This window comes from Pyrus communis, chromosome 3 (genome assembly GCF_963583255.1).
Source record: "Pyrus communis chromosome 3, drPyrComm1.1, whole genome shotgun sequence".
Classification (NCBI taxonomy): Eukaryota; Viridiplantae; Streptophyta; class Magnoliopsida; order Rosales; family Rosaceae; genus Pyrus; species Pyrus communis.
Window position 1 is genome coordinate 23,329,509 of NC_084805.1, and position 71,855 is coordinate 23,401,363.

The 71,855-nt window shown below is 36.6% G+C and overlaps 6 protein-coding genes and 1 pseudogene across 7 annotated transcripts in view; 3 read left to right on the forward strand and 4 right to left on the reverse strand.

Annotated features, from left to right (window-relative positions):
* The first annotated feature begins 9,796 nt into the window (after positions 1-9,796).
* Positions 9,797-12,258, forward strand: LOC137729312 (ycf3-interacting protein 1, chloroplastic-like). The gene is made up of 6 exons (XM_068468224.1): positions 9,797-10,178; positions 10,255-10,299; positions 10,394-10,507; positions 11,343-11,423; positions 11,743-11,913; positions 12,027-12,258. The coding sequence occupies exons 1-6, from the start codon at positions 9,837-9,839 to the stop codon at positions 12,114-12,116; spliced, it is 843 nt and encodes a 280-aa protein (XP_068324325.1). The 5' UTR covers positions 9,797-9,836; the 3' UTR covers positions 12,117-12,258.
* Positions 12,259-12,444: 186 nt separating this feature from the next.
* LOC137729311 (uncharacterized) lies at positions 12,445-13,672 on the forward strand. The gene has a single exon (XM_068468222.1). The coding sequence runs from the start codon at positions 12,583-12,585 to the stop codon at positions 13,543-13,545; it is 963 nt and encodes a 320-aa protein (XP_068324323.1). The 5' UTR covers positions 12,445-12,582; the 3' UTR covers positions 13,546-13,672.
* Positions 13,673-24,172: 10,500 nt separating this feature from the next.
* On the reverse strand, positions 24,173-27,322 carry LOC137729520 (galactan beta-1,4-galactosyltransferase GALS3-like). Of its 2 annotated transcripts, none has more exons than XM_068468488.1 (2): positions 26,042-27,322; positions 24,173-24,675 (listed from the first exon to the last, which is right to left on the reverse strand). In XM_068468488.1, exons 1-2 carry the CDS (start codon positions 27,262-27,264, stop codon positions 24,330-24,332), a joined length of 1,569 nt encoding a protein of 522 aa, XP_068324589.1. In that variant the 5' UTR covers positions 27,265-27,322; the 3' UTR covers positions 24,173-24,329. The 2 variants fall into 2 exon arrangements, with proteins under 2 accessions (XP_068324589.1, XP_068324590.1); XM_068468489.1 differs by lacking the exon at positions 24,173-24,675 and adding an exon at positions 25,542-25,683.
* Positions 27,323-34,850: 7,528 nt separating this feature from the next.
* LOC137728468 (galactan beta-1,4-galactosyltransferase GALS3-like) lies at positions 34,851-45,035 on the reverse strand (annotated as a pseudogene).
* A 6,037-nt stretch (positions 45,036-51,072) lies between these two features.
* On the forward strand, positions 51,073-53,685 carry LOC137727731 (small ribosomal subunit protein eS4). The gene is made up of 5 exons (XM_068466548.1): positions 51,073-51,217; positions 51,681-51,758; positions 51,881-52,061; positions 52,511-52,608; positions 53,054-53,685. The coding sequence occupies exons 1-5, from the start codon at positions 51,215-51,217 to the stop codon at positions 53,486-53,488; spliced, it is 795 nt and encodes a 264-aa protein (XP_068322649.1). The 5' UTR covers positions 51,073-51,214; the 3' UTR covers positions 53,489-53,685.
* Positions 53,686-59,151: 5,466 nt separating this feature from the next.
* Positions 59,152-61,562, reverse strand: LOC137728916 (uncharacterized). Its single transcript, XM_068467716.1, has 5 exons — positions 60,814-61,562; positions 60,655-60,712; positions 60,351-60,434; positions 60,022-60,157; positions 59,152-59,755 (listed from the first exon to the last, which is right to left on the reverse strand). The coding sequence occupies exons 1-5, from the start codon at positions 61,430-61,432 to the stop codon at positions 59,483-59,485; spliced, it is 1,170 nt and encodes a 389-aa protein (XP_068323817.1). The 5' UTR covers positions 61,433-61,562; the 3' UTR covers positions 59,152-59,482.
* A 5,910-nt stretch (positions 61,563-67,472) lies between these two features.
* The window catches only part of LOC137728469 (uncharacterized), a 4,827-nt gene continuing 444 nt past the window's right edge, over positions 67,473-71,855 (reverse strand). The window contains exons 1-7 of the mRNA XM_068467249.1: positions 71,151-71,855; positions 70,863-70,990; positions 69,262-70,410; positions 68,555-69,149; positions 68,320-68,458; positions 67,974-68,067; positions 67,473-67,864 (exon numbers count right to left, since the gene is read on the reverse strand). The exon at positions 71,151-71,855 is cut by the window's right edge and continues 444 nt beyond it. Coding sequence (XP_068323350.1) covers positions 67,747-67,864; positions 67,974-68,067; positions 68,320-68,458; positions 68,555-69,149; positions 69,262-70,410; positions 70,863-70,990; positions 71,151-71,855 — 2,928 coding nt within the window. The 3' untranslated portion in view covers positions 67,473-67,746. The remainder of the gene's footprint in view (positions 67,865-67,973; positions 68,068-68,319; positions 68,459-68,554; positions 69,150-69,261; positions 70,411-70,862; positions 70,991-71,150) is intronic.

Genomic DNA, 71,855 nt, shown 5'->3' on the forward strand with positions numbered 1-71,855 from the left:
TGAAATTTAGCAAAAGGTACAAGTTTTATTTTACCTAGTAATTACTATCTAATCTACTAGACTACAATTTAATGGTATATTACTCGACATTACTATTGGTGTAATTGACTTGTCTAAATTTTTTCAAGTGAAAACAAGTTAGTCCCTCTCGTTAGTCTGGTTTTTGTTCCTCATGGCTTTTAGAGTCCTTTCTTATTGGTAAGTGGTGAGTCATAAATAATAAAAGTAAAAAACACTACAAACTAGAAAAATTACTTTGAGAAAAAACAATGATAAAGAGAGGCAGAGATCATAGAGGTGGATCCCCCATTTTCTTATAGTTTAATCAGACCTATAACACAGTTTAATTATAGTTTTCAAGTGAACTCAGAAGGACTGTGAATACTTCCATTACGGGTAAGCTAGGAAGACCATCTATTTATATTATATTTTGTAAATGGCTAAACTACCAAAATGGTCCCTGAGATTTGCATAACACATCACTTTGATCCTTGAAATTTCAAATCAATAGAAGTGGTCCTTGAGATTGTCCACCATCCATCATTTTGGTCCTTCCACTAAAAACTCCGTTTAGTGTCCCAGAGCTTTTGGCTAGAAGTTTGGGCAATTTTCAAAACTTCGTAACTCAATCGTTTCTTAACCAAATTCGACACATAATGTATCAAAATGAAGATAAGAAAGTGTAGAATAAGATTATACTTATTTGGAGGCCCAGTAGTTACCAGAGATGGCCGGAAAATAGCCTCAAAGTTGATTGGTCTAAGGGAAAACTGGAAAACTCACCAGAAACTGGGTAAACTTTAAACGTTCATAACTTCTTTAATACTCAACGAAATCAAGTGATTCAAAAACAAAACTCATACTTCTCTATGAGAGGAAGGGAGTGGTACCTTTTTAGACTGCTAACTCACCATGTTTTGGCCGGAAAACGGCTCGAAAGTGGCTATCTTGGTCTTGAGTTAGCCACTTTCGAGCCATTTTTGGGTAAAACCACACCGAGTTAGCCATAAAAAAAAGATACCATTCTCTTCTTCTCATCGAGAAGTATGATTTTTGTTTTTGAATCACTTCATTTCGTTGAGTATTAAAGACGTTATGTATGTTTAAAGTTTACCCAGTTTCTGGCAAGTTTTCCAGTTTTCCTACGGACTAGTCAACTTTGAGGCTATTTTCCGACCATCTCTGGAAACCATTGGGCTTCCAAATCAATATAATCTTATTCTACACTTTCCTATCTTCATTTTGATATATTATGGGTCAAATTTGGTTAAGAAACGATTGAGTTATGAAGTTTTGAAAATTGCCCAAACTTCCAGCCAAGAGCTTCGGGACACTTAACGGAGTTTTTAATGGAAGGACCAAAATGATGGATGTTGGACAATCTCAGGGACCACTTCTATTGATTTGAAATCTCAGGAACCAAAGTGATGTGTTATGCAAATCTTATGGATCATTTTGGCAATTTAGCCTTTGTAAATTGTATGACGTGATAGTTGATGATTGTATTATTACTTAATGTTGATTAACATGTTTACTTTATATTGGTGACATATCACATGGTTTACAAATAAAATCTAATAAGTTGGTCTACCTAGCATTACTCATTTCAAATATATTTGTCCTCTTTTCAAAACCATTCCTCCAAAACATATATGCATCTCTCGTATATCTAATATCCTTCCATCCAAGTAAAAAAGTTCGGCATTTGCACATCCTATTTTATCCATTTGCATTCTTCTCTTTCATGTTTATGTTTTGATAATTGAAGTCCAAGTGGACAAAATAGGAGGGTGAAAATCGCCACCTAAAAAAAAAAAAAAAAAAAGTTGGTGTTATCCACACGTTCATTTTTACTTCTCACCACTGTTCTAAGAATTCCCGTCTAGCGCTGCCTAGGCGCTAGGCGACTGGTTCTCGCCCCGATTAATGCATAAGCGTTTGGAAATTAAGAAAGGGCACCTAAACCTGCTAAGGCGTCTGCCTAGACCGCCTAGATTGCAACTCACTTAGACATAAAATAGATAACTTTCATTTTGAATTTTATTTTTTTCAATAAATTGTAAGAGATTTGTTGAATACTTAAATGAACACACATTATAGGCTTGTTCCCCATGTTTTCATTATGTTACAATACTTCATAATATATATATCATTCTATTTTGTAGTTTATAATGAAATAATATACATTTTAAATATAAACAAACATTTATTTATATAAAATATAATAGATTTACTTAAATTCACCTAGTTCACCTAGGCGCCCACTTAGGCCCCGCCTAGGTGCCTAGGCGCTAGGCCCCAGCCCACTGCCCAACTAGCGCCTAACGTTTTTTAGAACCTTGCTTCTCACATATTCCTTGTTAATTTTTGTCATTTGACATTGTTTAATTCATTCAACAGATGGCCGAAAATTAAAAAATGATGTGTGATAAGGAGGCCGAAAATTAAAAAACCAAATCCAATTTGACACTTTAATCACTTACATTATTTTCTCAAAAAAAGGTCATTACCTATAAAAATGCAAAATTTGTCATAACATATGGCGTAAATATTAGCATGCACATGTTTTTCGTTCATTAATTTGAGAAAACAAAGATAGATCATGTCATGGAATGTATCTATGGCTTGATGCTTTGATTCCTCCTTGTATAATCTATTATTTATATATAAACGACTGATTTTATAAACAAACAAAGCGAGGCACCTCTTCGATCTGTTTTACATATCATTGGCTTTTCTTTTCCGTTCCAAACAATATATATGTTATAAACAAAGAAGAAGCATGATTTAATGGAGAGGTGGTCCGTGTATGTCTACTTTTGTTGATTAACAAAGTTATTTATATTTACAAGAAGCCAATGACAACCAAAAGGTCAACGAAAGTATCCTTGTCCCTTTTTCCAAAATGTGAACCTCTGATGAATTTTCACGTTGCTTTGTGGCATGATATGATCGAGGTCTTTGCATTTTTATTTCTCTTGAATGCATCATTTATAGACACCAAACAACTAAGTGTGTGTGCGCGAGAGAGAGAGAAATAGAAAGAAATATCCACTTACTATGTTTGCACAATCTTTTAAGATTATTTCTAATTTATGGGATAAAGTTTTAAATATAAGTTTTAAAACCCCCTCAAATCATATCTAATCATTGGGCTAAAACAAGTCATGGAGAAAAAAATATATCTTTGTACTAAATTTTTCTAGGAGTTAAGCCTGACTTAAATTATTCTGGACCCACCAAACTGTCATATTTCAAACCTTTTTTTTTTTTTTTACTTATAATCCAACGGCTGTGATCAAATGAAATCAAATCTAACAGTAAAAAAAGAAAGATTTGACGGCCCAAAATTAAAACCAATATTTAGAAAAAATTAAAAAAATTATTTAAATCAAATTTCACTTAAAACTGTATAAATACCTATGTATATGTATGATTTTAAATTACTTATCGGAATTTAAATATTTTTTTTTTTAACAAAGTATGTTCATAAAAACAAATTAAGATAATCTACATAAATTTTACTTTCAAAAAAGTTACCGAAAAAAAAAAGCTAAAATCATTATTTAATAATCTCAAGCTAAAATTTTAAGCCATAACTATTGGAGAAGAAAAGTAGTTCTGAGTTATGGCTTAAAATTTTTTGGCTTACATTTTTACCACAGATGGTGTTTTGGGGTATGTTCAGTTTCAGGTCTACGCCGTCGTCGGTACCGTGTACAAAGCCAGGGGTCAATTCGTTCTTGGAGAATGATGGGGAACTATGCCCGTACCATGTCATGGAAGCAGCAATGTCTGGCCAACACCCACTGGTTGCAGTGGACTAAGACTAGTGACTCGACTCAGGGATCATCATTATCATCATCACCTGTTTGATCCGAGACCATTACTACCCCATTAAAATTGGTTACTGTGTTCATTTCATATTACATCATTTTATATCATTTCAAGTACATTATATCTAATTCTTTTGAAATAAAAAAAAAAAGTTGATGGCTACTCGTTAATTATCCTTACGATTTACTACTACCATACTTTCTCTTTACAAAAAAAAAAAAAGCACTTAAATAATTGATCATGCGTGTCTACATTTAATATGTTTCTTATTTTTAATGAAGACGAGAAATTCGAACTTAGAATACCATCCAACATTTGATTAGATGTAATTTCCATTATCCTTGTATAGCTACTTATTGGCTATGAGCACTTCAATTGACATTTGGGAAAATGTCATTTTCTAGAAAGTAAACTGAGAGGTTTTTTTTTTTGCTCCCTTTGTCAAAATCCTTATAATTGAACCTTTTTACATGCGAAAAAATCATGTAGTTTTATGGGCCTTGATTTTCACATACTTTGTTTAACTTCTTACACATCCTTTTAATTTATAATCATCAAATTAAATAAATTTAACAAAAATAATAAACAAAATTAAACGAAAATAATAAACAAAATTAAACGAAAATAATAAACAAAATTAAACAAGTGAGAAGATGAAAAGTTGCGTGTTTATCGTTGCATTCAAAACATTTGCTTAGTTATCATTGCTCATGTTGATTCTTCAATTGAATTTGGCACTGGTTTTTTCTACATCATTTTATATCATTTCAAGTACATTACATCTAATTATTTGGAAATAAAAAAAGGTGATAGTTACTTGTTAATTATCTTTAGGATTTATTGCTACCATACTTTCTTTTTACAAAAAAAAAGCGCTCAAATCTTTAATCTTTAATATTAAAAAGCCAGAAGGAGAGTTTGGTGTCTTAAAGCTTTACTAAAAATCTTTGGACTAAAAAGCCCCCCAAACAAAAAAAATCAAAACTGACAGAAAAAATACATATAAAAACCCCAAGGGTAATTCTGTAAGAAACATAAATTTATATTTCATTTTATTAGGAAAAAAAAAAGAGATAAAAAAGGGTACGTGACCAACTACACTCCTCCTCCATTTCGGAGAGAGATGGACTAATATCTCATAGAAATATTGTTAAAAAAAAAAACCAGAAACTTAAAATTTGTTTTATTGCAAAATGAATGAAAAAAAAAAAAAAAAAGGGAACGTGCTGAACCCCTCAAACGTGGAAACTGGAAAAACTGATAATTAAAATAAATAAATAAATCATGACAATTATCCTCTTAAAAAAAAAAGCATGACAAGTATCCTCTAAAAATTAACAGTTATGAAGAGAAGAGACATCGTTTTAAGAAAGAAATAGTAAAAAATAAAGTAAAAAAAGACGACATGGTGAATAACTGCTCTCCATTTTAGGAGAGAGATATTAAAAAGAAAAATTAAAATTTGTTATATTGAAAAAAGAAAAAAAAAAGAAACAAATAAAACAACAGAAACGGAACTTCTCCTCCATTTTAAAAAAAATATCTAAGAAATTTATATTAAACAAAAATAACGTAATTGCTCTCAATTTTAGGATAGATATTTGTTTTATTGGAAAAAGAAAAAAGAAAAAAAAAAGAAAAAAAAAAGAAAAGAACATGAACATGAACGTATCTCCTCCATTTTAGGAGGAGATATTAATATCTAACAAAATTATAACGTGGGAGAAAATGGGTAGAGGTTGTCGTCAGTTTTAAAAAAAAAAAAAACGGTGAAGTTCTCCCACTACCAAGTAGTAACTCCCCAGTTCCCACGTATATTCCCATTTTTTCCATTGTGGCTGCAATATTATTATATGTACTCCCCATCTCCTCCAATTATGTGGCTGAATCTTATACTCCCCATTTTTTTGCTCTGCCTTCTTCACATGTGATGCTATTTGAATTAATTTGGTGAGATTCTTGACTCAAAAGGCTTTTGCCAACTATTCATATCCATCTTCTGTGAAATCTTGGTGCTTTTTATTTCAATTTTCCTATTCTTACTTTCTCCTTTTTGTTATAGGGTCGAGACAATTCTATTAGGCTCCAAAGTTCAAAGGTTTGAGTAACTTTGGGTAAATCTCAATTTAAATTTACCTTTTCGGTTTTTAGGTGTTTTTTACGGTTTATCTTTTAGGTGATGAATTTGATGCACTCTACTGCAGCTTTGAGGACGTATATATGAGTTTGTATTTAGTATTTCTAAGTCAATTTTAGTTTTTTTCACTTCTTCCTTTGAAATCTTCATTGTGCGCTTTTTAAATTTTGGTCAGATTATGAGTTTCAATTTTGATTATCTTAATGTGTTATACGTGTGCTATGGATTAAAAAAATTATTTGTTTTCATTCTCAGGATATTTACAAGAATACCCACAAAAAATGAAGAAGGAACTAGCTATTGATAAGATCCCAAACATACATGTCTCTATTTTTACACCTGGGTGAGAGATATTTGTTGGAGTAAAAACTATTGATCTAAGCCAACTGATTCTCAAAGAGTGGAAAAAGAAAAGCATGAGCAGTATGTATTCTAAATTCTTTATTAAATTTGTTACAAGAAATTCTAACATTATATATACCTTCAATATATAGGTGGCGCATGAAAAAGGTTGTAGAAGAATTAAAACCTTCAACAACTCCTCACATCATACGTATTTGGAATAAAGTCCAACAAATTAGGTACAACACTATTTCTTACCTATTTATTTTTAGTGGCATTCTCTATATGAGTTTCATGTGAAAATGCATGCGAAGATTAGCATTAAGGAATAAAACACAAACATTAATAATTGAAGCCAAAAAAGTATAACATATATGCGTTTGTACATGCATGCACACACACATATGAAATTGTCAGGTAAAATGTCCACGATCTTGCCAGTATACATGTTTGAAAACCGAACGTATATCTTCCACCAGGTCATCACTGCATTATCTTTAAAGGTTGATTGGCTTCAATCTCAATTAAGAATTATCGCTTGCTTCAATCTTCTTATGGCCTGTGATGCCATTATCATTTTCTACTGCAGCTTTGAGATAATATCTCCTCCTATTGTTCCTTTGTTTCTTCTATATTAATATCTCCTCCTAAAATGGAGGAGATACGTACATGTTAATTATCTCAAATTATAAAATTAAAAAAAATTTACAAATTAATTATCTCAAATTATAAAATTAAAAAAAATTTACAAATTAATTATCTCAAATTATAAAATAAAAAAAATAAAAAAAATAAAAACAATTTTTGGATGCAGGAAAAACATTAATAGTGATCAAACAACTTTTCTAAATACGGTAAGTTTTCTCTTATTTTCATACGAAAATATACTATAAATTCAAATTGCATTCAATTTTCAAATAGAAATAAAATTGCATTTTTTGTCAGTTTTACAAGCATCACACCCGTCTCAAAGTACAAAGGTTGAAGTACAAGATTAAGGTAATATTTCTTACTATTTAATTTTGTAAACATGATTACAATTTGTTACCTAAAACTTGACAAATTATTTATCTTTCAGTATTCTAAAAGTAACTAGAGTAAAAGTATTGCCATGAGAAAATTGTCAAAGTAAAAGGTATTTAGGTTAAAATGTTAAATTGCTTACAATCTTTATATTTGGGATTGTGCATTATAGTTATACTTCTTATTTTATCATCATTGCTTGCAGATTAACCATGAAAATCTAAAGCATCAAGTGCAAGTAAATGGGTGGCAAACATGGCTTTGATTTCACACATAGACGCTATGTTTACATATGCACATGTTGTCTATATTTTGCTTTGCTAGCATATAGCTTTCACTGAAAACTTATGAATCTGAAAATTTTGATTTAAGGACATTAAATGTTATCAGCATGTATCTAGAAATGAAATTACATGTCATATTTTCATAATTTTTAATAGTTTCTATTTTCCCATTTTATCTTCGTTGTTGTTTTAAAGGAAAAATAGTAAAAATTGTAAGAGAGATTACTCACATATGTGCAAATTGGATGAAATATATGTTGCTCAATTTATAAAATAATCACTTAAGAAATATTAGAATATCTAAAACAACACATCTTTGGGGCGTGTAGCGCCCGTGATGTAAAAAAGCCTCTCGCACGCGTGCAGAAAAACTAGTAATTGATTATGCACGTCTACATTTACTGTGTTTCTTATTTTTAATGAAAGCGAGAAATTTGAACTTAAATTACCGTTCAACATTTGATTAGATGTAATTTCCATTATCCTAGTAAAGCTAGTTATTGGCTATGAGCACTTCAATTGACATTTGGGAAAATGTCATTTTCTAGAAAGTGAACTGAGATTTTTTTTTTTTTTTTTTTTTTTGGGCTATGAGCACTTCAATTGACATTTGGGAAAATGTCATTTTCTGGAAAGTAAACTGAGAATTTTTTTTGCTCCCTTTCTCAAAATCCTTATAATTGAACATTTTTACATGCGAAAAAATCATGTAGTTTTATGGGCGTTGATTTTCACACATTCTGTTTAACTTTTTACACATCATCTTAATTTATGATCATTAGATTAAATAAATCTTAACGAAAATAATAAATAAAATTAAACAAGTGAGAAGATAGAAAAGGTGTGTGTTTATCGTTGCATTCAAAACATCTCATTGCTCATGATTTTTCGATTGAATTTGGGACTGGTTTTCAGTTTTCTACATCATTTTATATCGTTTCAAGTACATTACATCTAATTCTTTTGAAATAAAAAAAAAGGTGATAGTTACTTGTCAATTATCTTTACGATTTACTGCTACCATACTTTCTCTTTACAAGAAAAAAACACTTAAATAATTGATTATGTGCGTCAATATTTACTGTGTTTCTTATTTTTAATGAAAGTCGTAGATTCGAACTTAGAATACCGTCCAACATTTGATTAGATGTAATTTCCATTATCCTAATAAAGCTAGTTATTGACTATGAGCACTTCAATTGACATTTGGGAAAATGTCATTTTCTAGAAAGTAAACTGAGAATTTTTTTTGCTCCCTTTGTCAAAATCCTTATAACTGAACATTTTTACATGCCAAAAAACCATGTAATTTTATGGACGTTGATTTTCATGCACCTTGTTTTACTTCTTATACATCATTTTAATTTATGATCATCATATTAAATAAATCTAACAAAAATAATAAACAAAATTAAACAAGTGAGAAGATAAAAAAAACGTGCGTGTTTATCGTTGCATTCAAAACATTTGCTTAGTTCTCATTGCTCGTGATTCTTCAATTGAATTTGGGACTTGTTTTCTGTTTTCTACATCATTTTATATCATTTCAAGTACATTACATCTAATTATTTTGAAATAAAAAAAGGTGATAGTTACTCGTTAATTATCTTTATGATTTACTACTACCAAAAAAAAAAAAAGCACTTAAATAATTGATTATGTGTGTTTATATTTACTGTGTTTCTTATTTTTAATGAAAGCGAGAAATTCGAACTTAGAATACCGGCCAACATTTGATTAGATGTAATTTCCATTATCCTAGTGAAGCTAGTTATTGGCTATGAGCACTTAAATTGACATTTGGAAAAATGTCATTTTCTAGAAAGTAACTGAGAATATTTTTTTTGCTCCCCTTGTCAAAATCCTTAAAATTGAACATTTTTACATGCGAAAAAATCATGTAGTTTTATGGACGTTGATTTTCACACTCTATTTAACTTCTTACACATCTTCTTAATTTAAGATTATCAAATTAAATAAATCTAATGAAAATAAGAAACAAAATTAAACCAATGAGAAGATAGAAAAAGTACGTGTTTATCGTTGCATTCACCTAATCTTGTTAAAGCCCAGCCCGGCCCATTGACAAGACCCATTAGTAGAGCAGGAGAATGAGGGATAGAATTTGCCAGTGCGTGTTAATTCCAGTAATTTCAAATACCAAGAGGCTTATGCAGGATTTCAACTACCATTTAGTTTTGAAAGTAGTGGCGATGGGTTTGCAAGTTCTCCAAGTGGCGCCACCGCCACCACTCACTTCCTCCTCCTCATCTTCTTGTCGGGTCCAGACCCTCCCACTCTGGCTCAACCAACGCAACTGCCACTGCCGCCACTCGCGGCCTCAGCTTGCTCTTCCGCCCCGCCACTCGTACAAAAGAACCGCACTCTCGCTCCTCGGTAGGAAAGATAGGAAATTGCAAGCTTCTTCATCATCTTCTTCAACTACCCAACAAGACCAGGACGACGAAGAAGAATATGAAGACGACGAAGGAGATGAAGAAGATGAATCGGACCCTGACCCGGAAGACCTCGAATACGTTGCCCAAATCAAAAGGGTATCTTGCTTTCTTCCATTCTTTGATGGTTTTTTTTTTTCATTTCAGTAATCCACTCAGTGTTATCGTTGGTTAGGTGTTGGAGCTTCTCCGGAAGAACAGAGACATGATTTTCAGCGAGGTGTGGTGTAATTCAGTCAACCCATTTCTCCATTTGCTTTAAAGTTCAGAAGTTTGAGTCTTGATCGAGTTTGGGTTGGTGTGCAATGTGATAGGTTAAGCTCACTGTTATGATTGAGGACCTGCGAGAAGTTGAGCGCAGGAGGCTCCTCGGAATTGAAGATCCTGATGCCCCTACTAGGGAGGAATTGGCCGATGTTCTTGAGGAAGTAAGCCCTTCATTTTAATTCCCTTGCTACATTATGCTATGTTAGGCGAATTTCGATGATGTGATTCGTGAAACAGTGAATTTAGCATGTATTTCCATTGTTTGGGTGGTATCATACCTTCACACAATGAATTCATGAATGCAAAGTAGCTAGCAACATCAATTGAAGGATCTTCAATTGGTTTGACAAGCACAAACTGCAACCTTTTAGCTAGGTAGTTGATCATTATAATAGAACAACCTCTAGTAGATGCATTTCTTCCATTACTGTTAGATGTCAGCCGCGAAAATTTGCAGAAAACCGACTGATGTTGACCATTACTAGATATGCATCTTTACTAACTCCAAAGCACGCATGTCGTAGGAGAAAATCTCTCCATCCTCACTGGTTTGCGCAAGTCATGAAATTTATAATCCTTGATCCTTAGATGCACCCCAGCTACAGAGTGTTGGAACTTCCGAGTTTGATCATTCACATAGATGGACCCTGATTTGATATGCTTCTTTACAGATGCTACTTTTGCTTCTCCATAGGTGACCCTCTCTTTATGCTAGACAAAATGATTTGCGCAGTAACCCTTCGGAAATTCCTATGATTATTTACATAGGTGATACTTTGGAAATTCCTTCTTCACTGGATATGCTTCTTTATGATTTGCAGAGTGTCCTGAATCTGATTAATTTGTACGTTATGTCATTACAACTCTTTGCTTCGATACTTGTACCCTTCTCAAATCATGAGAGTGGAAAAAATTTCTCTAGCATCTGTAAATTGGTAATAATTGGAAAAAGTTATTCTATTTATTGTGACACTAATTTATGATTCTGTCATTTAGGTGAATGAAGGAAAAATCCCAAAAAATCGACTTGCTCTTAAACTGCTGGCAGCGGAAATGAATCAATGGCCTAATCTAGAGGTATTAATGTAATTCAAGTATAAAATGATCGATTTTAGAGATGATTATATATGTGTAAACGGAAAAAGAACATGAAGCTCTACCAAAGGATACTAGGATAAAGAGCCAAGCTCTGAATTACAATTAAATAGTTTGTAAATCCAGTTTTGGCGTCTCAAATTTTGGTGGTCAGAAATTTTGTTCTATTTCATCCTTTATTTTTCGGTTTTGAAAGCATATGTAACAAACAATACCACAGATTTTTCACCCTTATCTATGTTTCTAACTAACACTGGATATCAATTTGCTAATCTGTTCCTATGTTTTGTTTATGGTACAGGTTCAGATTACACCAGCGAAGAAAAAGCCTGGTAAGTCCCTATATGCAAGAGTGACAGACACTGGTATTGATCTTCAAGAGGCTGCAAAGAGACTGAAGATTGATTGGGATACGGCTGCTGAGATTGATGATGGTGATCTTAAAGATGAAAACGAAGTGCCTTCGGTTTTGGTTTGTTTCCTTGGCTTTCTTGTGACAAAATGATTTTATCATGTTCCTGCTGTCATATATGCACTGGTTTAGCTAATCCTCGGGTTCCTAATACGTGGTTTCTTATCTTGCAGGGCTATGGCGCGCTGTACTTAGTCACGGCTTTCCCCGTCATTATTGGTGTATCAGTGGTATTAATTTTATTTTACAATTCGCTCCAGTAGAAATCTTGTCTCGCTCTTCACTGTAAAGATATCTTATTCCTAGCAATATACCGAATATCGTTCTGATCTTCACATGAGTTTTGTTCATCTAAATGCTAGTTAGAAATATAAAATATCATGTTTGAATCTTGCATATGGTTTTATGCAAGCACATCAGATCTTATAGTTTAGTTTTATTTTATTCTAGTTAACCACTAAAACCGTTGCAAGTCAACTCTTCCATGAAGATTTACATTATTAAAAGCAAGTTATCATATTTATTAGCAGCTAAACTATTCTTAATACAACATTAAATTTTGCTGACCCTTGTTTATATGGAGCAATTAGAGAACATGGATATCACTACTTGGTTTGGATTAGTGGAGAATATGCTGCTCACGTCTAGGTTCTCATAAGTCTGTTTTCCCTCCCCTTTAAGTAGTCCAAATCCCAGACTTGATCCTCAGGATTTCTGCTTTTCTCTACCATGGATTATCCGTTTTCGGGCGATATGAGTGACTATTTTATTCTTGGAGACCTAGAAAAGCAGATTTCTGTAGATCCAATATCACTGAAAGAATCTTATAGAGAGGTGAGTGCTGCCCCAGTAGCGGTGGTGCCTGCTATTGCTGCTCCAAAGCTGAATGCACTTGACCAACTACCGCCCCTGTTGCCGCCCTCAAAGCCCAAGTTCTTAAGCTTCAGCCTCCCAAACTCAGCAACCTCATCGCCGCGAGTGAAGAAGAAATGGAAAGAAGAAAGCCAAGCGTCTCCCCGGCTGGAGAATCTGAGCCACCTGCAGCAGGAAATTGAGTTCCGGCGGACCAAGTCATGTGGTCAACGAGCACTTGCCCCATCAGATGACTTTGATCTCTGGTTGTTCAAACCGAATGCCGCTGATAAAGTCACCACGTATTACAGCGGTCTCTCCAGAGCTAGGTCCAACAGAGGTACTGATAAAAATGGCAAGAACAGGGACCCCCATGATGATGGATTCACGTGTGGGGCCCTGTGCTTGTTCATTCCTGGCTTTGGTGGCAAGGCAAAGCCAGTGAGAGCAAGAAGGGTAGAGCCTGATGAATTGGGAAATGTCATATCCAGGACAGTTTCCTTGGAAAAGTTTGAATGTGGCTCATGGGCTTCAGCTATGATAAATGAGCAGGAAGATGACACCACCGGTCACTACTTTGATCTGCCATTGGAGCTGATACGGAGCAGCGTCAACGAGGCAGATTCGCCAATTTCAACGTCTTTTGTGTTTGGCACGGATCGAAAGGGTGCCCTGAAGAACGGATCAACAAGAGCACAAGGCCGGAAATCGCATGGCTCGTCACGCCACGTTTGGTTTTCTACATCATCAGATGCTACATCACCAACTGCTTGCGTTACGCCTCGCTTGCGCAAAGCAAGGGATGATTTCAAAGCTTTCTTAGAAGCAGAGAGTACATAACTTACTCTGCTTTTTGGTATATTGAGTGTATTTGCTAAGTTTCAAAATAATGCGAGTAGATTGTAGTTGTAGTCCTTCAACTATTACTCCGATTATCACTTTTGTCTCTGAATTAAGCAATTCATATAGTCCGTTTGTTTTTCTATCTAAATTTAGGGGTCTCGTGTCGTCAAAACTTGGAGCTGTTGTTCTTGAACTATATGGTGTGAGTAGGCCCTTTTGCACTTAAAAATGGTAGAAAACTGACAGGTTTTGATGGTATGATAAAAAAATTAGGTAATAGTTCAAGGACTATAGCTACAATTTACTCGGAAAAAATGCAGACATGGAAGCCGGCTATGTTGTTATGGCTATGGGCGTTCTCTAGTCTACTAAACCCAAAAGACAATTTCCAATTTCCCAAGGGAATGGCCCCAACAGACAAAGATTGTGTCCCTCTTGCTACTCAAGACCTTTGCTTGAGCCCTTGGCAACTGGACTCGACAAGGTTTTCCCCGACCTGTTGGCAATTTTTTTTCATCGTGTTGTATTCAAGTTAATTCAGTTTGAGTTCATATCAAGTAGACAAATCAAGTCTGAGTTCATATCAAGTAGACAAATCAAGTCTAACTCGAACTATTATAGGATGGTACTCTATAAGCCTACATATTTGGCATTTTTCTTTGTGGTGTGAGCCTTTCGAAAAGATGAATTGTCATGATAAAATCACTGACTGGTCCTATTTTTAAAGGAAAATAAAAAGAAGAAGAAGAGGATGATACTCTACAACTCTACATATTTGCCAATTTTCTTTGTGGTGTGGGTGGTTTTTGGATGATTGTTACGGTTATAATGTGTCACGTAAGTTGGGAAAAAAAGTTGGGACAAGCAACATTTTGTTAATTGTACGTAGATTTTGTTGAGTGACATGATTCTAACCTACTCTGCTTGTTAATTGTACGTAATCCATCCCTCTACTCTTATGTGCAGCATTTGAGCGACTGTCTCAAGCACTTTTCTTACCCATAAAAAAACCTTGGGCCTAACTACAAATAATTTCAAAAAGTCTTCCACATTCTTACTCAAGAGTATGAAAGTAAAATTTATTTATGTGGTTCAAAAAAGTTTCAACCGAGAGCTTCAACAAAAATTTTAAAAAGCCTTCCACATTTTTCTTAAGAGTGTGGAAGCAAAATCTATTTATGTGGTTAAAAAAAGCTTCAACAAAAAATTCAAAAAGCCTTCCACACTCTTGCTCAAGAGTGTGGAGCAAGAGTGTGGAAGCAAAATCTATTTATGTGGTTCAAAAAAGCTTCACCTACAAAGCTTCAACCAAAAAGGCTTCACCTATAAAGTTTCAACCAAAAAGCTTCACCTACAAAGCTTCAATAAAAAAGCTTCACCTACAAAGTTTCAACAAAAAAGTTTCACCTACAAAGCTTCAACCAAAAAACCTTCACCTATAAAGCTTCAACCAAAAAGGCTTCACCCATAAAGCTTTAACCAAAAAACTTCACCTACAAAGCTTCAACCAAAAAACCTTCACCTATAAAGCTTCAACCAAAAAGGCTTCACCTATAAAGGTTTAAGCAAAAAGTTTCACCTACAAAGCTTTAAGCAAAAAGTTTCACCTACAAAGCTTCAACAAAAAAGCTTCACCTACAAAGCTTCAAGCAAAAAGTTTCACCTACAAAGCTTCAACAAAAAAGCTTCACCTACAAAACTTCAACCAAAAAGACTTCATCTATAAAGCTTCAACCAAAAAGGCTTTACCTATAAAGCTTTAACCAAAAAACTTCACCTACAAAGCTTCAACCAAAAAACCTTCACCTATAAAGCTTCAACCAAAAAGGCTTCACCTATAAAGCTTCAAGCAAAAAGTTTCACCTACAAAACTTCAACAAAAAAGCTTCACCTACAAAGTTTCAACAAAAAAGCTTCACCTACAAAACTTCAACAGAAAACTTCACCTACAAAATTTCAACAAAACAGCTTCACCTACAAAGCTTCAACCAAAAAGCCTCACTTACAAAGCTTCAATCACTCAAGCTATGTGCCCAAAGGAAAAAGTTTCATCTACAAAGCTTCAACCACTTAAGCTATGTGTCCAAAGAAAAAAGCTTCAACCATTCAAGAATATCAAGCCACCTCCTTCGGCTATCCAGTTCGCTTGGAAGTTTCATGATTACTCAGTGGCTTGGATTTTTCAATTCCCTAATCGAGAAGCTTTCCTCACTCGGGAACTTAAGGGAGCACTGTTTGTACCATACTTGACCAGTCCCGAAACTCCCAAGCACCGGTCAACTTTATACATTCAAGGATCCACTGAGGGGTCTATGCTGAGGCACCCTTGCCGATGCACAAGAGTTTCCTTCCAACTAGGAGGCCAATCACAACACGTCACATGTCAACTTTAGAATAAAGTTCATAGAGTCCCACATCGACCGCGGACAAAAGCTGGAGACTCACCTCAATTATAAAAGAAGATCATTCTCCTACAATGAATCTCTAATGTCATTATTGTACTTAAACTAGTCATTAGTACCCACTAATGATGATTATGTTTGAACCGATGTATTTGTGTAAACCCTTCACTATTAATGATAACTTCTCTACTCCGTGGATGTAGCCAAACTTAGGGTGAACTACGTACATATTGTGTTTGCTTCCCTATCTCTATCTCCTTACATATTATCCTCACTTGTGACCAGAGCAACCAAGCGAAGGTGACAAACTTGACACTTTACGTTGTTCCAAAATCTTCACTGATTTTGTGCATCAACACACATATTATTAAATCTAAAAAATTACAAAAGTCTACGTGGCGCACATGCTAAGTAATTATGAGTTAACTACGTCCTTCTTGTGAAGCGGGCATGCTAAATCGCAGCTGAGCTCGATTGGGCAAGTAGAATTGACGTGGTGGTGGTGTCGAATGCGCTTGCTGACTTCTGTACTTCAGCGAAAGAACACATTTCAACCTAGGGGTCTAAAACTTGACAACAAGGTTGCGTAGTTCACTGCAAAGTTCTATATCTCCTGCACCAGGTTCGGTTGCCTCAACTATATTTGTGAGAATATAAGTGCATCCTGAAAGTAATCAATCATAAAACATTTCACTTCGATGGGAAGCTAATAAAGTGACCTCTTTCGGCAAAGGAATTGAACATTCTCCACCGGCTGAGACTTTGATAGATAATCAACTGAACTAGAAGTAGTGTTGTTCCACCGAATTGAAGGTACTTCCAGAGCGATTAGTTCTACGGGACTACTGATGGTCCAACGAACTGAATATGTTGCCGATTGCCAACCCAGTGATGTTCCAACGAACTGAATAGTGTTGATGGAAGAGTTATGATAATTAGTTTTTCTCAAGGTTGAGGGATGGTTTCACGTAAATTAAGTGAGGATTTTCGTATAAACCGTTTGAGTTCTTTGTTGTTTAGAGCTTTGCATTTACAGGACTAAAATCCCCGAAGTCCTCTGTCTGTATGAACAGACGCACATGCGTGTCCATCACCTTGACATACCATGCTTCTTTCAAATACCATTTTTCTTTTTAAATATGAGAGAGAATCCTTGCCGGATCCTCTTTGTGAGGATCCCGGGGATCCTCCAATCACATCTTTTCATTGTACATTGTGTAACCAGTTTTTTGTCTATATTGTTTCTATTTCATTTTAAATAAAAAAAATTACAATGATTTTTGATCGCACGATGTACTATAAACAGATGTGATTTAAGAATATCCGGAATCCTCACAAAGAAAATCCGGCAAAGATCTCACTATTTAAATACCACCTGTGAGACTTACTTTTCCTCACATAAAAGTCCATAGGCTAAGGCCTACCTTCAGATTCTTCACCACCATCCTAACCAGACCACGTGCTAAGACTCCCAGTCCAACTATATCATAATCTCATGTTGCTCCAATCCACACATCCACATGGTAACAATCTCGAGTTACTTTGGACTGAATTGTTTGCTCCCATATTGAAGATATACCTTGCATCCCATTTATATTGTTGAAAATGTCAAAGTAATTCCGATACTCTTAATAGATAATTATTATGATTAAAAATTCACAATATTATCTATTAACAATAACCGAACATTAACTTAACATGTTTTTCTATTCATCGGCATAAAACTCTACTCATTCAACAACATCGATTGCACGGACCGAGGATGTAATATTAGCTCCACATACCTACAAATCCTAGACCCTGGTAAATTTCATGGTCACATATCAATGCTGCATGCTTCTGAATAAACATGGGTTTGGTAAAGCAATAGTCCGTGTTCAATTCGTGCTACGTAATTTTTTTTCTCAGTTAGTGTAGCTGCATTGGTTTAATTACAGTTGAAGCCTAACAGGCCAACAGAAATGGAAAACTAGACATGGGTTTGGTACGTACACCATTTCAATTCCACCATGTGTTCATCTGATGTGTGACCCCCCGCCCTTTTGACCATTTCTAATATATAAGGTAGGTATAGTCTGAAGCTGGACCAGGAATTCGTTATATCTTCCCATATACAGAAAACGTATTTGAAATTCATGATATTGCTCAGAAGATTTTCACTACAAAAATAATGGGTATCAGGGATAGCGGTTTTTCAGGCTCTCTTTCGAGAATCGAACTCTAATCATCCGTCACCTATCACTATCAAGGTAGAGAACTATCTTATCATCAAAAGTTGATAGGAAAGATATTTAAATGATACATCACCAGCACGAAGGTTGTGAGATCCGTCGACTTATCGTGAATCGTTATAGCAATGGGCAGAGCCTGCACCTTAAATCTAATAAATGCATCCCTTCCAAAAGTTGTGGTTTGTTGCACATATTAACTCTAGAATTACTATGGTTATCCGAGTAGCAAATACCATCAAACAAACTATAACTGCTTTAACGAGTCATTTGCAATTTTACAGTTTGAATAGGTTAGGGATGGAAATATAGATTCAAGACCGTGTAGTGGCATCATTTGGTCAACAAAAAAACCTTGGTGATTATTTTTGGTATTAATTAACGTTACAAGATATTATGATTGCGTAACTCACAAGTCACAACACCTAATTGTTGTTGTTGTTTCTTGTTTAAGAATCCGTGATTAATAAATATATTAACGGTGGTTAATACATCACGAAAGTTGAAAGCGAAGCCGGCAGAGCCAGCTGCTCTACAACACAGAAACATCCACCGTTGCTTCCTCATGGGCCTCATATTTGCAAATTGCACGGGGAGACCGACAACACTCTCAAATAATTCAAATACTACACTCTACACAACAAAAATTGTCAATAAAATACTAATATGTTCTTATATACAACAACACAATTAGCAGGAATGATCAGTTTTTCACACTGGTTGCAAAATTGATCAGTTTTTAGTAACGACGATATACTTTTTATATATTAATGACTCAACGATGACGTAACAATCACTCAATAATAATATTATAATCACATAATAAATACTAATCATTTCTACAACTAAATGTCAAAAATTGATTCTTTTTACTAACTGCCCAAAAATTAATATATTCAACCCAAAAGTACACATGCAATCAGCCCGAAAACTAGTTATTGAAGTCGGATTTGGATCCTCTCCTGAGTCCAAGGTGAGGATCCTCCTGACCAAGAATTGTGGACCGTTAGATTTTCATCTAATGACTATAATTATTATAACTCTAAAGGAACCCTTTATTTGTAGCCCACAATCCTTGGTCAGGAGGATCCTCTTCTTGGATCAAGAGAGGATCCAAATCCATTGAAGTTGTAGTTCATAGAGAAATTGTGTTAGAACCTCCACCGCTAGTTTCTTGTTCCAATATATATAACAAGATTGTTGTCCCAGTCATGATTCACTTATCTTATGATTTATTTTAGTAAATTTTTTTTTTCCTTGACAAAGCAATCACAGCCAAAGCTTTGCCAATCAGCGTATGAGGAGAGCCGGAGGCAACGCGTTTTTAGCACATGTGACATGACTAAACATATTTACTCTACTCTTGTATCCCATGTTGACATTGAGGAGCAAGTCCAGCGGAAGCTTTGGCCCGGTGGATAGGGACCTTTTAAATCCAATCCCCCTTCTTCTTTGCTTCAGCTCATGCGGACAATTGGACTAAGGGGAGCCTGTGGAAGAAGGGAGGCAGGAATCCATGGCCCGAGAGCCCGAGGGGTGTTGATGCAAGGTTGACATCATGATTACGTTAGCTACATTATAAAATTAATAATAAATTAATGGTAAATATAATAAAAATTCCGAAAAAATTTAAAAATTAAAAAAAAAAAAAATTTATATAAATATCTTATCATTATCTTCCAACTTACACCACAATTTTATATTTTCTCAAATACTTTGGGTTGTAATTTCTTATTTAATGACACGTGGTACAACGAGACTAATTAAAAATCATATCCAAAATTACAAATATTTTTTTTATTTTATAAAATAAGAAATACTAATATTTTATTGTCTATTGCCATGGCTATTTAGTTTAGGGGTGGAGATGTAAAAGACAATTATTGTTCATTAAAGATAATTACTATTCATTGGAGGGGATTTAGGCAATTGCCCTGGGGGGGCCTTCCAACGCTGGAAGTGCTCTTATAGGTGGATTTTGCATCTTTTAGTACGCCTTCAGGTTTCATTTGTAGGCAAGCAACTAAACATAGTTATGTATCGGTTGGCTATTTTCGGCATTATATGGTTTGTAACATATGTTGGAAATGTGTCATAAAGCTAATCGTGAGATGATACTTTACAGACATTTACATATTAAATTATTTTAGTTTAAATTGAAGGGCAAAGATTTATTGTTTAAAGCTGTTTCCTTAAATGTTACACGCTTAAAGTATAAGTACAATGAATATGTAATTAAGAGAATGTAATCAAAAGAAGTTAAGTGTCATGAAACCTTTCTCTTTCATACGCATATCCTAAACGTTTTTTATATAGAATTGTCAATTGGGCATTGACTATCCAGATAGATCAATACATCCTATCTTTTTTCTCTGCAGAGTGGCTGGTCTCGAGTCATTGGTGTAAGAAACACCTAGCCTTTCTCTGGGACCCTTTGTTCTTTTTTACATGCCCACTTTGTTTGATTATTTAACAAAATCTTGTTTATTTTGAAGGAAAAAAAAAAACACACACACACATAACATAAGAGGAGGAGAACAACTTACATGAAACCAGTTTACCTTCACGTGACGTCCCGATCTAATAACACAAAATCACGTGTTGAAAAACTTTCGTATATCATTATTTTATTAAAAACAAAAAAGTCACGGTTTGTTTCGTAAAACTCATTCTCTATGAAAAGCAGATTGAGCATTTAGCGGTGGAACAAAGCATGACCATAAAACTGCACCATAGTATAATGTACAAACGTTAAGAACGCCAGAGAATCTGCAAAAAAATCGGTGGTATGGTTGTCCTTTAGAAAAAGGCGTTGAGTTTCCAATTTCATCGGCGTAACTCTTGGAGCTGCTGAATTTAGTGAGGCAGAAGCAGCAGCCCCATGAGATATAAATATCTATATAAAATACCAGTAACGAATTCATTCGTCTCATAAAGGACATTATTCCCCTACCACATATATAGACAAGACAGACTATATAGTATAAAGTATATATTAAATACTACGTTACTTACCGCATTTAAATAAAAATTCACAAAGGCATGCAAAGCATTTGGGCCATTGGAACTAAGTCAAACAATTTCTTACATGATTTGTTAATTTGACATGAAACGATATAAAATTTACATGTTTTGGGTCAACTATTAAGAACTCATTAAGAAGTCGGGTTGTAATCGGGATCAACCTATAAGACATCATTTGCTTAATCTCACATGGTGATATTCTATCTTTCCAGGAGTACAACCTGTATGTAGTCTATCTTCCTAGGGAGCATACTTTACAAGAGATAGACGTTAGGCATAGAAATTTTTTGCATGACTTATTAACCTGAAACAAAATGACACGAACCGTTAACGAATTTGGTCGTTATCAAGTCACATGTTAAAAACCCATTAAGATAATGAGTTTGACACGACACGACAAATTAAAATAACGAATTTAACACAAATACGACAAACACGACCTGTTTGTCAAGTTTAATTGGGAACCCAACCCCACAGTCCCTCACCCACCCTAATAATTTCTTTTAGTTGCGAATAAAACCCTTTAAATTTGACACTTTCTCATATTGGACTCGTATGGACATCATACTCGGTTAATGTGGCATTGATTAATTAGTTTTTTTTGTTTAAATTACAAGGACGGACGGAGGATGAAGGGGTCTTCAAGTGGCACTCTATGTTGGCTCCACGAGTATGCTTGGCTATTTTTGTGTTTATATTTTTTCAATCCAAGCGACTAGTTGGACCTCTCTCAAGTCCTCTTCTTTCAATTATATATTATATCATTGTCTTTGTTATTTGTTATTTAGGAGAAAGTTAGCTGCCTTTCTCTTTTTACTTTCTTACGCGTTACGTTATTATCTTGTAACGTAATTGATGATTCAACTCATTTTTATCATTAAATTATATTGCACGATGAGAATAAATCTAGAGAAAATAAAAAGGTAAAACAACTAGCATTCCTCTTATTAACCTGATTGTGAAGGTTGGCCGACCTTAGTCTTAGACAATAATTTATTAGTTTGATTGTCGTATATAGAAACCAGGTTGTCTGAGTTTGATTCACACAATTTTGTTCATGTTTTGGTGTGAGTTTAATAGTTGTCAAGTCTTCCACAGTGATTCAAGTAGTGTGATACCTATTTATAAGAATCATGTATTTTGAGTTTAAATTATACAGCACAACTGCTACATTAGTGTGAGTTCAATAATAATGATATCACACTATGAGTTTGATATATTGAACTCAAGATTTCATATCATACTCAAATTCTTTGGCCCACTATAGAAGTGTGATTTCTATATGAGTTCAATATATTAGTATCACACTCACTTTTTTTCGCTAGAAGACCTTAGAGCCGTAACTTTTAATAATCAAACTCATGACACCTGTGTGTTTCACCGAACAATAAAACTCAGTCCTATTAAACTTAGATTTTTCGACTCAATATGAGTGCGATTCTATTTTATAACAATCCAACTCGCCAAACATTGTTATAAAAGTAAAACTAACATAAGGAAAAGTCCAAAACAACATAGGAGTCATATACTTATTAGGAATCGTTTAGAGATGAAACAGTTTCAACGAACTATTGATAGAGTCTTCCAGCATGATCTAATGTTATTCATTTAAAACGTATGTACCACACCGTGATTCAAAATGAAGGCCAGTAAAAGTAAAACTAACATAAGAAAAAGTCTAAGACAGCACAAGTCATAGACTTATTAGGAGTCGTTTAGAGATGAAACACTTTCACCGAACCATTGATACATCATTCCCTCCTTTATTTATTTCCTTTTATTGCCTATTTCTTACTTAAAGCCTTAAAGGTAGGGCTCCCCATGTCATCCACCACCTCCTCCTTTTGACTTCATTCGTTTTAGATAAAGCTAACCCTCTGTGATGTCTTGAATCAGATAGAGTGTCCACATTTATAATCACAACGCACATATGCACACTTTTCTCGTCACCAAAGCAACCTTAATTCTTGTCTCGGTAGGAAATGTCCATATATATAAATCCATCTTCTACGTTCATTCATCTTTGGTAGACTTCATTGATAAACTGTTAAATTTTCAAAGAGACGGAACAAATGGTAGAACAACAATATTGTTCACAACTTAACCACCTCTAGTTCAGCAAAAATGAATTTTATCCTAAAAGCATCGATGTAATTAGAAACGGAACCGTGTAATTATAAGTTGTAACTTCTTTTGTTGAACTTTTGACGTTAGATTTCCAACCCAATGTTATTATGGTTTTTTTAAAAGACACAAAAAATTCATGCAAGGAAGAGAAATCACAATTTAACATCTATACATAATCTTACGCATGACGTTTTGCATGAAAGAAATTGAACTGCGTCCAAAAGATAAATCAACTTTTTCTTGGACGAAAAGGGGTCCTCTCCATATCTCTTCCTCCTAATTCAACAAGTTCGGGGATCCGAATCATTGAAATTTAATCATACGGCTAAAGTTATTATAACTTTTAAAGTGGGTCTCTGTTTGTAACCGTTAGATCAAATTTTAATGGTTCGGATCTCCAGACTTGATGGATTATAAAGAAGGAATCCAAAAATGATCCCTTTCCTTCTTGGACCACGCAATATTGTACAGTATGATGCTTTCAAACATTGGATGCCTCAGAAAATGTAAAAAGTTCTGTTAATCTTGTTTTAATCAATGGATTTATCCATTTGCTCAAGACTCAAGAGAAAAAGAAAGGCTAAAAAACCAAATCATAAATCCAGCAAAGGGGACAAGAATTAAAAGTGAGGGGTATCAAAGAGGTAAAGCAAGGAAAGGAACCCTAGAAAAGCAGGTTTGCCACCAAAGCCGATGTTCACCGCCCTGTGGTCCCTTCTCTCCGTACCGGCAACCCATCCCAAACAATTTGATTAATTTTACTAATTTATTACTATAAATAAATAAATAAAAAGAATCAGAATATAAAAATTTAAAAACTATTATATACCTTTCACTAAAAACTATTATACAAGGAACAACTTCCAACCCTCCAAAGAATTTTCTGTTCTACGTACAACTGTGATTAAACATTAACATATATAAAAAAAAACAAGAAAATTAAAAAATTAAAAAATAAAAAGAAAAAGAGATTCAAAAAAGTGGGAAAATGGTGTGCCTCTTATTGTCTGGTCTTTTGTAATCTGTCTCCAATCATCCTGAGCTCAAACTTCTTCACAGAACCAGCAACCATTCTCATGGTTGTGTCCACAACATAAGGTATTTGGTCAACATTGGTCTCCGTCGTGTTGATCAGCTGCCGGCAGGGCTCACGCCGGGTGGCAATGGTTCCGTGGTAATGGAAGTACTTGATCCTTCTCTCCGTCTTGTGAGTCGTCTTTCCCGCTACATTCTGCGACATGTGAACGCCCGTGGCGTACACATTGCGCGGCTGCACTGCGTATTTCCGGTCCCTTCGTATTCCTCTCTTCACATCTTTGTACACAAGTTTCTCAAACCCCCATTTCCTGCAGCATCACAATGTGTTCATATCAGCATGTGAACACAGACTATACTTCTATTGCCAGAAACCGATAAAATTGACATTTGTCGAGCTTAGGTAAATTCTTTTTGTTGGTTCCGCTGAATTTACCCATTGGTAATTCTCAAGTCCCAACAAAACTGTCTTAATCTCTTAAGTTTTTAATTAATTTGATTGTTTTAATGGTCAACATCAGTCTTAATCTTACTTAAATAATCAACAATACATTCAAACATGACTTCTTTTTCTTTCAACTGATTCATTTCTTCCCTGACCAAATCTTTCATTTCCAAATTAATATTTAGATCTTAACTAATAAACTAATATATAATTAACTTTGGTGAATTCAGATACTAAACTATTATGGCCAGACCATGTGCATTTTACTTAAATCTTCTACCCTTTGCGCGTCTTAACTAATCAATTAGTGTACACATATCGTTGTGTTCAAAAGTTTGCATCAATAATTTTCTCTTACCAAAAGAGTAATGCTACACTTACCACGTATTTGTATTTGTATCGTCTTTCTGATAGATGTAGGTCCCACCAACACATGTGGGGTTAATTTCTATTAGAGAGATGATACAAATATGGTAAGAGTAGCATCTTTGCTACCAGAATTAACATATAATTTGGTAGTTGGGATCATGTTACATGCATCTTACAGAAGTAAAGAACATCAATAATTGAAGAACTATGCTTCACAACACAAAAGCAAGAGTACAAGAAAGATGGGTCAAAATGTTACTAAAAGAATAATTGAGGTCCTCCTCATGAATTAAAAAAACAATGACTTTAACAAAGTTCAAAGCCCCCACCCCACCCCACCCCACCACCGCCCACGTGCCCTAGTAAAATGAATGTGGAGGAGGACTAGGACTAGGACTCGGAGGACCCTTCAGCAAAAGCAGAGGAATGTGCCAGCAGAATAAACATTTCATGCCAACAGACAACTTGATCAAAATTTACATTTTCAACATCTAAATGCAAAAGGCTGCAAAAAAGTCCACCCGTAATTATGATTGCATTGCAATATACAGCAAAGGTGACAAACAATCTCATGCAATTATTGCCAGAATCCAATGCCCAACGACCAATTGAAATGCACAACAACGCATGAAATTGTGGAATTTGGTTTCATTTGCACACCAGTATAATCAACCCAGATGTCAATCAACAGCAGTAATTCAAAGATCTCACATTTCCAAATCTGAACTAATTATTTGAATCCGAAATCTCGTAGTAGTTTAGATTAGATTAATTAGAATATCGTTCGGATAAAAAATGCAGCGAACCCAATTCAGAAAATGCAAAAACAAGAGAAGCTTGATGGCAAAAGATGAGATGGGTACCTGTAAGTTTTGCGGTAATCTTCAAAGAGGCAGAGCTTGTTGCTCATCGGCATCTGCTCGATGGTGAACTGCGTGTAATCCGACAGGGAATCGAGCACCGACTTAATGTTGCTCTTGGGAGGCATGTAAATGTACTCGTCCACATCAAAGAAGAACATCCACTTCGCCATGAATTTATACCTGTGCAAGCAATCATTCACTACCATGAACTGGTTGTGATAATACCCATCGAACCTCTCCTGCTCCCTGATGTCCTGCAGCGTCACGTATCCGAGCTCCATCCATGGCTTCAGAACCTCCAGCACCTCCTCATGGATCCCCCCGGCGTCGTGGATTACGAAATGGGATCTCGGCCCGAACAGCCGGACGTGGTAAGCAATCCACTCCCTCACTCTCTGGGGACTCAGATTTCCGAACAACGAAGACCCACAGTAGAAATAGTCGTATTTTGGCTTGGCGGTGAAGATTCCGGCGTTTACAGTTCCGGGGGCTTCAGTTAAGGCCTGTATTGTGTCGGTAGTGTTGAAATTCCGGTCTCCGCCGCCTTCGGTGGTGGCTAATAGGAGGAGCTTACCGCCGGAGTTGTCAGCATTGATGGGCTGGGAGAATGTGCAGTTCACGACTACGACGGTGTAGACCCGGCCGTAGCCCCAATCCGGGAGGATTTTATACCCGATTGAAGAAATGGGTGGGGTCGAATTGAGATTGGGGACCCACTGGCACTCGTACTTGGGGTTGGAGAAGACGTGGAGAGGCTTCGAGGCCAGACCCACAACGGCGAAAGTGTTCATCCCGCCTCTGTAAGTTCCCATGGTGATGAAGCTGTAGGCGGCGGAGCCGTACGGGTTGAACGCCCGTTTGAGGACGCCATTGCTGAGCACCTTGTCGAGCTCAACAGATGGCGGCGGAGGCGGCGGTGGCGTTGGCAGCGGGGAAGATGGTATTGATGATGGTGCTGGCGAAGAGAGTAGTGCTGCAGCTACGGCGGTTGCGTTGGCTATATCTGACTGGACCGGTGCTTGGGCGAGGGCCTGGACTTGGGCCGGAGGGATGACTCTGGAGATGCAGAAGCGGAGGTCGGAGGTGGAGAAGGTGAAGCGGGAAGGGATGAATTGGAGAAGAGTAGCAAACGTGCAGAGGATTAACAGAGCCGTGAGTAGTAGCTTCAGCTCCACGGCGTAGTTCCAGACGACTCCGACGGGCAGCTTCTTCTCCTTCGCCATCGATGTGGGTAGAGCTTTCGTTTCTACTGAACCAGAGAGAGAAAGGAAAGAAGTTAAAATTCTCTCTCTCTCTCAGTGTCGTTTGCAATTCTTTTGTTTTGGGGTTATATATACGAGTGTATGTTATATCCAGCTGTGATTTAATGAATTTTTGTAATTTTTTTAATAAAAGATATTATCTATATTAAATAAAAAGGGATAGGGTTAGTTTTATAATAGATTAGTAATAATATGATTTAAATTTATTTTTATCGAGAATTGAACTTAAGATCTTTCATTCATAAGTAAAAAAAAAAAAATTCTAAATTGTAGTACTAAGTGGCATATTTTATTTTTTATTTTTTTGAGGGAATAATTGTCTGGGGAAGGACGGAAGGAAAGGAGGATTTGGGTTTTTGCCGCTTTGGTGAAGTTTTATATGCTTTTGAATAGTGTTGGGAAGCTGAAAAATTAACGGTGAGGATTAAATTGGCCACTTTTAAATAGTTTGGGGGTGAATTAGCTGAAAAATAATTTCAGGCGGTAATTGACAGTTAGTAATAATTAGGGGGCCCATAGTTCCAACGCTACTGTAAATTGGAATATTCTAAAAAAAATGTGAAATGAAATCCCAATTAATCTTTTCCTTCTGCCACAAAATTCCAATAAATCAATAAGGTAAAAAAGTCTAATAAATCGACTAGGAGAATAATCACTTATCATTATAGTCCGATAGAATTTATTTTTATTGGTAAGTGAAAGGTTTTAAATTTAATTTTAAAAATAAAGCCACTTAGTATTACGGTTTAGTGATATTTCTCTTCACTTGTGAGTGAGTAAGAGGTCTTAGGTAAAATTATCGCCGCCAAAAACGAATTTGAACCACATTATTATGGCTAGCCTATTGCGAGACTTGGCTCACTTCTCTACCACTTGAGTGTAGATAATATTGTTTGTTAAAAAAAAATTTAAAAATAACGCATTCTTTTCTAAAATTATTATGATTGACCTATTGTACCACTTACTTCTGATCCCCCGTTTTTGTTATAAATATATTATTTGTATTAAGAACAAACTTACTAATCAACTAGGAAGGAATAACCAAGTTATTCCTTGTGGAATGGAAAACCAAATTATCCAACCCTAAAGGTTCCTAATTAAAGAAATTAGAAACCCAAAGTCTATTTTTTGTTTTTGGTTCGTATGTTTGTCCGAAATCAAGCATTAGATTAATATCTAAAACGAACTTGTTGCCTTTCTTGCGCTCTAATTAATTATTGGACTCGTGTTTTTACTTTTTTATTTTTATTTTTATTTATAATTATGTGGTGTAATTTACTAAATTTCTAAATAAAAATTGTCTTAATTGTCGCCCTACTCACCAAATTTGCAACCTAAATACAACTCTAACGATGGACTATAAGTTGCTTTTACTTGAGTGGTAATGCTAGAGTGATCATATATCTAAATCATATTTTGTAAACTATATGACGTAATTGTTAATGATTAAATTATTATTTAAGTGTATTAACGTGTTTATTTCTTACTAGTGACACATTATATGATTTGCAAATGTGATTTGAAAAGTTGATCTACCTAGCATTATTCTTTAGTTTGAGAATCCAAACTCCTTAGCCGGTCAAATTGTAATAAACTGAACATATGACTCTTTAAACGTGTATCATATTTTAATAGCAAAAGATAAATATGTGTACGTAATTTACCTGCAAACCGCACATATTAATCGAATTAGAGTTTACAACCTCATAATATATAGATGTTCTTATTAAGAATGTAATGAAAATTGCAAAAGAAATGGATGATTGACGTTGGAAAAAAATGCAAAAGAAATTCAGAAGGAAGGACATCAAATTAAAAATTACAAACAAAAAAGCAACACATATTTTGAGTTGTTTTTCACGAAATTTTGTTCCATTCATTCCTCATCTATTTCCTATCACCATTATTCATCCTTCATTTTCCTATATATTTTATTCACATATCAAACGCAAAATTTGAAATAAACAAAAAAAAAAAAAAAAAAAAAAAGAGGTTATCAACAGGTCCTTAATAGCTAATGTTTCGTTGAAGCATATCCCAAATTGAAAACCGAATGAATTTAAATGCTCCTTCTATTGAAATAGTGAGCCGTTATACAGATTATGAAACGTTCAAGTTTCCCATAGTATCAAGATGTCGTTGTGTCAACATATCTTATCCAAATAGATATATATTTTTAGTTCAATTTTTCACATGAGATCGTGGCAAGTCAAAAAGTGCCTTTTTGTACTAAATTATGAGTATGATTAATGGTGAATTAATCACTGAACTGACTCTGTACTTTGAAATGTTTAATCGCCATGAAAATTGTTTAAGAAATATGGTGGAGGTTAATCACCACCCCACCCCAGCAGAATCCAAGTCAGGCGCGTCGGTGGCAAGGGGATTGACAGGGGGAGTAAGATTCTCTCTCCTTCTATTTTCATCCACTTCCCTCCCCTCTTCTTACACATTGATTTTTGTCTTATTGTTTCTATAAAAAAAAAATCAATATAAAATGTTGACGTGGTTTAATCGTGACCGTTCAAATAGGAGGAGAGTGAAGAGGAGAGATTAGGAGGGGAGAGAATCCTCCTCCTATATATAGAAGAACAAATACCTCTTTTATTTTTACTGAAAAAAATAAAAAATAAGAGGTACTGGTTCTTCTATATATAGGCCTTTGGTAAGCCAAAAATGAAAAAGAAAACGATTGCACTATTAACGAGCGCTTCCTATAACCCATATCATATATATACAGAGCACTACAATGGACGTAGCCCAGTTTTAAGAGGGAACCCCTTAAATCTTGTTGTCCATAACGTTAAATCTTTGCCCGGAGCCCACTAAGGGCTGAACATACTAATCTTTGTTGACGTCGCAATTTTGAGCTTTAACAAATTCTTAGGATTTTAAAATTAGATGAATTCCACCAATTATGTGTGTGCAAATGAAAAAAATGTAATATATATATATATATAGAGAGAGAGAGAGAGAGAGAGAGAGAGAGAGAGAGAGAGAGAGAGAGAGAGAGAGAGAGAGAGAGAGAGAGAGAGAGAGAGAGAGAGAGAGAGAGAGAGAGAGAGAGAGAGAGAAGTTTGAGAGAAATGTGTAAGAGAGTACGTGAAAAGAGGTTTAAATTTTTATTTCTTAAAATATAAAATTAAAGATATACTATGATAATATGTGGGTGGGAGAGAAAAAAGAAAAGCAAAATTGGTTTTTGCAAAATTATATTATTACCTATAATTTTATCTTGCGATAGAAGATTAAATTATTTTTTCACACTCAAATAAAATTTTGTTAATAAAAATTGAATTGGTAGTTATTGTAGCTTAGTTTAGGGTGTTGCAGCCACCACCCAACTTTACTCTCGAAATTTGAATTACAGAGTTGCTCTATCGCCATCTCTCACGTTAGAAATCTCCAGAAAAACCAGAACGCATAACCCTCTCGGGTCCGGCGGTCCTCCCCTGGAACTCACCCCTTCCCCTTTCCGCGGCATGTAGCAGAGCATTTGCACAAAATATTCAACATCAATGAGCGAAGCTGCCAAGGTCATATCAATTTCAAACATTTACATTATTTCAAGTACATTTTTGCCAATGTGATGTGAATTTGACATGATCAAAGTACTTCACATGCTCGTCTGAAAATGGCAATGGTACGATGATACATTTGTTATTAATTATATATTTAGGTCTTTGAAATGGATTTTAAATGAATTCGACAAGTGAATTATGATTTTAAAGATAATCGCTTTTATGTTTTTATATGCTCTGCAAAAATGAAGGATTTGAAAGGGTTTGATTATTTCAAACGGACGTGCATGGCCAGGGTGACCTCTTACCAAAAATACATGCACGCACAAGATTACATAACTAAATAGAAAATTGGACAAGGTCGATGTCATCTACTTATATTATACGCAGTTTACGCGTCAATTATTATTGATACCCATAAATATTACTTCCGAAGATTAGACAATTGTAATTTTATATGTTCATTATTCATGTTAAGTGGTGTATTTAAAATGTATGGAAGGCAACACACGTACATGCAATTTGACAATTGATTTTCTTTACTTTATTTGATCTAAACAGTGAAAAACAAGTATAGAATGTGTATTTACAAAAAAAGAAGTGTTAAAATCAGTTTGAAAAAGAAAATAGGTTATGGGTGTTGTTTTCCATCTTGAAGAATGAATGTGCATTATTGTTCTGATGGTTTGAGTTAGGCTGTCTGAGGTTTTTTTCCTCCTTGTTTTACCAAAAAAAAGAATGAATATGCATTTTTTCTTTTCATTCACAAATTGCCTTGCCAAATTAATGACATGACAACTGGTTAATTAGGTCGAATGAATTCATAGTGCGACATTAAGCAAAATCTTTTTCTTAATCTCATACTATATACTAGCAAGTCGTGATTTGTGGAGAATAATGGTAAATAGACATTGTGTATAAATTTTTGGCAATTTATGGAAGCGGAGAAATCAATGTGAGAGAGGAGAGAGAGAAAACGTGGGATTTAGAGAGAGAGAGAGAGAGAGAGAGAGAGAAGTGAGAACCATCATGAGGTGGTTCAATAGTTAGAGATGAATTCAAGATCGTATACACAGCGCATTTTGAGTTCGATTTATACCGTTGGTTAATCACATAATAGTGGTCAGAAGAAGGCTAAAATGTTTTTGTGAGTCTTATCGGTTTTCGAAATGGTGGACTACCGCATCGAAGCCACCAGCTAGTTCCCTTTTAAAAAGAAAAAAGAGAGAGGGATGGGGTGAATTGCACATGTGGTGAGGGAAAAGAAAAAAACTTTTAAAAAATTGTGCTAAATTACCTTAATGCCCATAATTATGATTTTTTAAATATTTTTATTGAATTGTGATTATAGGACCAAACTATCTTTTCACCGTATTTTAATTGACAAAGAAGATTTTGATAATAAATAGTATAGATTAGTCAACAATTTCATATTGCACTCGTTTGATATGTCATATTAGTTGAAACATAACATGGGGGCCTCCAATAACTAGGCCGATGACATCTCAATCATACGTACTTTTTAACTCCTAACTAAAAAAATTGTATGATTGATTTTGTTATGGATATTCACTCACACACACGAGTCGCGAATGACTCTTAAAGCGTGATTACATACGCGAAAAAGGAATTAGTTGAATGACAGCCATTTCCAAAATACTCTATTGCTTACTAAATCAAGGAGAACGAATAATAGCGCGTCTGTCTCTGCTGCAAAATTCCGTCGAGATCCTCTGCATCTGTTGCAAAAATCAAGCGTATGAACAGAGATGAAAACCATACAGATTTCTTCAAACTGAACTTATATATCCGATGGGAACTTGACTAATGAGTAGTTAATTTCTAACTCACTCGGATGTCTCTTGGCAGCCAGGATTCCAGGAAAGCCATAGAGTTAGAGTGGGAACACTGGTTGCTTTCACAGCCTCAAATACTATTTCATAACACAAGTCGTCTATATATTTTATATACGCAGTTTCTAAATTCACGGCCACGATGGAAAAATCTTTTTCATTTTTAACTTTCTTATGTTTGAGTTAATTATGGGCTCGTTTGAATTTTTTTTTTTTAAATGACTAAAAACGTGTTTGTTGAAATTGATTTTGGATTCTAAAAGCACTTAAAGTACTTTTTAGAAAAAACATCAGATATGTGATTTTTAATGAAACTGAATTTTTTTTAATTTTTTGTTAAAAATTTGACTAAACATACATTTTAAAAATATTTTATATGAAAATATTTTTGATTATTTTAAACACACTTCCAAACACCACTTTAATTTCTCAAACGCGGTTGAGGAAAGGACGTGGTAAATCCACCCATGCAATACAACTTTTGTCCAGAAAACACATCGATTGCTTTTACTCTAGTTGGTTCATAAACCGCGTGGGAGTTCATGGCACGTGTCAGGCCGCAGTGAACGCGATTTTAGGTAAATAAACAGTGTGGTCCCACGAGCCGATGTCGTATATGTGAAGACATGCCACAAGCATTAGGTGGCTCTTTGACAGCGTCGACAATACTTAATTCAAATTTAGAGAATCCTACAAGTGTCGCTTCCTTACCATCCCTATCAAGAATAGGATTCTCTCTCTTCTTTTTTTTCTCTTTCTTTTCCTCTTTTTCTATTTGAACGATCATAGTTAAATCACGTCAATATCTTATATTAATTTTTTATAACAAGAAAAAGATAAAATAAAGAATGTGAGATGAAGAGATGGAAGATGATAAAAAAAGGAGGAGAGAGAATCCTAGTCCCTCTAAGTAACACACATAATTGAAGTGATGTTTGTTTAGGTCCAATTGCAATGTTTCTTGGTCTAACTTGTGTCAAGCGCCTTGCTCAGTCCTAATGTGTTGGAGGAACGCTACCCTGAATGATTGGTCTGACAACCTTTATGTCCCTTCTTAGGTTTCTTCCGTTGTGGATGACTAAAACGCAGCTTGGCATTTCTAAGAGGCCTGTTCCTTGGGCTATGTGTAGTAAAGTAGGTTTCTTACTTGATGCTCGGCTTCTTTGTTGATGGTCAACCCCGACCGGTAACCTGTCGTCTAGAGCAGTCGAGCCTCTTTCTTTTGGTTCTATTGGGCTGGGTTATAAACCCACATGATTTGGTATTCTTTTCCTTCTTTGGGCCTTCTCCAGGCTTGTATCATTTTAGAGGTCTGAAAAGACCTTGTATTAACATAATTATTTCGAAACCCGCTGTTGGTGTGGAAGCTAGACGTGTGTTCATGGGGAGGCTGAAATGCCTATGTGAGTCTTCCCAGCCCCCTAAAGGAGTGGATAACCATAACTTGCCACTAATTATCCTCCTTTATTTAAGAAAAAAAAAAAAAAGAGTGTATAAAGAACCACTCAAAGACCAATCTAACCCAACGAACCCAAAAGAAGAAAAGAAGTAAAAACATTTGAAGCCCACAAGATCACAAAGAGCGAGCGGCAGTTTCGAGCCCTAAAGCGGGTTCTCCTTATGGTTTCGTCATAAAACAAGGATGAGGTACATAGAGAGGCGACAAACCTGTGACTGAGAGTTTGTAGCTTCCACAGATCACAAAGAGCGAGCGGCTTCGAACTTTGGACTTGGACTTGGATCAGTGAAGAAGAGGCGATGGTGGTCGGCGGAGTTCACCTGAAATCAAGCTCGCAACATGGTTCCACTTTTCATTTTCCTATGTACCATATGTTTCTCTTTGATTTCTGCATTTTCGATGCTACCATAGATTTAAGAAGTTCTACACAAATCTCAAAATTAAATAAATTAAGAAAATTAAATACTAAAAATAATGTAACACAATCTAAAATATGTATTTTTCCTCAGAGAATGTGACATGTCTGAAAACAATTATATATATATATATACCTTTTACTAAAAAATATTATACGAGGAAGATCAAGGACTGTAAACCCTCCAAAGAATTTTCTTTTCCATAACTGTAATTAAAGATTAAAATATGAAAAAATAACAAGAAAAAAAAAAAGAAAAAAAAAAGAGATGCAAAAAAAGTGGGAAAATGGTGTGCCTCTTAGTGTCTGGTCTTTTCTAATCTGTCTCCAATCATCCTGACCTCAAATTCCTTCACAGAGCCAGCAAGACTTATCATGGTTGTGCCCATAACATAAGGTATGTCGTCAACATAAGCCTCGGTCGCGTTGATAAGCTGTATGCAGGGCTCGCGCCGGGTGTTAATGGTTCCGCTGTGATGGAAGTACTTGATCGTTGTCATGTGTGTCGTCTTTCCTGCTAAATTCTGCGACTTGTGTACCCCTGCGGCGTACACATTGCGCGGCTGCACCGCGTATTTCCAGTCCCTATGTATTCCTCTCTTCACATCCCTGTACACAAGTTTCTCAAACCCCCATTTCCTGCAGAATCACAATATGTTTAGATCAGCATGTGAACACAGGATATAATTCTATTGCAAGAAACTGACAAAATTACAGTTGTAGAGATTAGGTGAATTCTTGTTATCTTTGTGTTGGTTCGGCTAAATTGACCAAGTTTTATGCTGGATTCTAGATCTCTCTCGGACAAATTAAGAAATTTACACAAATCTGTCTTAATCTCTTAAGTTTTTAATTAATTTGATTTCTTAATGGTCAACATCAGTCTTAATATTAATTAAATAATCAACAACATTTTCATACATATGATTTCTTTGTCATTCAACTAATTCATTTCTTCACACCAAATCTTTAATTTCCAAATTAATATCTTGAGTTTAACTAATCAATTAATATATAATTAACTTCCATGAATTCGATACGAAACTATTATGGCTAGACCATTCTGCGTTTTACCTAAACCTCTGACCTTTATTGTAAACATATTGTTGTTAAAAAATTTGCATTAATAATTTCCATTACCAGAAGTAACACATAATTTTGATAATTGGGATCATGTTACATGCATCTATAGAAGAAAAAACATCAATAATTGAAAATATATGCTTCACAACACAAAAGCAAGAGTATCAGAAATATGGGCCAAAATGTTATTAAAACAAGATTTTTTTTTTTTTTCGCACATGATCATTAAAATTGACTCACACCATCAAAATGGTCTTTGAAATTAAAAATCGATTAATGTAGTCCTTGAAAATAGTTGTCGCAAATCATGTGGTCCTTCCGTCACAATTTTGTAAAAAATTCTGTTATGTGCTGACATGACACATAAATAGGCTCCATAAATCATTTTTATCACAAATGTTCCCTGAAGTTGAAAATCAATCAATATAGTCCTAGAAATAGGTGTCTCAAATTAATGTGGCCATTCTGTCACAATTCTGTCAAAGATCTGTTATGGGTTGATGTGTAATTAACTAGGTCCCACAAGTCTAATTGAATTAGAAATAAGTTTAATAACTAATTTAAAAAGTTGTCGACCCAGTCTTGCAATCACCCTTGATCCCATCCAATCCACACTCCTTTACCTCCACCCATGGTAGCTTTCGCCGTCTTTTCTTTGAATTTTTTTTTTCTCAAGACACCCATCTTTACACCCTTCACCGAACTAAACCAGGATCAGGACCACCTTTGGTGATGCCTTGGATTGGTGATGACTTCTGTGACATCGATCACCGTTAATATTTGGGCTTCGACATCCTCATAACTTTAATCTTGGAGAGCATGTTCGGTGCTACCCTAGTGATCTTAGTGACATGGAGAACGATGAACTTTGCCTTGAGATAATTCCATTGTAGAAAAAGATGTTTTGACAACTTTTTTAATTACTTATTAAATTATTAAACCCACATCAGCGCATAACAAAAATTTTAGCAGAATTGTGACGGAATGATATTTTTAGGGACTACGTTGATCGCTTTTCAATTTTATGGACCATCTTGATGGTGTGGATCATTTTCAAGGACCATTTGTGATAAAAACTCGTAAATCTTTTAGAACCCATTCATGTACCACATCAGCTAGCATATAACAGAATTTTTTTATAGAATTGTGGTGGAATGACCATATTGATTTGCGATACCTATTTTCAAGGACTACATAAATCAATTTTTCATCTCAAAAGCCATTTTGATGGTGTGATCAATTTTAGAAATCATTTGTGATAAAAACCTTTAAAAACAATAATTGAGGTCCTCCTTTTGAATTAAAAAAACAATCACTTTAACAAAGTTCAAGCCGGGGAGGAAGATAGGAGGACCCTTTGGTAAAAGCGGAGGAAGTGCCAAAGAAAAACATTTCGTGCGCACAGACAACTTGATTAAAAATACATTACATTTTCAACATCTAAATGTAAATAGTTACAAAACAGTCCAGCCATAATCATGCATGCATGGCAATATACAGCAAAGGTGACAAACAATCTCATGCAATTACCAATTGAAAGCTGTGACTGTGACTGTGAGAGTTTGTAGCTTCCACGGATCACAAAGAGCGAACGGCTTCGAATTTTGGACTTGGATCAGCGAAGGAGAGGCGATGGTGGTCAGTGGAGTTCACTTGAAATCAAGCTCGCAACATGGTTCATTTTTTCATTTTTCTATGTACCAAAGGAAATGTTAAATTATAAGAGTCAAATTACAATTGATGGCTGCTGTGACAATTTGAAGCCTTAGAGCCAAGTCCACCGGTAGTGGATTGCCTGGCACCCAGCACCCAAAACAGGTCGGCCCCCAGCCAAATCACTCCACCCCAGCCTAAGCCAGGCAAAAGACAGGCCTAGAATCGACATACCCAACAACCAAGCCATCTGACGTGAGCAATCCCATGCTTGGCGGCCATGCCAGTGTTGGCCGTGGGGGTGTTCACCACCAAAATAAGAAACCCCAATAACACCCTTCATCCATCACCTTGTCACACTCAAATCTCACCCCAAAATAAGAAACCAGATGTGTACCTCCAGGAATGACACCCAAACAACCTAGATCATCCACACACCTATCCATGCCACCAAACGACTTTCACTTTTGGAATTTCACTGCATAATCTGACCGTCTGCACTCCTACCCGATGTAGTGGATCAGGATCGAGACTACTTTCGTCGACAAGTCCGCTCGCCGTTGGACCAGGACTTGCCGAGCTATGTGATGGTGGCTATGGGGATAAAGGGGCTGGGAAAAAAAGGCTTGATATGAAAGGGTGGGGATGGTGAACAAGGCCAAGCATAATATTTTTTTTATTATTTTATAATAAAAAATAATAATATCTTAATAAAATTGACTAAACTATTTTTTGTTAGGGGTTGAGATGCATTTGGCCTATTACTATTCATTGGCGTCCAACACTGTTCACTTGGTGGATTAAATAGGCTAGGTGCTGGCGTATTTTTTTAGGGATGGACTTGCTCTTATATCAAATTTTGTACTTCTCCAACTGAATTGTCAAATATTATTTTATTATTTAAATAGAGTTTTAAATGATTGTAATTATTAAAAAAATGTTGAAACAAAATTTTTATTGGTTGAAATGTTTATGGAATAAGGGACCCACTATTAAAATGAATAAAAAATAAATTTGACATCAAATCACTAAGCCTTCAAATCTAGTCAGCAAATAACATTTTGGTTGGAGAGACTTTTGATGTCCATATATATAGTGGCATTCCACTAGGATTTTGACATCTCCTTTGGAGATGCTTTAAGAAGTTCTACGCAAATCTCATAATTAAATAAATTAAGAAAATTAAATACTAGAAAGAATGTAACACAATCTAATATATGTATTTTTCCTTAGAGCATGTGACATGTCTGAAAACAATTATATACATATACCTTTTACCAAAAAATATTATACAAGGAAGATCAAGAACTGTAAACCCTCCAAAGAATTTTCTTTTCCATAACTGTAATTAAACATTAACAAATGAAAAAATAACAAGAAAATTAAAATAAATAAAAAAAGATATGCAAAAAAGTGGGAAAATGGTGTGCCTCTTACCGTCTGGTCTTTTGTAATCTGTGTCCAATCATCCTGAGCTCAAACTCCTTCACAGAGCCAGCAAGACTTATCATGGTTGTGTCCATAACATAAGGTATGGTTAACATAAGCCTCGGTCGCGTTGATCAGCTGTATGCAGGGCTCGTGCCGGGTGATAATGGTTCCGCGGTAATGGAAGTACTTGATCCTTCCCTCAGTCTTGTATGTCGTCTTTCCTGCTAAATTCTGCGACATGTGTACCCTCGCGGCATACACATTGCGCGGCTGCGCCGCGTATTTCCGGTCCCTATGTATTCCTCTCTTCACATCCCTGTACACAAGTTTCTCAAACCCCCACTTCCTGCAGCATCACAATATGTTCAGATCAGCATGTGAACACAGGTTATACTTCTATTGCAAGAAACTGATAAAATTACAATTGTAGAGATTAGGTGAATTTTTTTTATCTTTGTGTTGGTTCGGCTAAATTGACCAAGTTTTATGCTGGATTCTAGATCTCTCTCAGACAAATTAAGAAATTTACACAAACCTGTCTGACACACCCCGACCGAGATCAGGGCATGCTGGCCGTCACACGAAGGTGACGTAGCCATGTGCGCGTGCGGAAGCTAATAAGAAGGTAATATAAAAGTACTAATAATTAAAAACTTAATAGCATACAAAGTACTAGTGTATGTGAGACACAATTCAGAGCAAGTCTACAACAGTCCAAAAGGAAAAGATACGACATATTTACACCCGAAGGTGACCCTACAATGGTGAATGTCTGTCAGAAATGCCGGGACGCCCTCTGGGATAAACCACCGAACTTGCTAGACCACTAGAACCTGGAGGGGCGCAAAAACAAAAGCGTGAGTGGGCAAAAACAAAGTTCTTTGAAAACTCTTTAGCAAAATACATTCTAACCCCTCGCCGTAAAACCTGTATACTTCCCAGAAAATGAACATATACGTATGTATAAATATATCAATCATGTTCCATGATATGCCATTCATGCTCACACTATGCCATTCATGCTCACAATATGCCATTCATGCTTGAGAATATGCCACAACAGAACTTCATAATCAAATGTAAATGCTCAAGCGTAATTCACATCAATAACATATAATTTGGCAGCCGGGAGTCACCTAACGTGACCTGTACGGCTGCATCTAGAGCTCCACTCTCAACTCGATAACTGAATCTGCACACAAGTCGGAACCACCTAACGTGGTCTGTACGACAGGCTGGGTGTAATATATATATATATGTATGCTCTAGTGCTACGATCACGTGAAGCTGTGCGATAAATCGCGGGTCACCTACAAGTCGGAACCACCTATTGTGGTCTGTACGACAGGCTTGCACCTATCTTGGATCCAAGGCGAGCATGCGGTGCTGGTGAACATACACGTGAAGGCTGTGCCCTGGCCCTGGGCGGGAGCACTAACACCGGGGGTGCAGATTATGAGCTCTCTAAGCATTTCAAACTACTATTGCATAATAAACAGGAATGCATAACCACATGAATACCGCTTACCTGGCACTTACCTGTGCGTCCACAGCACCAAATACACATTTATATATATGTATGCCAATACTAATACATGCGATGATGCGTAAACAATATTCAAATGATGCATGGCATAAAACATATAACCTTTTCTATTTAATTTCTGGGAATTAATATGTATATAGGTATATACGGAAAACAAAAGCCCACTCACTGGTAATTAGAAGGGTCGTAGCCCCCCTGCCTCAAGTGTGAACGCTCGTCCTCGGAAAACGAATCACCTAAACGCGACAAAGTTACGAAAACATTAATTTAAAAGCACCTAAGCAACTTCTCGTAATAACTTCTCATACATTGCTCAAATTGGACAAATGAATATACCAATGTGATCTACACAACCTCAGGATCACACACATATTTTTAGAAAAAATTTTGGACCACGCACGCGCCCCCACGCGCCTGACCCCGCACGGACCTACGCGCCCCCACGCGCGGCCCACGTGCACTGCACACTGACGGTGTCAGTTGACGCCGTCAGGAATATTCCGTCAACTAACGGAATATTCCGTTAAATCTAACCAGATTCCGTCCACTGCCGTTAGGAATATTCCGTTAGACTTAACGGAATATTCCCCTGTCTTCTCCGGTGAGACTCCGGCGCCGGCGACGGCGCCGGAAAACTGGGTAATTTTCAAACCTTGTTTTCTCCTTCGTTTTTCAACCAAATTTCACGTTCTTTATACCAAAATGAAGCCTAGGACTAGTAGAACAACGTTAGACTAGTTTTAAGGCCTAAAAATTAAAGAATCTCACCTGCAACAACGATCCAAGTTCGGCCAACTTTGCACAGGACGATCCCGACGTCCAAACTCACCCAACGAACCACTCCGAGTCTCCTTGGGACCTCACAAACACATCTACAAGCTTAGAATCTCCTAAAACAAGCTAGATTAGGTTTGCATGAACAGTGCAATAATCGGACCTCGTTGAAACGACGTGAAAACAACGATATCCTTACCTGAAAATGGCACCTTTGAACTCCTCTCAGCTCCACGAACACGATGGTGGTCTTGGTTTCTTGTTTGGTGAAGATTTGATTAGGTTTGTATGTGTGTCCGTGTGTAGAGGAAGAAGAAGAAGAGAAATAATGGAGCTCGGGGAGGGAGAGAGAAAGAGAAAGAGAAAGAGAAAGAAAAAGAGAGAGACAGAGTGAGGGAATGAGGGAGGAAATCCCGGGAAAGTTAAAGTGATTGTGTGTGTGGGTGTAATCCAATACATTCCACACCACACCAACAACCAAAAACGTGACAAAAACGATCTAGGGGTAAAATCGTAAATTCAATGTACGTTTCTATAAATCCCGGGACGGGATGTTACACTGTCTTAATCTTTTAAGTTTTTAGTTAATTTGATTTCATAATGGTCAACATCAGTCTTAATATTAATTAAATAATCAACAACATATTCATACATATGACCTTTGTCTTTCAACTGATTCATTTCTTCACACCAAATCTTTAATTTCCAAATTAATATCTTGAGCTTAATTAACTAATCAATTAATATATAATTAACTTCCATGAATTCGATATGAAACTAATATGGCTAGACCATTCTACGTCTTACCTAAACCTTTGACCTTTACAGTAAACATATTGTTGTTAAAAAATTTGCATTAATAATTTTCCATTACCAGAATTAACATATAATTTTGATAATTGGGATCATGTTACATGCATCTATAGAAGAAAAAACATCAACACAAAAGCAAGAGTATCAGAAATATGGGCCACAATGTTATTAAAACAAGGGGTTTTATTTTATTATTATTATTTTTTCCACAAATGGTCATTAAAATTGACCCACACCGTCAAAATGGTTCATGAAATTAAAAATCGATTAATTTAGTCCCTGAAAATATGTATCACAAATCATGTGGTCCTTTCGTCTTAATTTAAAAAAAAAAATTGTTATGTGCTGATGTGACACATAAATGGGCTCCATAAGTCGTTTTTATCACAAATGGTCCCTGAAATTTAAAATCGATCAATGTGATCCTAGAAATAGGTGTCTCAAATCAATGTGATCCTTCTGTTACAATTCTATCAAAGCTTATGTTATGTGTTGATTGTAAAACTTACTAGTTCAAAGTTTCACGTCAATTGCATACCCAATCAATTGTGGGATGCATGTATTTATAATACTTTCATGATTACAGATTGGGTTTGAAAACCCTATAAACAAGGAAAGGATTACAACCACAAGTTCAGATTACAACAGAAAATCAAATAGCCAAACAGTCCTATAAACTAGGAACAGCTGAAAGGATAGGAGTTTGAACCAAGTCAAACTCCACAAGTTTCAGTGATGCGCTGAGCATGCTGATGTCATCTAACACTGATATGTACACAACTGGGTCCCACAAGTCTAATTAAATTAGAAATAAGTTTAATAATCAAATAATTAATTTAAAAAGTTGTCGACCCAGTCCTGCAATCACATCTAATCGAAAGCCACACTCCTTTACCTCCATTTATGCCATGGTAGCTTTTGCCATCTTTTCTCTGAAAAAAAAAATTCTCAAGACATCTTTACACCCTTCATCGAATTGAACCAAGGTCGGGACCACCTTTGGTGATGCCTTGGATTGGTGACGACTTCTGTGACATCGATCACGGTTAATATTTGGGCTTCGACATCCTCATAACTTTAATCTTGGAGAGCATTTTCGGCGAGCTACCCCAGTGACCTTAGTGACATGGAGAACGACGAGCTCTGCCTTGAGATAATTCCATTGTAGAAAAAGATGTTTTGACAACTTTTTTAATTACTTATTAAATTATGAAACCCAAATCAGCACATAACAAAAATCTTAGCAGATTTGTGACGGAAGGATAATTTCAGGGACTACATTGATAGCTTTTCAATTTCAGGGATCATCTTGACGGTGTGGGTCATTTTCAGGGTCCATGTGTGATAAAAACTCGTAAATCTTGTATAACCCATTTATGTATTACACCAGCTAGCATATAACAGAAATTTTGACAGAATTGTGACGGAAGGACCATATTGATTTGCGACACCTATTTTTAGGGACTACATAGATCAATTTTTAATCTTAGAGACCATTTTGATAGTGTGGTCAATTTTAGAAATCATTCGTGATAAAAACATTTAAAAACAATAATTGAGGTCCTCCTTTTGAAATAAAAAAACAGTCACTTTAACAAAGTTCAAGCCGGGGAGGAAGACAGGAGGACCCTTTAGTAAAAGCGGAGGAAGTGCCAAAAAAAAAAAAAAAAACATTTCATGCGCACAGACAACTTGATTAAAAAAACTTTACATTGTCAACATCTAAATATAAATAGTTACAAAACAGTCCAGCCATAATTATGCATGCATGGCAATATACAGCAAAGGTGACAAACAATCTCATGCAATTACCAATTGAAATGCACAACCACAAATAGTGCATGAAATTGTGGAATTCGGTTTCGTTTGCGCACTAGTGTAATCAACCCAGATGTCAATCCACAGAAGTAATTCACAAAACTTGATAGAAAAAGGTGAGATAGGTACCTGTAAATTTTGCTATAATCTTCAAAGACGCAGAGCTTGTTGCTCATCGGCATCTGCTCAATGGTGAACTGAGTGTAGTCCGATAGGGAATCGAGCACCAACTTAATGTTGCTGTTGGGAGGCATGTAAATGAACTCATCCACATCAAAGAAGAACATCCACTTCGCCATGAATTTATACCTGTGCAAGCAATCGTTCAGCACCATGAACTGGTTGTGATAATACCCAGCGAACCTCTCCTGCACCTTGATGTCCTGCAGCGTTATGTATCCGAGCTCCATCCATGGCTTCAGAACCTCCAGCACCTCCTCATGGATCCCGCCTGCGTCGTTGAATACAAAATGGGATCCCTGCCCGAACAGCCGGACGTGGTAAGCAATCCACTCCCTCACTCTCTGGGGACTCAGATTATCGAACAATGGAGACCCAGAGTATAAATAGTCGTATTGTGGCTTGGCGGTGAAGATTCCGGCGTTTAGAGTTCCGGGGGCTTCGGTTAAGGCCTGGATTATGTCGGTGGTGTCGAAATTCCCGTCGCCATCGCCTACGGTGGTGGCTAATAGGAGGAGTTTACCACCGGAGTTGTCGGCATTGATGGCCTGGAAGAATGTTCAGTTCACGACCACGACGGTGTAAACTCGGCCGAAGCCCCAATCCGGGAGCATTTTGTACCCGGCTGAGGAAATGGGTCGGGTCGAATTGAGATTCGAGACCCACTGGCACGCGTACTCGGGGTTGGAGAAGTCGTGGAGAGGCTTCGAGGACATACCCACAATGGCGAAAGTGTTCATGCCGCCTCTGTAAGCTCCCATGGTAATGAAAGTGTTCATGCCGCCTCTGAAAGTGTAGGCGGCGGAGCCGTACGGGTTGAACGCCCGCTTGAGGATGCCATTGCTGAGCACCTTGTCGAGCTCAACAGATGGCGGCGGAGGCGGGAAAGGTGTTGATGACGGTGCTGGCGAAGAGAGTAGTGCTGTATCTGCGGCGACGGTGGTGGCTATATCTGACTGGAACGGTGCTTGGGCGAGGGCCTGTGCTTGGGCCGGAGGGTTGACTTTGCAGATGCAGAAGTGGAGATCGGAGGTGGAGAGGGTGAAGCGGGAAGGCCTGAATTGGAGAAGAGTAACTAATATGCAGATGATTAACAGAGGGTCAGTAGTATCTTCAGCTCCGCCGCGTAGTTCAAGACGACTCTGACGAATAGCTTCTTCTCCTTCTCTGCTTTCTCCTTCACCATTGACGTGTGTAGAGCTTTCGTTTCTGCTGAACCAGAGAGAACGGAAGACGTAAAATTTCTCTCCCGCATGTCAGCGTAGTTTGCAATTCTTTTGTTTTGGGGGGTTTATATGTGTTTTTTCCAGCTTTGATTTAATGAATTTTGGTTTTGTGAATTTTTGTAATAAATGTCTTTTTTGCGGGAATAATTGCTTTGAGAAGGATGCAAGAAAAAAGGGACACTGGAACACTTTACCGTTTAAAATTCACATGCCAAGGTGAAAAATATTGTGCAAAAAACTTAAGGTAGCGGATATTCTACTTAAAGAGTCTTCTTAACATTTTTCTATAAGGAAATGAAGGTTTATTTTTTTCCCGCTTCGGTGAAATTTTATTTGCTTTTGAATAATTTGGGAAATTGAAAAATTTTACAGTAAGGCTTAAATTGGCCACTTTTAAATCGTTTGGGTGATAAATTAGCAGGACAAATTGCAGGGGGTAAATGACAGCTATGTAATTGGAATTCCAAATGGATAATGTTAGGGATACCAAATTTTTAAACAATTTTGCAAATCATATGATATGTCAACAATAAGAAATAAGCACGTTAATTAACAGTTAAGTAATAATTTAATCATCAATATGCATATCATTTGGTTAATAAAATTTAGTGTAAAAATTTGATCTCCTTAACGTTACCAAATCCAAATAGTAAAGAAATGTGAAATGAAATCCCAATTAATCTTTTGTCTTTTTGCGCAAAATTCCAATTAATCCATTAGGGAAAAAATTCTAATTAATTAATTAGGAGAGAAATCACTTAATTAATTATGAGAGAAATCACTTAGCATTACTGATTGATAGAATTTATTTTTTGTAAGTAAAAAGTTTTAGGTTCAACTTTAGAGATGACACGTTTGGCATCAAAATTATTGACCTCTTGTGCCACTTAATTCTAATCCCCATCTTGAAAATAAATATATTGTTTGTATTAATAACAAACTTATTAATCAACTAGGAAAGAATAATTAAGTCCTTGTGGAATGGAAAACCAACTGGTTCAACTCTAAAGCTTCCTATAAAATAAATAAGAAACCTCAAAAACTATCTCTTGCATTTGGGTTGTATGTTTGTCCGAAATCAAGCATTAGATTGAAGATAAATGCTAAGGGAACTCTCCATGAATTATCTGCAACCTCACAGTTTAACGTTAATTTTCGTGCCATTTTTAAGAGTCCATGGAGATAACAAAGAGCCTATAGACACCTTTGAAAGAGTCATATTAACATTTCTCTTAGATTGAATATCTAAAACTAACTTGTTGCTTTTACTTGCACTCTAATTAATTGTTGAACTCGCGTTTTTTTCTTTTCTTCCTTCTTATTTTAAGGGGTGTAATATAATAAATTTCTTGATAAAATTTGTCTTAATTGTTGCCCTACTCACCAAATTTGCAACATAACCACAACTCTAATGATGGTTTATAAGAAAAAGAGATTCATAATCTTTGTCTCTCAGTAACAAATGAGATTTTTGATTAGGGCAGAGCAAGTCATGCAGTTACAATGACTTAAATGGAGGATTAATCATTTGTTTAAACTATAAAAAATAAAAATAAAGGAGGGATGAAGAAAATGGACGATTGATGATGGAAAAGATGCAGAAGAAATTCATAAGAAAAGACGCTCAAATTTAAAAAATACGTACAAACAAAAAATAAAAACATATTTTGAATTGTTTTCACGAAATTTTATTTCATTAGTCTTCATTTATTTTCTATCACCGTTGTTCATCCTTCATTTGGTCCAATATATTTTCCGTACATGTCAAATATAAAATTTAAATAAAAAATAAAATGGTTATCAGCGGATTCTTAATAACTAATGTTTTCTTGAATGATGTCCCACGTTGAAAAGCTGGTGGATTTAAATGCTCCTTTTATTGAATGTTTTCGACGCTGTCTATAGGCCACCTATGCAAGTAGCTCGTCTTCCCTAAAACGACGTCGGCTCTTAGAACCACACTGTTTTTTCCTCCCGTATTTATTTTTGGAAGTTTTACCGAAAAACTCATAGTACTGTTCACTTTAACAAAAAATCATATTTTTACACTAAAAGTCAATCCTAATACTATTCACTTTACCCTTTATTTTGTCATTATCATTAAAACTCAAAATTTTGAAACCATTTTCATTAATTTTCCTTTTATTTTTTCGATTATTAAATATAATAGCTTTCATTGCGGCCTAACACGTGGATAAACCCCCACGCGGTTGATGAAGCAATTAGAGTAAAAGCAATGGGTAATGTTAGAGAGATTAAATTTGTAAACTAAATGATGTGTCACTAATAAGAATAAACACGTTTATCAGTATTTAAGTAATAAATTAATCATCAATTTCTATGTCTCTTAGTTTTCAAAACCTTATTTACAAATTTAGTCTCATAACATTACCCAAAAGCAATTGATGTGATTTCAGATTAAAAGTTGCACTGCATGAGTGTATTTATCACATCCATTCCTCAACCGCATCAGAGAAAGTTACTTGAAAAAATACTCGGAAGTGTTTTTTGTAAAAAACACATATTTAGTATTTCTTTCAAAATTAAAGCATATAAAATGTTTTTAGAATCCAAAATTAATTTCACCAAAAAAACTTTCAGTTATTTTAAAACACTTACATACAAACTCTTAGTTAACTTTAACATAGGAAAATTAAAAATAAAATAAAATAAAATTTTCCACGTAGTGAATTTAGAAACTGCGTGTATATATATATATGTGTGTGTGTGTGTGTGTTATATAAAATCAATTTTGTAATTAAGTAAACCAAATAATGTAAACCATTACTACAGTCTACAAGTTATGTATCCTTTCTTTTCACATTGTTATTATAAAATTTCGAGATGGAAATGGCTCCCCCTTCTACTAATTTCATTTTCGCGAATGTAAAAACGCTCTAATAGTCATTCACGTATGTGAGCAAATATCCATAACAAAATCAATCCTACAATTTATTTCTAATTTCACATTGCAACCTATATTTTTCTAGAAACGGATTTAACACATTTTTTTTTACACGCGCATTCTATGCTTATTTTTATTGTTTAGATTGAATGAAGTAAAGAAAATAAGTTGTCAAAATTCTTCAAGACAAAAGACAGCAGATTCTTACTACCAAATAAAGTATTTTTATTTTTATTTTAAAAACAAATGATATTATCTACACTATGGGGGTGGGAGAATGTGCTAAGCCTTACAACATGCTAGTCATATTAATGTGGTTCAAATTTATCTTTGACGAGAATCGAACCTAAGACCTTACTCTTACAAGTGAAGCAGAATATTGCTAAACCGTAGTACTAAATGACAACAAAGTATATTATTATAATACAATACATATATGATACTTTATTTAGTAGAATAATTAATAACATCACATAACGATATTCTTGGTACAACCAATGGCGGAGCCAGAATTTTGTAATAATGGGGTCATGAGAAATAAGTTTTTCACAAGGAAAAAAAACTTAATGAATTAACCTACTTATAAGTATAAATACATGTCTCACTTAATACTACTATCTAATGCTATTACTCTTTACTTGTAAGTGAGAGTTTTTAGGTTCAAGTCTTGTGAATGATGAGTTCACAGCCAATTCATTCCCTCACCCTTGAGTATAAATATATCGTTGTATTAAAAAAGTTACCAAATATATGTGATCAGTTGCCATGAGTCTTACAAATGCTCAATTATTAGATCAATTCAATCCATTGAAAAGAAAACTAAAACTCCATCATTGATAGTAGGTATGATAATGTAAATTGTGATCAAATTCAAGACTTAATAAGAAGATAGTTGCTGAAACAATTAATGAGAGACGTAATTAAATGAATTCTGTAATATTCTAATTGGCAAGCGAAAGATGAATTAGGAAGTAAAATTCGTATCTCCAATCCCATTGATGAAGCCAAATTCCAAATGGATGGTATGCAAAATACCTAGCACCGCTCCACCTACAGTGCTACACCATCAAATTTGGTCTTCTTTGAACTAATTATGAGGTCAAGACAACAAAATACAAGGAGGAGCATTAGGTTATTGGGGTCGTGAGCATACATTGCCCCCAGTGTAGCTCCGCTACTAGCAGTGGCAGATGCATTGAAGGGCAGGGCTGACCCCCGAACTTTGGTGAATGTCTATGGATACCTTGGGTGCTGACCCTTCGAACTTCGGTGAATGTCCGTGGATACCTTGGGTGCTGCCCTTTTGAAGATTAGAGTTGACTTCATACATGCCTTCCAACTGACTTCAGGCCTACCAAGACTCGATGAATGTCCATGGATACCTTGGGTGTCGCCCCTTGCATACATTAACAGGTGTGCAATATGTCTTTCCAAATAACTTTAGGCCTACCAAGACTCGAAATGGCGATATGCATGCTATTTCTGGTAAAAAAAAATTTGCGCGATGCACACGCTATTCTTACTGACCCCCATAATTTTATTTCTTGGATCCGCCACTGGCTACTGGGTACAATGACAAATCTCTCCAAATTATTCATTCATTCGATCGTTAGGTAGGACGCGTCCATTGTTTTTTCTTTCAATGTTAGTTAATATGAAAATTATGTTGCCATTTTCATCGTATAGAAAATGAGACCATTGTGGTGCCCAAGTCCAACCATCGACATCGGCCGTGCCCACTTTTGTGTATATTTATGTAATTTTGTGCGTCCATGTGTTTTTGGTAAGAGGTCACCCTAGACATGCACGTCCATTCGAAATAATCAAAACCTTTCAAATCTTTCATTTTTGCAGAGCATAAAGCGATTCTCCTTAAAATCATAATTCATTTGCCTAATTCATTTAAAATCCATTTCAAAATCCTAAATATATAATTAATAACAGATGTATCATCGTGTCGTATTGACATTTGGATGAGCATGTGAAAACGCTTTCATGTCAAATTCACATCACGTTGGCAAAAATGTGCTTTAAACAATGTAAATGTATGAAACTGATGGACTTGGCAACTACGCTATTGGTGTTTAGAGCATCTTCACCCGCTTTAGGAGGAGGATGGCAAAACAAGGGCAAGGACAATGAAGTTGGCCCTTACTATTTAGTCTAAACAATAATTACTTTTATGCAAGCGTACCCTTTTGTGAATGGTAAAGGCAATATTTACAAATATATATATATTTTTAATTTTATATGCTTTATAAGTTGGTTCCATGACAACAAAATGATTGTCTAATTTCAATAATATATTTCAAATACATGAAATGAAGACAACAGTAGGGTATTTATAGAAAAAATGGGGTATTTTTTGGGTACTTTATCTGAATTTTTTACCGTTGGAATAATCCTAATCGTTCAATTTCAAAATTATTTATGTTGGACGGCCCATATTGCACCATGTGGCAGCTGCAGAAAAATTGCAATTTTTTTTACCATTGAAAAACCGAACGGTCCAGATTAACTAACTGTTGGAAAACCAATAACTTAGCTTAGAGGAACAAGGAGCTAGTAGGCTTTGGGCTGTGCACGTGCGCGAGCGCCACTCGGTCCATTTCTGTATGCAGCGGGCGCAAGCCCATGTGATTCATGCAAGGGCAGTTGAAAGGGCACAAGCCCTTGGCCCAATTGCCCTTCCTTTTTTTCCTCTGTTGGACTTGCTTTGTTCAACACAATTACAAGGGCAATTGGGGGACTGCTGGAGATGCTCTTAATATCCAAAGACAAAAATCAGTGTACAAAGAACCAAAAAACGAATATAACCCCAACTAAACGAGAAAATTTTTAGTGACCTAATAATACGGTTCGGTACATCAAGTGTTATAATACAAGGGTTGGATACTTGAAAAAAAAAATTCAACCGTTTATGTTATGACACTTGATCTACCGATCAGTATTTTTTCAACACACTGAAAAATTTCTCTAACCGAACCCAAAAGAAGAAAATAAATAGAAAGATTTAAAGCCCAAAAGTCGGCCCAGTTTCGAGCCCTGAAGCGGGAGCTCATTAGGGTTTCATCAAAAAAACAAGAGGGGGTATATAGAGCTGCAACTGTGAGAGTTTGTAGCTTCCACAGATCACAGAGAGCGAGCGGCTTCGGATTTCGGACTTCGGACTTGGGAGCAGTGAAGGAGAGGCGGCGGTGGTCGGCGGAGTTCACCTGAAATCAAGCTTACAACATGGTTCGTAGTTTCATTTTCCTCTGATAATTCCACACGAATTTGCTTTGAATCTTCATACCATCTGTTTCTTTTTGATTTCTGCATGTTTGATGCCGCCATTGATTTTAGAACTTGTATAATCTAGCTCTATTTGTGTATAGATTGAATCAATAGTTTGGACCTATTTCTGCTGCTGCTTCTTGTTTTTAGCTGATTTTTCCTAGTTAAAATTTTATGGGTAATTGTTTGTTTTTGCCAAGAGTTACTGGATAATTGTTAAATTAGGTTATTCGAAGCGAAAAATCTTTGATTTCTTATTCTTTGTAATTTAAATATTTTGGATTTTGTGAAATGTATTGGATATTCATATGGCTAAAATTGTGTTATTGGATCATCGTGTCTGCTAATTCTTTGATCGTTATGCGTTATAATTACAATGTTGAAGTGGGGTTGTTTTTAATTTTGTATTTTTTGGTTGCAACAGGCTCGTGGTTTGAAGAAACATTTGAAGAGGCTCAATGCCCCCAAGCATTGGATGCTCGACAAACTCGGTGGTGCATTTGTAAGTTATATTCTCTATGCATGTGTTTTTTTTTAACTGAATCGTGCAATGGTTGTAGTTCCTCTAATATTTTATGTGGTAATCGACTAATTCAGTTTTGGTTTCTTAATTTTATTGTTTAGGCTCCCAAGCCTTCGTCTGGACCTCACAAATCCAGGGAATGCCTGCCATTGGTTATCATCTTGCGTAATCGGTTGAAGTATGCTCTGACATACCGTGAGGTCATTTCCATTCTGATGCAACGACATGTTCTCGTTGATGGGAAAGTAAGGACAGATAAGACATATCCTTCTGGTTTCATGGGTATGCACAACGCTCTCTTCTATGATATATTGCTACTTCAGTTGTTCTTAACCATTACTCATGTTGTTATGTCAGCTCTATGATAATTAATTTGAACAATCCTCATGGACAACTAGCTACTTGGTTATCAATTGATGGCTGCTTTAGAGAACCTATTTTTAATTTCGACTGGTTTTCCATATAATAAGACATGTTTATGCTTTATCAATTAGCGAATGTTTCTACCATCATAGGAAGTATTTTGTAAGTTGGTTGGACATTTTAATTGGTGGAGAGTGACCAATGTGTGTCCTGGCATAGGAAACTTTCTTGCTCGTAATTTGGGATCTATTTGTGTGTTTAGTTGTGTTTTTTTTTATTTTTTTTTATTTTTTTCCATCTTAGGGTTCAGAATTTATCTATGACTTGTGAGAAGGAAAATTTATGAGCATTGTGCTTTATGTTTTCAGATGTCGTTTCAATCCCCAAGACAAATGAGAACTTCCGTCTTCTTTATGACACCAAGGGTCGGTTCCGTCTCCATTCAATCAGGGATGAAGAAGCAAAGGTTCTTTTCTTCATTCCTCTTGCATTTGTCTCATGGTGGTTTTCTTTGTTAAATTAACGTTGCTTTTCTGAATTGATATAGTCTTTATATATGAAAGAATTATTATGGTTGTCTGTACAAGATAACCCAGCACCTATACACAGTGTACTTGATAGAATTGATCAAACTAAGCAGACATGTTAAGACTACCACTTGCCCTGCTTTATTTTTTTTTTTCTTGATGAAAATATATGGAACCATTCAAAATTCACTGGCTGAAGATCTATTGTTCATGTGGATAAGTTTGTCTCATTTAATTGTCATTTCAAGTTTGTATATAGAAACGTCGTAAAAATGTATCAAAAGTTATGCTTTTATGGGATAACATAATTACTTGTTTTCGGCGTTTGCAAGTTATGGAATTGATGTATTAATGTTTTGATATTTGATTCATTAACTCTTGTAGTTCAAGCTCTGCAAAGTCCGATCTGTGCAGTTTGGACAGAAAGGCATTCCGTACATAAACACCTACGACGGGCGTACAATCCGTTACCCAGACCCTCTCATCAAGGCAAATGACACCATTAAGCTGGACTTGGAAACCAACAAGATCACTGACTTCATCAAGTTTGATGTTGGCAATGTGGTCATGGTGACTGGAGGAAGGAACAGGGGGCGTGTTGGAGTAATCAAGAACAGGGAGAAGCATAAGGGCAGCTTCGAGACAATCCACGTCCAGGATGCCAGTGGTCATGAGTTTGCAACTCGGTTGGGCAATGTGTTCACAATTGGCAAGGGGACCAAGCCATGGATAAGCCTTCCTAAGGGTAAGGGTATTAAGCTTACCATTATTGAAGAGGCCAAGAAGAGAGCGGCAGCACAAGCCACAGCCACGGCTTAAATTGTCGCGTTGAAAACAAGCTTTAAAATTATATGACGATTTTCACCTATGTTTTTGTAGTGGATACCTATTAACTTCGGATATTATGCTGCAAATTTTGTCTTGTTTATTTCTTTCACCCTTTCACATCTTGATACAAATAACTTTAGTTGTTGCACCGACTTTATGCTTATGTTATTTTGAAGTAATTTTGCTTTGTCACTTGGTTGTTTCTAGATTTCTTAGCCACCCTAGTTAAGAATGTTACATCGTTTTATGTTTACTGTTTATTCATCTGAAGTTTTGCCCCGCTGGCCGGCCCCTGTTATTCAACACCGGCTGCGGCTGGTGGCATTGGGTATTGACAAAGGGGACACCAGTGATTGCAATCTGAGGCTGGTGGCATTTGTCGATACCAGTGATTGCGATCTTTGTGAGAAATGGTGCAAGCAGGGAAAGCAATGTTGGTGATCCGGGGTGGGGGTTGATCAACATCTTATGTTTTACGACGTTCTGGTAGGGCGTTGTTGGAGATGCTTGGTCTTCCGAGTCGTCTTCTTCTTCGACAGCTATAGGGTTGTTCGGGTGATCGAAAAGGGGCTCAATATAAATAGCACATTGTTTGAATTGGACTTGGAACTCGCAGCAGCAACAGCATCTAATAATGAGACCTAGAATTGATGTGTACCTGTGTCCTTGTAGCTTGATACAGATTCGGCGCACTTATATTCTCACGAATATAGTTAAGGATGCTGAACTTGGTGCAAGAGATCCTGAACTATGCAGTGATTTAAGCAATCTTGTCTTTAGCTGTGATCGCTCAAGTACATAAGTAAGCAGTGGCAAGTGATCCTTTACCACAATGATGGAAAAAAGTTGAGCGTGGGTTCAAATCCCTTTGATGACTAATGTGACACCTAATCTAACAAAATCACTTTGGGTTCATTCAAGTACTTCAACATCATGTTTGAAATGTTTCAAAAAAAAAAAAAAAATTCGTGTTTGAGATATATGTATGCAAATGTACAAGAGTACTTGGTTTAGCGACAATGCAGTTGTGACTTTATTATAGGAAATTATGCGGTCAGTTCTCATGGATGATTATTTATAGAAGAAATTAGATCGATGGATGCAGTTTAGTAATGATGCATTTGGGTGTGTATTTGTTTTGTATTTTAGAGTGAAAAAAAAAAAATTGGAATTCATTTCACCATAAACTTGTCTCACGTGTAGTACCATTCCAACTTGACATCCAATTTCCGGCTTGAATTGGAATCCATTCCAAATTCCCAACAACCACAATCAAAAGATGGCGAACAGGTTAAATTTAAGTTCTGTAATTTCAGGGATACTATTTGTATTTGGGAAGCAGATTCTTCAATAAAAATAAGAGGCAAAAGAAAAGGTTTTGATCAGAAGCTGCAGGGAATCCTATATTTTTTTGTTGGTGGGAGTTTTGGGAATGTCAACTAAAACTTTAGGTCCACCGGATGCCACTTTACCTGCAAATGTTACGGCCATGAATTAACTCTCATCATATCATGCACCTTATCCATATGCAATGTTCCGCACAAACATAACAGAAACAAGAAAAAGTAGAAAAGTATGTCCCTCACCACATGGAGAAGATGCTTAGATCATCTTTTATTTTTATTTTTATTTATTTTTACCATTCAACCATACGTATGAAGTTAATTAGTTTTTTCCTCATATTTTTTTTTGGGGGGGTGGGGGGACTTTATACATTGTTTAACGATCTGGGCCGTTCAAACCTTACCTATTGTGGATTGTGCTAGTACACTATTTCTTCACCCGGGTGAACACCAGACCCAAATACTGTCACATCCCGGCCCAGGCAGGATCACTTCCCGAGTCCGCTCCACCACCGTAGCACGATATTGTCCGCTTTGGGCTTACCATTCCCTCACGGTTTTGTTTTTGGGAACTCACGAGCAACTTCCCAGTGGGTCACCCATCATGGGATTGCTCTAGCCCCCTTCTCGCTTAACTTCGGAGTTCCTACGGAACCCGAAGCCAGTGAGCTCCCAAAAGGTCTCGTGCTAGGAAGTGATGGGAATATACATATAAGAATCACTCCCCTGGACGATGTGGGATGTCACAAATACCCACCCTAAAAACCAAGAAATTATTGTGCTTCGAGCTACGTTCTTTAATATTTTTCAGTCCTTAGTGTGAATACTCGAGTGTGAATCCTCCCTTACATTGTTTAGATTAAGAGGAATGCTAGTAATATTCTCATATTGTAATGTAGTACGATGATCTCATTTGTTTATTTACGTAGTCATTATTTAAAGATTATCTGTGCAACAAAATTAATTAAATTCAAAGTTGTTTAGTCATTTTACATATATTTAATTAATAAACGAATCATGTTATCACTTAAACATTGAAATTTTATTAATGTTATTGAATGATCAAATAATTTTTAATTTGTTGATTATTTTTTGAACAATCGATATTATCTACACTAAGGGGAGGGGGTGAGTATAAGATCCCACATTGTCTGGGGTAGAGAAGGTGATATGCCTTATATGTACATGCCCACCTCCCTTTAGTAAGATGCGTTTTGGGTGGAAGCCCAAGAACAAATCCGTGAGGGCGTGACCCAAAGTGAACAATATCTTACTATGTGGACTGGGATGTGACAGTGAGAATCGAACCTAAGACCTCTCTCTTACCAGTGAAGATGAATACCACTAGACCTTAATACTAAGACCTCTATGACACACCCCGACCAAGATCAGGGCGTGCTGGCCGTCACACGGAGGTGACGTAACCATGTGCACGTGCGGAAGCTAATAAGACAGTAATATAAAAGTACGAATAATTAAAAACTAGCATACAAAGTACTAAAACAAGTGCTAGCGTAAGTGAGACACTAAGTTCAGAGCAAGTCTACAGCAGTCCAAAAGAAAAGATGCGACAATAGTACACCCGAGGGTGACCCTACGCTGGTGAGTATCTGTCAGAAAAGCCGGGAGAACCCTCTGGGAAACCACCGAAACTGCTAAGCAACTAGAACCTGGAGGGGCGCAAAACAAAAGCGTGAGTGGGCAAAACAAATCTTTTCTAAAACCATTTAGTAAAATACATTCTAACCCCTCGCCGTAAAACCTGTATACTTCCCAGAAAATAAACATATATACGTATGTATATAGATGTGCCAAACATGCTCAAGGGTATGCCAATCATGCTCAATAATATGCCATGTCGGAACCTCATAATGAAATGCAAGTGCTCAGGTATAAATCATAACAATAGCATGTAATCTGGCAGCCGGAGTCACCTAACGTGACATGTACGGCTGCATATAGAGCTCAAATCTCAAACTCAATAACTGAACCTGCCCACGAGTCGGAACCACCTAAAGTGGTCTGTACGACAGGCCTGGGTGTAATACATATGTACGCTCTAGTGCTACGATCACGTGAAGGCTGTGCGAATAATCGCGGGTCACCTACGAGTCGGAACCACCTAATGTGGTCTGTACGACAGGACTGTGCACCTAACTTGGATCCAAGCTGAGCGTGTGGTGCGGGAGGTGAACATCATGTGAAGGACTGTGCCCTACTCTGGACGGGAGCACTAACACCGGGGGTGCAGGTTATGAGCTCTCTAAGCATCTTAAACCGCTACTGAATGTAAATACGAATACCACTTACCTGGCACTTACCTGTGCGTCCACAGCACCCAACATGCATGTGTATGTGTATGCAACTAATAATGCGGCTAAGGGTGCATAATCAATAATAATAATATGCATGGCATAAGACACATAACCCTTTTTACTCAATTTCTGGGAAAAATAATTGTATATAGGTATATACGGAAAACAAAAGCCCACTCACTGGTATGTGGAAGGGTCGTAGCCCCCTTGCCTCGAGTGCGCACGCTCGTCCTCGGAATACGTGTCACCTATATGCGAAATAACTATAAAAACGTTAATTTAAAAGCACATAACCAACTTCATGTAATAACTTCTCATACATTGCTCAAAATGGACAAATGAATATACCAACGTGTTCTACACAACCTTAGGATCACAACCATATTTTTAGAAAAATTTTCCTCCGCCGCACGCGCCCCCACGCGCCCGCCACGCGCAGGCACGTGCGGTGCACACTGACGGCGTCAACTGACGCCGTGAGGAATATTCCGTTAGTTCTAACGGATTTCGTCAACGGCGTCAGGAATATTCCGTCAGATTTGACGGAATATTCCGTCACCTTCTCCGGCGAGCCTCCGGCGACGTCGCCGGCGCCGGAAAACAGGAAAAACTTCAAACTTCGTTTTCTCACTCGATTCTCAACCATTTTTCACGATTTTAACACCAAATTGAAGCCCTAGACTAGTAGAACACGTCCATACAAGTTTTAAGGGCTAAAAACCACTAGATCATACCTGTCCACACAAACCAAAACCGGCCAACTTCGAACCAGGCTATTCCGACGTCCAATTCCGTCTAACGAGTTACTCCGGGACTCCTGGGAACCTCACTAAGACATCTACGAGCTTCAAAATTCCAAAAACGTGCTAGATTAATGTTTGCATGAACAGTACACAAATCTGCCATTGTCGAAACGACGTGAAAACGACGGATTTCTTACCTGAAAATAGTACGATTGTGCTCCCACGAACTTCACGATCTCGACTGTGCCCTTAGTTTCTTCGATCTGTGATGATTTGGTGTAGTTGTGTGTGTGTCCGTACGAGTTCGAAGGAAGAAGAAGAAAGAAGGGAGCACGGGAGAGAGAGAGACAGGGAAAGTGACAGAGAAAGGGATAGAGACAGTGAGAGTGTGTGTGTGGCCCAGTACCTGCCAACACTACACCCAACCACCAAATAACATAACGAAACAAACTAGGGGTAGAAAGGTCATTTCACACGTACGTTCTAATAATCTCGGGATGGGATGTCACACTCTATCTTACCAGTGAAGATGAATACCACTAGACCGTAATACTAAGTGACTAATTTGTTGATTATTTAGATAGTTGATATGTAAAGAATGACCTAAAAATTAGACAATTCTGATCAACAAAGAATATTACATGATGAAAATGAGAGCCAATAAGACAAAGCCGATAGATCCGGTCAAGAAGATTGGTAGCACTCCCTTTAAATTAGATTTGTGAATATCAAGTGAAAACCTTAATTTTGTGAAAACAAACATAAACCCAGACTTTATATTAATTTATGATACGAATATCCCAAAAAGGTCAGAATCTAGAAGCAAAGGGCCAAAAAAAAAAAAAAAAAAACAAAAAAAACAAAAAACAAAAACAAAAACAAAAACAAAAATAACGAAAAATAATTAAAATATAGAATTAAGGACTGTGTTTCTTCTTGTGCATAAAGGCAGCTTTTATATCTCTGAGCGAAGAACTGACAGTACTCATCCACTTCAAGTGGAAAGAGGATTAGATAGACGGATAAATCATGGTCCATGGCTATGGAAGGGCTGGCCCGAACAGTCCTACCTGTACTGATTATTCTTCACAATCTTGTTAAAAGCAAAACAAATAATAGATGTGGTGATGTTGGTGGTGGTGGTCATCCACAACCATTGAAAGCTAATTCATCCCATACCCATACACTTGCCATTGCCCTTGCCCACCAGCACATGCTGCTTGTCTTCCACAATAGGTCCCTATTTCATCTCCCAAGCCCTCTTAGACTCCCACTAAAAGTTTTTCTCTGGACATGACGTTAAAGACCAGACGACTGTTGATAAGATGTCGATAATATTGGTAGATAAGATTGTTTTCCATAAGTTGCAAATTACATTATTGATGCAAAATCCGTCCTTTAAGAAAGAACAGACGTCATGCACAAATAATTTCCACTCTGATTAAATACACACAACAACTATATTACAAACTACAAACCATACATCTAGAGTTAGAGAATAAGCTTATTATGCTATAATTTGGATATTCCTAGCTATTCTATGCCATCTAAGCAAACATGTGTTTTCCATCAGAACTGTTGTGATCAAATCATGGGTGATGATGGTGAAGGAATGCAGTGGAGGTGCCTTGGGCAGGTGATCAAGTGGTCGTTAGTGAGGCCAGCTGCTTGCATGAAGGAGTGAATCACAGTGGGACCGACGTGCCTAAAACCCCTTCTAACCATGTCTTTGCTGATGGCCTCTGACTTGGAGTTCTTCACAGGTATCTTGTGGCATGACTTGTATTGGGTAGATATTGGTTTGTGATTCACAAATCCCCACAAGTACTTGTCAAATGATCCCACTTCCCTCTTTATCTGTAAAGTTGGTTTAAACTAAGACATCATATTCACATCAAAATCACTTTACTACGTTTTTTTTTTACTTTATGTCACGACCAGTAAAGGAAATGATTTCCACACACTCATTTTCACTGTTTGGACTCCTTTTATCAAATGGTTAGAAAGAAAGAGAGTCGAGCAGAAAAGGTGAAAAAAGTGCAGAAATCACTTCCTAACTAGTAAATGTGAAAAATGTATCAAATGTTTGATGGGGATTCTGATCCAGTTGTATCTCATAGTACCTCAAGAATTCTCTTAGCGTTGTCAACAGCTCCTCGAACAAGGCTTATATCTATGCCAGAATCAGAACACACTGATATTATCTTCTTTTCGCTAAATTTAGCCACAACATCTGCATCAAACCCTGAAAAAGCCTCCCTGCATAAAGAAACACTTAGATTAGTTAAGATTACAAAGTAGCTGTTGTTTAAGACTTCAAAAATACATTCCAGTGCGCCCAAAAGGTGCAGGTTTTTATCATAAAATGTCTCAAAGCTATTATTAGTGGAACCATTATAACATGCATATATAGATCTTAAGAAGAGTAATGAAATTTTGGAATCACACCCACCTCAACGTTTCTCTTCTCCTCAGGACTGAAGTCCAATCTGATCCCACTTGAGCACCAGTTAACAGTAGCAATTCAAGCAACATACTGTAAATGTGAGCAAGCAAAGTTAGCAATTTAGCTCCAAGGGAAATGTGTCCAAATAGATAAGGTTACAAGTTTTAATAAAAAAAAAAAAATTGGGGATTCAATCATATTTTTAATTAAAATATTAGAACCGGTTCTAGTTGTACATATTTTCCGTAGCTGCAAACATGTATGTGTGTTTGCGAGAGACAGATGGGATGAGAGAGAGAGAGAGACTTACTTGTCATCATGGACAGGAACTCCCCATTCTTCATCATGGTATGCAACATATATTGGGTCTGCAAGCAAACACATTTTTTCAACTTTTTTATTAACTTGATAACTTCAACAATTTGTCTATAGAAATTTAAAGTTCAAGTACTTCTGCTAAATTTTATACCTGAATTAGGGGTGATGAAACTGCATCGCTTTTTCTCTTGACTGAAATCACTCGGTTGTGAAGAATCAAGAGGAACAACTTTCCCTTCGTACTTGGCAGACTTTGTTCTTCCGTAATGCGCAATTCGCATCTTTCGCTGTTCTTGCATTGTTGCTACTTGCTCCCTCCTTGCAGTTGCTATGCTTCCTGGTGCCTCTACTATCAAAGACGATATATTCTTCAACACACTTTCAGCAGAAGGTGCAACGCAACTAGATTTCTTCAACTTTTTCACCAAATTTGTCGATTTGGTTGCACAACGAGGCGTCATTACAACCTTCTCAGCACTAGAATTCAGCTGATTGTGATCCTTACCTCGCTTAAACGCAGGCTGTCGAGGTGAAGGCAACTTGGGAGAGATAGGAGGAGAAAGTGAGGCCTTAGTTTTAGTAGTTGGAACTGGTGAAGGAAGAGGAGTTGGAACATTAGTTTCTTGGGAGCTTTTCTTAGGAGACTTTTTTTGTTCCAAGCTTGGAAATTGGTTGCCGGTTGGCTGGAGAACTGGACGCTGGTTGACCAGTTTCGCGGACATTGCAGAGACACTAACACTTCGTTGCAATTTCGGTTTCAAGGAACACATTTTTTATGATCTTAGGAAGATTAAAGATGAAGGAGAGGGTTTGATGATGATGAAGGTGAAGAGGTTAAGTAGGGTTTAGGGGATGAAATGGAATGGGGAGGATTTTATAGAAAAAAGTGGGGACAATGGGCAGGTTTTGGCTAAGTTGTAACATGGGTGGGTTAGGGTATGCCATAAGTAACCCTATTGTGAGGGTGAAAGTGACAACCTCCTAACGAAGTGAAGGATTATAACTGTAATTTTGGTGAGGCAAAAGAAGGGGTGCGCGGGGAGAGGATGGGGATTGTGGTGCCAATGCCAGCCTTCTTAGGGACCCTCTTTTTATTTTCTTCCCGGCACCTTTGTGACTTTACTGCTCAGACTCCATGCGTCCTCAATCCCAAGCTGGAGAGTGGGGTACATGAGAGTAACCAATCATTGTCTCTCTTTTGAGCTGGCGCAAAAGATTGTCAAGATTATGATATGCTAATCACACTTCAACCAATGCCTAGCTTTACGAAAATATCAGCTGTAACTAAAAGAGATTAAATGCGGTAGGTCGAAGCAAGAAGCTAGTTGTTTAATTGACTTAAGTGTCTACTTCTGTACTTCAGATTTTCTCATATCTTTTTCCTCAATATTGCTTGTATCAAAATAATCATAGGTTTTGAAGGCATTTTATTATATTTTTTTACACAAGCAAGACCAGAAAATAGGACTCAGATTTTAGTTTGAGTTCTTGGAACTAAAAAAGATTAAAGTTTATTACATGTTGAAGTGCACCCCTCATCACTGAAAAGTATTTCTTTCAATAGATTAGAAATTTTTTTGTCTTTTAATGCAACTAATATTAGAGAATGAGAATTCAAACAATCATGAATACAAGTTAAATTCTCTTAACTATGTGAATTACATGCCCCTTATAACAACAAAATATATTAGAATCCCAGCACTTATTCAAAATCTGAGTGATTGAAACAGTAAATTATTTTTGTAGTTAAGGAGTTAAGCTAGTAGGTCCTGCTCCGGTTGGGCAGGATAAATGGCCATGAAATTGTTTAGTAACTATCAACTGTGTCTAATTAAAAAATTGGATGGAAACAAGTATGCATATGGTCACTTTGAAGAAGCTTTAATATGTCATGTGCAGTTGAATCTGTGGGCCTTTGTCGTTTGAACCTTAAACGACATGCCCCATCAAAGTCTTCTGTCAATCCATCACATATAATTTAAAGAATATTGGAGAATTTTTCAAAGTGAAAACTATTGAGTGACATGTGAAGAATTTTGGAGAAGCAGCAACCTTATAATATTAATAAAAGTAGGAGAGGTGTCACACCATAGATGAATCAATGAAACTATATTTTCTGGCTTCGATGGAGCGATTATAAATCTGTAAACTTTGATGATATTATTATTTCAAAATGTTTGTTTAGATTATCACAATTCTTACATGTCAAGATTTAAATGAGAAGGAAACAAATGGATTTCAAATGATTCCTTGCATATAGTTATTTAAAATCCATTTCGTCTAAGTTATTTCAAATACATTTCATTCGATGCTTTCTAGTTTCGCAAATATACCCAGTCTTGGTGCCGAAACCAAATCCTTTATTTCAAATTTCTCAATCCAAATTAAGCCTAAGAAGATTATTCCTAACATTATTAGAGTTCTTTTGTTTTGGTTTTCTGTTCTTTTCTCTGGCCAGCAAAGAAGTTACCAACGTTGCTATGCAACTACGATGACACATACGCAACATCCAAAAAATGTTTGTTGGGATTGGCCTTAGAAACTAGGGTATCTCCTAGGGTTAACTTTATTTTGGGTAATGCAGCTCCTCTTGTAGGTTCACATGTTACTTCTGTGGATAACCTCCAAATTCATATAAATTCTTCAATCGAAATCACAAGATAACAAGCCATGTGTTTTAGTACCTCTAATGATAGAGATTTGTCAGTTGAGAAAATTTAGGCCAACAGACAGTGTTGTACAGTTGCCTTGAGTCACCTCTTTGGCCTATTAATTAATACAGAAAGCAACATTGTCAATACATCATTATTTTATCTTCCTCCCTAGTTACTATCTTTCGTATCCAACGGTATCAGATACCAATCTACATTGTGTAGTATAAACCGGTCTTTTCTCAATAGTAGATTACATGCATAAAAAGACTCTTAATAGCTATTTCCACATGATCAAAGAAACACAAATTTGTCAAGACAAAAAGGTTGGTTTTGGACATGATAAAATGCAGTGTTTTCATAAGGTGACTGGCAAATTTTAAGGCAATAATTTAGGAAAGCGAGATAAAGCACACAAACCATTAAAAACGTCGGGTCATTTTATTGTCCTTCGTACCAATAGTTGGATTTCTTCTATTTTTGAGAATGACAGAGAATACTTTCAGGAATTTTCAAATACATCATGATAATGTGATGGGATGTTCCTTGTTGTCTTTGAGAAAGATAAAAAAATGCATGCATTATTGTTTGTACCAAAAATCAAATACTGAAGTTGTCTTACAGACTTACCCTCTCAAATAGTTAAGGTTTAGAGACATGTTGTCACGAGGACATTGCACAAGGTAACCCCATCTATGATTGGATTGGACAAATAATAATTCACACACACATATATACATACAGGATTAAAATCCGGGGACATCTTTTTTACACACATTTTGACACTTATTTTGTAAGTCACTTTGTAATGTATTTCAACAATCTAAACCGTCTATATTTTAGTACATCATTCATAGATCATCCTCGCAAAGAACTAGACAAATCCAAAACCATTAAGACATTCATTTGTAGTGAAGAAAATGAACAAATATGGTTCTATAAAGAAACACTAAATCTAATCCAACTATCATATGATTTTAGATTTGAGTGAGTTTTGATAAACATGCTCTTTTAAAGAAGATCTAAAAATAAATTGTTCAAATCATTGAAATACGTGGACACCACAACAACGTGTCTTTGAATCCTAAAACCCTAAACCCTACACACACACACATACAACATGCCTCTAGACCTGTGTACGTGTGGGGTATGTAGTAGTGTATATCCTCAAAGGTATTTGGGACACCCTTAACTTGCTTGGAGGGAAAGAGAGCTATAGCTATAACATATGGGCTCAACATGCATGTGAATACTAGTCAAACCTAGTAATTACAAAACCATGTATGATATTCTTTTAAACCTGTTCCGGTATTGCACCTAGTAAAAATAAGAGATGCCAAGCACAATAGTTAACAGTACACGTGAGTGATTGTTAGTCATTTGTACGTGTGTACATTAACCTATGTGAAAAAGAGAGCTCACAATGCATCAACGACTAACAATCCTCAACATAGCTTGAATGAATGTCCCTAGCATAATATTTAACGATTATGCCGCTAGATCATCGTTACTTGATCACTCTTGGTTACTACTATAGCATGCCCGCCCGGATGTCAAGAAATTTTGGGGGTCAAAGGATATTTGGGTGATGGCTTAAATTCAAGGCATACATGATATTTTTGGAGCCTAATTAGAAGGGAATAAAAGGTTGGACAAGAAAAGAAAATAATAACTAACAAAAAATAATAATAATGTATGGCTGGCCTGAGTGATGAGTTGTTAGGAGGCACTCTTAATAACAACCGAAAGGAAAGGGCTTTAGTTGGAGAAATTTTTCCAAGTGCCGGGAACACCATGACACATGGTGTTCCCTCACACATTAGGATTTGACATCTTGGATATCCTTCAATTTTATATTTCAATAAATAAATAAAACCAAATCCTAATGAGTGAGGGAACACCATGTGTCATGGTGTTCCCGACACTTGGAAAAATTTCTCCTTTAGTTGCCCTTGTCCTTTTGTTCATCCCAGTTCCCATGCTCCAATCGAGGGAGGGTCAGAGGGTCATAGGCCAAATATAGCTCTGTGACAAAAAATTATGTCTAATTGAGAGGTCAAATGGTCATTGGGTTAAATATAATTTATTATTTTAATTAAATTAATATGGTTACTTATATTAAACTACTTCAATAATTTTTAGAGATGGAATGTCAATAATTTTTCGAGATGGAATGTCAATAATTTTACTTCTCGAATTTCGAGTGTCACGTGTCGATGTACGAGTAACTTTGCAGATTTCTTGTTGATAAGGAATCTCAATAATTTTAGATCTCGGATTTCTTTGGGCCAAAAGAAGCATAGAGTGGGCGTTTAAGTTTTATGTTGTTAAATGTTTTTTTTAATGTTATTTAATGTTGTTTAATGTTGTTTAATATTGTTTAATGTTACTTAATGTTATTTAATGTTATTTAATGGCTTAGGTAGTTATAGGAAAAAAAATTGTAAAAAAAAAAAAAAAAAAAAAAAAAAAATCAAATTTAACAGCTAGCTGACATCAGCAAGTAGCCATTGGGATTCAAAATGCTGGACCGGCCGTGGCTGGTTGGTTTGGGCCAGCCGATTAGCCCGATTCTCCAATTGTGGCCCGGGGGGGCTTATGAGCCTTTCGGCCTAGCCTTCAGTTGTAGACGGTTTTCGTGTCATTTCGGACTATTTTTGGCCTATGACCCTCTGGCTGGATCGGTTGAAAATGGCCTTAATTGTCGACGTTGTTGCTAGGCTGCTGGTGTCTCACAGGGGCCACTGCATTCTGTTTAATTAGAAAAGAACAATACATGAAAAATTAATTACAATTGAATTATGAATTGTGAATAGTAAGATAGCATAAAAAGGGATTCAAACTTGAGATGACAATGAACGCACAACGAATTTGGTTACGTCCAAGTCTGCAGTTCGATTGTTCTAATGGTTTTATAGTCACACATCTGTTGTAAAAAAGGACAGAAACAACACTAAGGATAAAACTAAGCGTGTGGGGGCAATATTTTAAGGTTTTTTTTAATTTTTTAATTTTTTTTATGGTAGAATTTGAACTTGTGATCTCTTCGACATTAAGAAGAGAAATATCAGTGAAATAATAGCTATTTTGTTTCATAACTACGTGTTAGTTTAGCGTTTTTCGAATTTTACAACCATCATTGATTCGAGGCAACACACACATAGTGTAACATCCCACATTGCCCAAGGGAGTGGATCCTATAAGCCTTATATGTATATTCCTATCTCTACTTAGCATGAGGCCTTTTGGGAGTTCACTGGCTTAGGGTTCCGTAGGAACTCCGAAGTTAAGTGAGTTTGGGCGAGAGCATTCCCAGAATGGGTGACCCACTGTGAAATTCTCGTGTGAGTTCCCAGAAACAAAACCGTGAGGGCGTGGTTGGGGCTCAAAGCGGACAATATCGTGCTACAATGGAGTCGAGTCAGGGATGTGGTGGGGACCCGGGCCAGGATGTGACAATTTAGTATCAGAGCTAATCCCTGGCCGAAAGTGTGCCAACGAGAACGTCAAGCCCCTAGGGTGGTGGATTGTAACATCCCACATCGCCCAGGATCCCCTACAAGGAAGTTCTCGTGTGAGTTCCTAGAAACAACCGTGAGGGCGTGATCGAGGCCCAAAATAAACAATATAATGCTACGGTGAAATCGAATCCGGAATGTGGTGGGGGCCCGAACCGGGTTGTGACACATAGGCCATAGCTGCATTATTATCTAAAGCACCACAAAGAAAACAAAATAAAAAGCGCGCACACACACAAACACACACACATATATATATATTCTTTGATTGCTATGTACAGGAAAGTCCCCCAACAAGATCCAATAATTCTGATATCTGTTTGTTTCTGCAAACTGTTAAACAACCCTTCACATCACAATCCCGCACTAGAACAGTAAAATTACACCAACTCTTGTCTTTGGCTGAAAAAAGGGATTACCTGCTTTTACTGACTCTAATTTGAAATACATTATGACTAGGAGAGCCGCTTTCCCACAGCTTTACTTCTGGTATCTTACCGCTAGATTGTAACTACGGAAATATTTGGATGCAATAGTCATGCTGCTAGATTGTAATACTGATTCACATGTTTTAACATGAGTGAATGACAATATAGATTCGATATGAAGCAAAACATGTTTCCAAAAAGAGGCACCTTTTCTCAAATTGTATATAGCAAGATGAATAAATAGTAGAGCTTGTTAGTTGTGGGTCTCTCCTAAAAAAACATACACACGAGTATATGTGGGAAAAGAGAAACCATGTATGATGTCCCATGATGACTTTTGACATGTTAAAAAAAGCAGATAAGTAAATAGGCAAAGATGAACAAAATTAGCTTCCTCTTCCAATGTTGTATGCTTCACTATGTTGAGTTTTTCGAAAGAAAGACGGTCCTCTGAAGCAAGAACTCGTTCCCCAGGTGCTGGTAGAGTCTAGTAATCCATCTGTGCCTTCACGACATCCACAATTGGAGCTCGACAGATTGGACATTTTCCGCTATTCCATTGCAACTCATGAGCACACTTGAGACAGGTGCACATGTGGCCACACCTGTAAATTTCAGAAATGGCGTCTCACAAGATGAGTACTATAGCCAACAAAAAACTGAAATGAAAAGATTTACACTCACATGGGAAGCCTTGGTTGGATAACAAGTTACCTGTACAAAAGTGAGTCGACTTTCACTTCGTGGCAAATGCAACAATTTCCTTTCTTTGGTAATCCATTTGCAGACCTTTTCCTCTCCGCTTGACCTGTAACATACAGAATAGTGTGCTGTCAAGAAACTGATCGAAAATAAGGAGTAATGCAGACACTCACACTTTGATTCTCGCTATTTTTGCTTTGAAAGAGTATTTAAAATTGTTCTAAAAAAAACAAATTAACAAGAGCAAGGATGTTTTTTAAAGACTTTTTCAGTTGATACATTTGTGAAAATTATGGTATTCATTTTAAATTGACCGAGGCCCTAAATTAAGAAAACGAATGAGTAGTACAACACGAACCTGAATGAACTTCCTGCTTCATGGATTGTTGCATTACCATTTGCATGTCTACACAGCTCTTAATTACTTTTCGTAGCTCCGACATCTCACGATTGAGTTGCTCCATCTGCCCCCTCATGTCATATATGAATTCCATTTCCTGCAAGTTCAGAAGTGTTATCTTAGATTCTTTACTGACCAATAAATTAAGAACTCAAAGTTGACGTAACTGTCGAGGAGAAAAAGTTAAACTCACAATTGAAGGATGACTTATAGGGGAAGAGAAGTGATGGTGATTTTGATGGTATGATGGAGGTGGTGATGGTGAACCATGGTGACTATTTGAACAGTAAGAATGAGATGGCAAATGTCGGGGTGGAGATGTAGAAGCAGCTCGATTAGAATCATCCCCCACTTCTATATCTTGATAGCTCCACGCTGTCATGTGAGATGGCGATGGCTGCAATGATGTGCATTGGTAAAAATCATCACTTGCTTCTTGATATTGAGCGCTAATTAGACTTCTTTCTTCTCCTCCTTCATCGTCGTTGTCATTATCATCTTCTTCCTCATCATCATCTTCTTCTGTCATGTTCTGATCTTCTTCTTGGTGTTCTTGTTCTTGCACTTGTTGTTCTTCTTCTTGACTGCATGCTGGCAGCAATTGTTGTTGTTGCTTTTGATGATGCTGTTGTAAGAAAGTCATCAATTGATTCATCCTATCGTGGCTGATATCATCGTCTTCTCCTTCTTGACTGCCATCTGGTTGCGCTTGTATTTCTAAGCGAGATTCCATCAATCTGTCTATTCTGTCTCGGAAATCACTTGCAAGACAATTTGATACTGTTCTTCTGCATAGATCAATGTGAAATTCAGATGAGTAAAACATAAAAATATGGTTGTACTATTACAGAAGCTTACAACTAAACCAAAACACGAAAAGTTGAAGCAATGCTGGTGTACCTTTCGATAAGTTGGCGTATCTCCCCTTTGCCTGAGTTGGAGTTAAGCATCTCTTGGTACCATGCCTTTCTCAGGTTTTCCCAGTAGCTACGTGGGCGAGAAATCTCATTGATCCAGTCATAAGTATAATCTCCATAGTACTGGTAGTCATCCTCTAGTTGTTCTTCTATCTCATTCTCATCCCAACCAACCAAGGATGTGGTTGCATCTGCATTTTCTTGCACATCAAGGTTTCTAGCCTTCGAACTTGTTCCTTGCCAGATAACTTCTGAACTCAGGCTAGCTTCTTCATGAAGATCTTCACTAACATGAGGCAAGTTGTTTCTGGCCTCTGAACTTGTTCCTTGCCGGATAATTTCTGAACTCGGGCTAGCTTCTTCATGAAGATGTTCACTAGCATGAGGTAAGTTGTTTCTGGCCTCTGAACTTATTCCTTGCAAAGTGACTTCTGAGCGCGGGCTGACTTCTTCATAAAGGTCCTCATTAACATGAGGCGAGGTGTTTCTAGCCATTGGACTTGTTCCTTGCAAGGTGACTTCTGAACTCGGGCTCGCTTCTTCGTAAAGATCTTCACTACCATGAGGGGAGGTACATCTAGCCATTAGACTTGTTCTCTGCACGGTGACTTTTAAACACGGGTTGGCTTCTTCATGAAGACCTTTGCTAGCATGAGTTGTGGTGTTCCTAGCCATTGGACTCGATCCTTGAGAGGTGACTTTCGAACTCGGGCTGGCTTCATCACGAAGATCTTCACTAGCTTTTAGCAAATTGTTTGTAGCCACTGAACTTGTTCCTTTCGAGGTGACTTTTGAACTTGGGCTACCTTCCTCATGAAAATCGTTACTAGCTTGCGTTGAGGTGTTTGTAGCCACTGAACTTGTTTCTTGACAGGTGACTTTTGAACTCATGCTAACTTTTTCACGAAGATCTTCGCTAGCATGCGGCAATGAGGCCCGCACGCGGGTTGCATTCTTCTGCTCAACTCTATCAACGTCACGATTAAGAGTGTTTGTGCTAGGCTTATTGGGAGTGGAGGAGTTCTTTGGTAGTACACTGGTGTTCTTTACAACCTCCTTTTGAGGGCCTTTTGGAATAGCTGCATCACTCTGATCAGTTGAGGCCTGCTCCACACCAGTGCTAAATCTCTCCCTGAAATTAAATGATCTAAATGTTACTTCGTTTTTCCAATCACACAGAGTCCATTAACGATTCGTTTGGTGCCTAGGATTGGATTGGATAACTCATTGTATTCAAGGTAATCCAATCAAACAATCTGAAGCACCAAACAAACCCTCATATTATTCAGGAACAACTGATAACAGTTGAAAGATTTTATTTCTTTCCAATTTTGTGCAATTATTAAGTTCTTTTTCTTTAACTAAGCATTTCCAAATTCAGAATTTATTTATTTCTGAACAACTGCATTTCTCACTGTGTGAGGAAGATTTAATTATACCATCTATGGAAACATTGCATTTAAAACTTTTAACTTCACTTAATTTAAGGTTTAAACTAATTAGAAAAATTGCATTCAGAGAGCAAAGTGCAAATTTAGCATCAGAACTAGCTTGTATCTTGGCATGTTTCAATGATCACTGTACCTGAGATGCATGATGGCAGACCCGTGTGGAACTTTGTTCACTTGAGATGTTGCCGGTTTCCGGCACGGTACATCTTGACCTACTGCCACTGCCATGCGGCGTTGTAGCAGTTTAAGCCGAAGCATTGACTGCAAACAAGCATAATATGCTAAGTAAGTAAATATGTAATAGCTTTGCAATTTGAAAAGAAGGAAGAAAAGGGTTAAATATAATTCAGTGCACTGTAAACTAAGAACTAAGCTTGTTTAAGAAAACTTGAGTTAAAAAATCAATGAATAATTAACGCACCTGAATTCGTCCCTTGTGTGAAAATCTTGAAACTGCTCTGCGGTCTACAAGCGTGTCAAGCTCCTTATGTCGGTCGCGCTCCAAGTGCATCAGCAAATCAGCAAAAGCCTGCCTGCCTCTGATCATCCTCGGTGAACTTATAACCTGAGAGAACCCTTTGTGCAGCTGCTCTGTCTGATCAGACCCGAAAAGCCTCTCACAATCGCGCTCTCTAGACGGAGATGCATTGGTACAAGACTGCTGATCATTGTCATCACTAGAAGATAATGGACATTGCGCTGTCATTTTCAACCTTCTAATGATATCCGCAACGCGAACCTTCTCTCTTTCTCTTTCTCTTTCCCTTGCATCTAAATTGCTCAGGGCATCACTTGTGGTGCTTTCCTCAGAATGTGTGTCCTCAAATGAATCCTCAGCAACCGGGCCGGTGTCATACCTCTCATCAACACAAACAGAGTCCCCTGCTTGAGACCCTCTCGACGATTGTTTCTCGAAAACTGGTGCATTCGAACCTACGGACTCATTGGAAGCACTGGATTCATTGGAAGCATTGAATATGTTCTCATTCTCATTGCAGCTGAATCCAGAGTTAGACCTGCTTGTCTCTGCGCTGCCATTGCTGCCATTGGAACTCATCTTGAAACTGTTTGATTGGTTCAGCCTCTTCTCCCATATTTGAACCAGCGAGGAAGCTCCAACTCCCAG

Bases quoted from the DNA above. Each gene is read 5' to 3' on its own strand.
- LOC137729312 (XM_068468224.1), top strand. From the start codon at position 9,837: ATGGGTTTGCAAGTTCTCCAAGTGGCGCCACCGCCACCACTCACTTCC. The intron at 10,179-10,254 runs GTATCTTGCTTT...ATCGTTGGTTAG, and splicing joins ACGTTGCCCAAATCAAAAGG to GTGTTGGAGCTTCTCCGGAA. The intron at 10,508-11,342 runs GTAAGCCCTTCA...TCTGTCATTTAG, and splicing joins TGGCCGATGTTCTTGAGGAA to GTGAATGAAGGAAAAATCCC.
- LOC137729311 (XM_068468222.1), top strand. From the start codon at position 12,583: ATGGATTATCCGTTTTCGGGCGATATGAGTGACTATTTTATTCTTGGA.
- LOC137729520 (XM_068468488.1), bottom strand. From the start codon at position 27,264: ATGGCGAAGGAGAAGAAGCTGCCCGTCGGAGTCGTCTGGAACTACGCC. The intron at 24,676-26,041 runs GTACCCATCTCA...GTGATGCTGCAG, and splicing joins GATTACCGCAAAACTTACAG to GAAATGGGGGTTTGAGAAAC.
- LOC137727731 (XM_068466548.1), top strand. The intron at 52,062-52,510 runs GTATGCACAACG...TTATGTTTTCAG, and splicing joins ATATCCTTCTGGTTTCATGG to ATGTCGTTTCAATCCCCAAG. The intron at 52,609-53,053 runs GTTCTTTTCTTC...TAACTCTTGTAG, and splicing joins TCAGGGATGAAGAAGCAAAG to TTCAAGCTCTGCAAAGTCCG.
- LOC137728916 (XM_068467716.1), bottom strand. From the start codon at position 61,432: ATGTGTTCCTTGAAACCGAAATTGCAACGAAGTGTTAGTGTCTCTGCA. The intron at 60,435-60,654 runs GTAAGTCTCTCT...TCACATTTACAG, and splicing joins GTTCCTGTCCATGATGACAA to TATGTTGCTTGAATTGCTAC. The intron at 59,756-60,021 runs GTACTATGAGAT...CCAACTTTACAG, and splicing joins ACGCTAAGAGAATTCTTGAG to ATAAAGAGGGAAGTGGGATC.